Source organism: Mustela nivalis, assembly GCF_964662115.1.
Source record: "Mustela nivalis genome assembly, chromosome: 10".
In the NCBI taxonomy this organism is placed as follows: Eukaryota; Metazoa; Chordata; class Mammalia; order Carnivora; family Mustelidae; genus Mustela; species Mustela nivalis.
Genome location: NC_139029.1, coordinates 60,328,163 through 60,400,251, shown reverse-complemented (window position 1 = coordinate 60,400,251; position 72,089 = coordinate 60,328,163). Strand labels below are relative to the sequence as shown.

The 72,089-nt window shown below is 35.9% G+C and overlaps 1 pseudogene across 1 annotated transcript; it reads right to left on the bottom strand.

The window, feature by feature from the left end:
* Positions 1–14,232: 14,232 nt before the first annotated feature.
* LOC309843223 (14-3-3 protein zeta/delta pseudogene) lies at positions 14,233–40,934 on the bottom strand (annotated as a pseudogene). The gene is made up of 2 exons: positions 40,304–40,934; positions 14,233–14,397 (listed from the first exon to the last, which is right to left on the bottom strand). The product of its transcript is annotated as a 14-3-3 protein zeta/delta pseudogene (transcript).
* Between the last annotated feature and the right edge of the window lie 31,155 nt (positions 40,935–72,089).

Here is a 72,089-nt window from a genome sequence, read left to right as displayed (position 1 = left end):
GGTAAATACCCAATAGTGCAATTGCTGGGTCATAGGGCAGTTCTATTTTCAACATTTTGAGGAACCCCCATGCTGTTTTCCAGAGTGGCTGCACCAGCTTGCATTCCCACCAACAGTGTAGGAGGGTTCCCCTTTCTCCGCATCCTCGCCAGCATCTGTCATTTCCTGACTTGTTGATTTTAGCCATTCTGACCGGTGTGAGGTGATATCTCATTGTGGTTTTGATTTGTATTTCCCTGATGCCGAGTGATATGGAGCACTTTTTCATGTGTCTGTTGGCCATCTGGATGTCTTCTTTGCAGAAATGTCTGTTCATGTCCTCTGCCCATTTCTTGATTGGATTATTTGTTCTTTGGGTGTTGAGTTTGCTAAGTTCTTTATAGAATCTGGACACTAGTCCTTTATCTGATATGTCGTTTGCAAATATCTTCTCCCATTCTGTCAGTTATCTTTTGATTTTGTTAACTGTTTCCTTTGCTGTGCAAAAGCTTTTGATCTTGATGAAATCCCAATAGTTCATTTTTGCCCTTGCTTCCCTTGCCTTTGGCGATATTCCTAGGAAGATGTTGCTGTGGCTGAGGTCGAAGAGGTTGCTGCCTGTGTTCTCCTCAAGGATTTTGATGGATTCCTTTATCACATTGAGGTCCTTCATCCATTTTGAGTCTATTTTTGTGTGTGGTGTAAGGAAATGGTCCAATTTTATTTTTCTGCATGTGGCTGTCCAATTTTCCCAGCACCATTTATTGAAGAGGCTGTCTTTTTTCCATTGGACATTCTTTCCTGCTTTGTCGAAGATTAGTTGAGGGTCTATTTCTGGGCTCTCTATTCTGTTCCACTGATCTATGTGTCTGTTTTTGTGCCAGTACCATGCTGTCTGGATGATGACAGCTTTGTAATAGAACTTGAAGTCCGGAATTGTGATGCCACCAACGTTGGCTTTCTTTTTCAATATCCCTTTGGCTATTCGAGGTCTTTTCTGGCTCCATATAAATTTTAGAATTATTTGTTCCATTTCTTTGAAAAAGTTGGATGATACTTTGATAGGAATTGCATTAAATGTGTAGATTGCTTTAGGTAGCATAGACATTTTCACAATATTTATTCTTCCAATCCAGGAGCATGGAACATTTTTCCATTTCTTTGTGTCTTCCTAAATTTCTTTCATGAGTACTTTATAGTTTTCTGAGTGTAGATTCTGTGCCTCTTTGGTTAGGTTTATTCCTAGGTATCTTATGGTTTTGGGTGAAATTGTAAATGGGATTATCTCCTCAATTTCTCTTTCTTCTGTCTTGTTGTTGGTGTAGAGAAATGCAACTGATTTCTGTGCATTGATTTTATATCCTGACACTTTACTGAATTCCTGTACAAGTTCTAGCAGTTTTGGAGTGGAGTCTTTTGGGTTTTCCACATATAGTATCATATCATCTGTGAAGAGTGATAATTTGACTTCTTCTTTGCCAATTTGAATGCCTTTAATTTCCTTTTGTTTTCAGATTGCTGAGGCTAGGACTTCTAGTACTATGTTGAATAGCAGTGGTGATAATGGACATCCCTGGCGTGTTCCTGACCTTAGTGGAAAAGCTTTCAGTTTTTCTCCATTGAGAATGATATTTGCGGTGGGTTTTTCATAGATGGCTTTGATGATATTGAGGTATGTGCCCTCTATCCCTACACTTTGAAGAGTTTTGATCAGGAAGGGATGCTGTACTTTGTCAAATGCTTTTTCAGCATCTATTGAGAGTATCATATGGTTCTTGTTCTTTCTTTTATTGATGTGTTGTATCACATTGACTGATTTGCGGATGTTGAACCAACCTTGCAGCCCTGGAATAAATCCCACTTGGTCGTGGTGAATAATCCTTTTAATGTACTGTTGAATCCTATTGGATAGTATTTTGGTGAGAATTTTCACATCTGTGTTCATCAAGGATATTGGTCTATAGCTCTCTTTTTTGATGGGATCCTTTTCTGGTTTTGGGATCAAGGTGATGCTGGCCTCATAAAATGAGTTTGGAAGTTTTCCTTCCATTTCTACTTTTTGGAACAGTTTCAGGAGAATAGGAATTAGTTCTTCTTTAAATTTTTGTTAGAATTCCCCCGGGAAGCCGTCTGGCCCTGGGCTTTTGTTTGTTTGGAGATTTTTAATGACTGTTTCAATCTCCTTACTGGTTATGGGTCTGTTCAGGTTTTCTATTTCTTCTTACATGTTTCTAGGAATGCATCAATTTCTTCCAGATTGTCAAATTTGTTGGCATAGAGTTGCTCATAGTATGTTCTTTTAATAGTTTGTATTTCTTTGGTGTTAGTTGTGATCTCTCCTCTTTCATTCATGATTTTATTTATTTGGGTCCTTTCACTTTTCTTTTTGATAAGTCTGCCCAGGGGTTTATCAATTTTATTAATTCTTTCAAAGAACCAGCTCCTAGTTTTGTTGATTTGTTCTGTTGTCTTTTTGGTTTCTATTTCATTGATTTCTGCTCTGATCTTTATGATTTCTCTTCTTCTCCTACTGGGCTTAGGGTTTATTTCTTGTTCTTTCTCCAGCTCCTTTAGGTGTAGGGTTAGGTTGTGTACCTGAGACCTTTCTTGTTTCTTGAGAAAGGCTTGTACCGCTATATATTTTCCTCTCAGAACTGCCTTTGTTGTGTCCCACAGGTTTTGAACCTTTGTATTTTCATTATCATTTGTTTCCATGATTTTTTTCATTCTTCTTTAATTTCTCAGTTGACCCATTCATTCTTTAGAAGGATGCTGTTTAGTCTCCATGTATTTGGGTTCTTTCCAAACTTCCTCTTGTGGTTGAGTTCTAGCTTAAGAGTATTGTGGTCTGAAAATATGCAAGGAATGATCCCAATCTTTTGATACCTGCTGAGTCCTGGTTTAGGACCGAGGATGTGATCTATTCTGGAGAATATTCCATGTGCACTAGAGAAGAATGTGTATTCTGTTGCTTTGGGATGAAATGTTCTGAATATATCTGTGATGTCCATCTGGTCCAGTGTGTCATTTAAGGCCTTTATTTCCTTGTTGATATTTTGCTTGGATGATCTGTCCATTTCAGTGAGGGGAGTGTTAAAATCCCCTACTATTATTGTATTATTGTTGATGTGTTTCTTTGATTTTGTTATTAATTGGTTTAGATAATTGGCTGCTCCCACGTTGGGAGCATAGATATTTAAAATTGTTAGATCTTCTTGTTGGACAGACCCTTTGAATATGATATAGTGTCCTTCCTCATCTCTTATTATAGTCTTTGGCTTAAAATCTAATTGATCTGATACAAGGATTGCCACTCCTGCTTTCTTCTGATGTCCATTAGCATGGTAAATTCTTTTCCACCCCCTCACTTTAAATCTGGAGGTGTCTTCGGGCTTAAAATGAGTTTCTTGGAGGCAACATATAGATGGGTTTTGTTTTTTTATCCATTCTGATACCCTGTGTATTTTGATTGGGGCATTTAGCCCATTAACATCCAGGGTAACTATTGAGAGATATGAATTTAGTGCCATTGTATTGCCTATAAGGTGACTGTTACTGTATATGGTCTCTGTTCCTTTCTGATCTTCCACTTGTAGGCTCTCTCTTTGCTTAGAGGACCCCTTTCAATATTTCCTGTAGAGCTGGTTTGGTGTTTGCAAATTCTTTCAGTTTTTGTTTGTCCTGGAAACTTTTAATCTCTCCTTCTATTTTCAATGATAGCCTAGCTGGATATAGTATTCTTGGCTGCATGTTTTTCTCATTTAGTGCTCTGAAAATATCATGCCAGCTCTTTCTGGCCTGCCAGGTCTCTGTGGATAAGTCAGCTACCAATCTAGTATTTTTACCATTGTATGTTACAGACTTCTTTTCCTGGGCTGCTTTCAGGATTTTCTCTTTGTCACTAAGACTTGTAAATTTTACTATTAGGTGACGGGGTGTGGGCCTATTCTTATTAATTTTGAGGGGTGTTTTCTGAACCTCCTGAATTTTGATGCTCATTCCCTTTGCCATATTGGGGAAATTCTCCCCAATAATTCTCTCCAGTATATCTTCTGCTCCCCTCTCTCTTTCTTCTTCTTCTGGAATCCCAATTATTCTATTGTTGTTTCGTCTTATGGTGTCACTTATCTCTCGAAGTCTCCCCTCGTGGTCCAGTAGCTGTTTGTCCCTCTTTTGCTCAGCTTCTTTATTCTCTGTCATTTGGTCTTCTGTATCGCTAATTCTTCCTTCTGCCTCATTTATCCTAGCAGTGAGAGCCTCCATTTTTTATTGCACCTCATTAATAGCTTTTTTTATTTCAACTTGGTTAGATTTTAGTTCTTTTATTTCTCCAGAAAGGGCTTTTATATCTCCTGAGAGGGTTTCTCTAATATCTTCCATGCCTTTTTCAAGCCTGGCTAGAACCCTGAGAATTGTCATTCTGAACTCTAGATCTGACATATTACCAATGTCTGTATTGATTAGATCCCTAGCCTCTGGTACTGCCTCTTCTTCTTTTTTTTTGTGGTGAATTTTTCCGCCTTACCATTTTGTCCAGCTAAGAGTATATGAAAGAGCAAGTAAAATACTAAAAGGGTGGCAACAACCCCAGGAAAATATGCTTTAACCAAATCAGAAGAGATCCTAAATCGTGAGGGGGGAGAAAAGGGATAAAAAGAGGTTCAAAAAGAAAGAAAGAAAAAAAAGAATTTAAAAAAGAAAATGAATAAAGAAAAGTATAAAAAAGAAAAAATATATATATATTAGATAAACTACTTTAAAAACGTTAAAAAAGAAAAGGGTAAAAGTTAAAAAAAATTTTAGCAGAAGAAGAGAAAAAAAATGAAAAAGAAAAAAATTAAATTAACTGCAAGACTAAAAAATCACAGGGAGAAAGCCATGAGTTCCATGCTTTGCTTTCTCCTCCTCTGGAATTCTGCTGCTCTCCTTGGTATTGAAACTGCACTCCTTGGTAGGTGAACTTGGTCTTGGCTGGATTTCTTGTTGATTATCTGGGGGAGGGGCCTGGTGTAGTGATTCTCAAGAGTCTTTGCCCCAGGCGGAATTGCACCACCCTTACCAGGGGCTGGGCTGAGTAATCCGCTCTGCTTTGCTTTCAGGAGCTTTTGTTCCCTGAGCACTTTCAGTAGAGTTCCCGAGGATGGGAATACAAATGGCGGCCTCCTGGTCTCCGGCCTGGAGGAGCCGAGAGCCCAGGGCCCCACTCCTCAGTGGCCCTCAGAGAACAGCGCCCAGTAACTCCCGTCTGCCTGACCTCCGGCTGTGCTCGGAGCTCACCGAGCCTGCAACCGGTTCAGGGTAACCCCGAGCTGTGAGCTTACTGTCGGCTCTGTCTCTGTAGCTGGATTTCCTGTTCCAATGCCCGCAAGCTCTGTGACACTCAGACACCCCCGATCCTTCTGTGACCCTGCGGGACCTGTGGCCACGCTGACCCCGCGTGGGCTTCACCCCGGTTTAGCCTCTGGAGCGATGTCCCTCAGTGGAACAGACTTTTAAAAGTCCTGATTTTGTGCTCCGTTGCTCTGCCGCTTGCCAGGAGCCGGCCTCTCCCCCCGGGGGTCTATCTTCCCGTTGCTTTGGATTCACTTCTCCGCCAGTACTACCTTTCAGAAGTGGTTGTTTTTCTGTTTCTAGAATTGCTGTTCTTCTTCTCTTCGATTTGCCGATGGATTTGCAGGTGTTTGCAATCTTTAGATAAGCTATCTAGCTAATATCCTGCTAGCTGAAGTAGTCTCAGCCTGCTACTTCTTCGCCATCTTGACTCCTCTCCTAGCAATTGCTTCTAAAGCTCTTTCTAGTCTCCAAGGTTTCTTCTTCAGATTCTTTTACTACTGGAAGAATGAGATTTAGGCAGAAAAAGAATTTCACATCATTGTGCAAATGCCCTCCTGTTCTTCTCTGGGGTACTTTTTTAGTCTGATTACCAAATATTTCCTTTACGACTATAAAGATCAAACAAACCACCTGCCCCTGGGGGTGTAACTCGGGCAGACTTTCATAACACTACATGTGGATTGCATCAACACTTAGGAGACTCAGTTTCACGAGTTAAGATCCGTAATAAAGAAATCCCCATGTATTAGCAAGATGACCACATTTGGGTTGATCCAGGAACAATCTGAAGTCTCTAGTCTATTTCTTTAGTCTGGATCATGTAAAAGAGTTGTAGTTTGCACCCTCGTTATACTCTGATAAAAATTACTGTAATTTTGCCTTAATAATTAGATTATTTAAACAGGTCTGACTAGAAGGTCTTCTTTGCAAAATTAGCAGTGGGGAAAAAAGAGTTGTCTATATCATTAGTTAGTCGGAAAATCTAAGTTAGTCAGAAAACCTAAGTCGGAAAATCCATTCACCCCCCCCCCCCCCAAGGATTATTTTTCTCTCTTCAAGTCATGGATTTGGAGTCTAAAGAGATGGATTTGACACTCAGTTCTACTACTTAGCTCTTGTGTAGCCTTGAGTAAATCACTAATTTCTTTTTTAAACGTTGTTGCTTTATCTGTAAAACTGAGATAAAAATAACTCTCCAGACTATATCTAAGAATCAAAAAAAGATAACATATTTAATATTTCTTTTCAATTTTTAAATCTTAATTAAATATAAGATGTTATTGCTGTTGATTTAGCTACTGTTATAGTGATATCAGGAAAGAATAAACATGGAAAAATTGTTTGACAGCAGCTGAGAAAAGCTACTCATATTCTCACAGCATTAGGGAAAGTGAAAGCTTTATACCGCTTCAGTTTTTTCTTTAATCTCAGACTCTCAAAGCACCTTGCAGAATACTTTTGTTAATTTATAAAACCCCATGAAATACATTTGTTCTCCCTTAAACTTCCTTTTAAACAAGGTACCCTTTCTAGAACATTGAGTAAATTTAAGCCTAACCCAGTAAGGGCCCTCAGATTTCTGATTGAATAAAGAGGGGTTCTGTTTTATTTTTTTATGTTGTAATTTTTGTGTTTTATTTAAAATATGCAAGTCTCTTGATCTTGTCTGCCTTTACTCAAAGCCTGTCCCTTGAAGCTTTGATGTAGTGAACATTCATAAGAAACTCAAATCCTAGACAGGTGGCAGACTTCATTCTTTACATGTTAGGGATAAGGCTTGGGGAGAATTTACTAATTTCTTTCTTCCTTAAGTATCTGAAAGATGCCCATTAAAAATATGTGAACCAGATTCTTATGTTGGAGCCCAGATTGAATTCTAGTTGGAATCAGTGCTATTGAAGGCTGCCTTTTACTCTTCGGCTCCCTGACTAGCATGTAGGAGTTTTTCTTTTGGCTTACTTAATGGTAGTCTTATGATATGCAAGACCTAATGGGGCATTCAGCCAAGACTTGTTTAGGTACTAGAAAATGCAGCTATAATTATTCTCTGTATGTCTGTGCTTCTTTTTCAAGGAGTTCAGAGAGCTCTGCATATATTATTTCATCTTCCTGAGTAAGGTGAGCTAGATGAATTTTGTTATTATATTAGAAAAATTTACCTTCACTCTAACTTTCTATTGTCATATCTTCTGGCATCTTTGCTTTTTGACATTTAGTGGTCTGATTTTTTCCATGGATATCCCAAATTTTTCCCTTTCTTCTATAATATAAACCTAATTTCCATCTATTCTTTCAAACTCTACTCTTAAAGGAAAAGGTATGTATGTGTATGGATAATTAACAGATATTATGTTTTATTCCAAAGAGTGTCATTAATGATTAATTTCTTAGATTGAGGCCAGTAGTGTGTGAGAAAGGATGATACATTCTGGGGGTCATGTGGACCTTTCACTATCCTTCAAGATAAGGATATGCATAATCAGTTCTTATGCATAAAACTGATACTGTTTATATCTTCTTTTATGCAGAATTACCTTTACAAACTCTATTTTAGGATGAGGGGAGACTGAGGTACAGTACAGTACTTGAAAACATAAGCCAATTTTTGGTAGGCTATGATTCTGATAATTAATGTTTATGGCTTAATATCTCCTTTTGATAATCTCACTTATAGGGATTTCCAATACTCAGTGCTGAAACTTTGATCAGATAATCAGAGTACTTTGAATTTGAGGCTGCCAGAAGTTTATGAAACTGATTTTTCTTTATAAATTTTGCTGAATGATTTTCTATTTGACTCAACACATGTTTACTGCAAGGAGTTTTCCATATTGAATCAGCTGAAAAATGGACCATTCCCCCCCCCCCCAAGGATTATTTTTCTCTCTTCAAGAGATACACAGACATACACAGACTAAAGTCCTTAGTTTTGAACTCTGGTAATTATTAATTCAGTTGCATGTGCAACATGCATGTGCAGGTGATATGGTGGTTAAGACACCAGTACTGTCTACTTCACTTACCAGTGTAGGACTCTTTCCCCTAAGACCAAATTCACTATCAATCTAATTGTCACAGGACTGTTCAGCTTTATATAGGATTATACTTCGACGGATGCCTTCCCAAGCTTATTCACAGGACACTTACTCAGAGGTCATGCTGGCTTTTCTAACTAACTTTCTGGAAGAGAAGAATGTAATTGCCCCCTTCCAGGAAACTGGTATTCATCAAGAAAAGTTTGCTTTCCATATCTTTCCTGGTGGACATCAGTGAATTTTTGGGGATGCTCAGGTCTCTCCAATTCTCTTCTGTGTAGTTTGCTTTCCATCTGTGACTTTCTTTGAGTTACATTTTTCCTGATTGATCTGACTAAAGGTAAATCAAACTAAAACACATGAGGCAGATAAATATTTTTTAATGCAATAACTCCTTAGAAAGAAGAGTAACTTCTTAGCCTATTAATATACCATAAAATCTCTAAATAAAAGATATTTTGGTGGTTGGACTCAACACTTTTCTCCTTTATTTAAATTGTTCATAGGGGCGCCTGGGTGTCTCGGTTGGTTAAGCAACTGCCTTTGGCTTGGGTCATGATCCCAGAGTCCTGGGATTGAGCTCTGCAATGGGCTCCCTGCTCAGTGGAGAGCCTGTTTCTCCCTCTGCCTGCTGCTCCCCTGCTTGTGTGCTCTCTGTCTCCCTCTGACAAATAAATAAGTAAGATCTTTTAAAAAAAAAAAAAAACAGTCTATTATAATAACAGGCACAGCCCAAGCTTGAAGAGAAGGTTCTTTATCTTTTGACAGATAGATGCTTGCTTTTGCAGTTTCAATATGTTTTCCCTTAGCAGTTTGATATACTAGAAAGGAGCATGGACTTCCAAGTCAAAAGGGCCAAGGTTTGAATCTGCATTCTGCTGCTTACTGGTTGTATGACTTTAGGCAAATTAATTGACCTTTCTAAGCCTATACTTCTTTCCCTGTTAAAGCAGAATAATAATGTCTAAATCAGAGTGCCTTAAGAAATACATGAGACCATGCAAATAAAGAGATATTGCACATGCCAATCTTAATGAATCCTTAATAAATATTAGTTACTTTTCCTTCCTGCCATATGTTTTCCAGAGAGTAATTTACTATCATTTGGTTTAATAATATAAAATAAAATAATATATAAAATATATAAATACATATATAGTATATATAAAAGTAAGTAATGAGGCATACAAGTATAATAAATTTTAAGAGTCATTAAGGTACCTAATCAATTCAGGGAACCCAATAATTTTATATAAATTGCTATCATGTTCTTGTAAGATAGAAAAATAGGAACAAAAACAAAATCAAACTATTGGGACTATGTCAAACAAATAGTTTCTGCACAGCAAAGAAAACAATCAACAAAATGACAAGGCAACCTACTGAATGGGAGAAGATATTTGCAAGTGATTTGTCTCATTAGGGGTTAATATCCAAAATATATCAAGAACTTATATAACTCAAAACTGAAAAACAAATAGAAATTTTTCCAAAGAAGACATACAGATGGCCAGCAGACACAGGAAAAGTTGCTCAACATCACTAATCATTAGGGAAATGCAAATCAAAACCACAGTGCGATATCACCTCACACCAGTCAGAATGTCTAGTATCAAAAAGACAGAAATAACAAGTGTTGGCAAGGATGTGCAAAAAAAGGAACCTTGTGCATTCTTGGTGGGGATGTAACTTGGTACAGCCACTGTGGAAAACAGTTTGAGGGTTTCTAGAAAGAAAAAAAAAGAAAGAAAGAAAAGAAAAGTAATTGCACTACTGGATACTTAGCCAGAGAAATTAAAAAAAAAACAACAACAACTGTAATTAGAAAAGGTATAGGCACTCCTGTGTTTAAAGAAACATTATTTACAATAGCTAAGCTATAGAAGCAACCCAAGTGTCCATTGATGGATGAATGGATAAAGAAGTGGTATGTAAATATGCAATGAAATACTACTCAGCCATAAAAAAGAATGAGATCTTGCCATTTACAACAGTATGGACGAAACTAGAGTATTATACTAAGAGAGATAAATCAGACAGAGAAAGACAAATACTGTATAACATCATTTTTATGTGGAAACTAAAAAACAAAACAAATGAACAATCCAAAAAAAGCAGAAGCAGATCCATAAATACAGAGAACAAACTGATGATTGCCAGAGGGGAGTGGGGTAGAGGATGGGCAAAGGGTCAAGGGGAGTGGAAGGTACAGGTTTCTAGTCATGGAATAAATAATTCACAGGGATTGAAAGCATAGGAAGAGAGTCAGTCAGTGGTATTGTAACAACGTTGTATGGTGACAGATGGTAGCTATACTCATGAGCAGAACATAATGTATAGAGTTGTCAAATCACTGTTGTACCCCTGAAACTAATGTAACATTGTGTGGCAACTATACTTCAATTAAAAAATAATATTAATACATTCATTTATCTACATTTTTTTGGTCAAAATGTTTATTGAGTGCTAATATTTGCTAAATACTGTACAGGTACTAGAGATACAATGGTGGGAATATAGACATGATTTCTGGAGTGGGTCTGCTAGAATATTTTCAGTTTATAAATAGGAAAAACTAAGAAGGAAACTACTTAAGGAGTATTGACTTTGATCTCAGTTAACATGTAATCCCTGGTATTATATCACAAATGGGGTTTATCATCATCCTGTAGCCAATTTACTTCCCTTAGTTCCAGTCAATAATTGGGAATTTTTTCCTTAGCATGTGTGTGGAAACTCCATGCATAGGAAGGTAATGCTGGTTTTTCAACCATTACAAGAAACTCTGACTGAGTTGTATTCAGGTCAGTTATAACTCAGGGACCACTTCATATGCTATTAAAAGAAAGATTCCATTTTTCCGTCTTAAGAAAGTGATATTGACCAAAGCCAATTAATACTCCCAGAAGAGAGAAGATTCACCATTTTTATATTGGAGGGATCCAGCTCAGCCATCCCTCTAGGAGAGGAAAGCATGGCCTTGGGTAGGATTATGTTTCTTGTGTTACTGTATTTTCTGCTCCCATTGGAGCAACTTGCCCCATCCTCTGGAATTATGAGAATGAGGTACACACCCAGATTGCAGCTTAATCACTTGTTTAGTGCCTGTGGGTAGTTGTCTTGAGCCTAAGGATAGTTGAGAGTAACCACCAAAGAGATTTTTCCTCTCTGTGCTCTCCCCGTCTCTTCTCTCATTTCCCTTGTTGCTCTCACTCTCTCTTTTTTTCTCATTTACTTTCTCTTCACCTCTGATGTCCAGCAACTTAGTTTCTCGTGGTTTTTTTTTTTTTTTTTTTTTTTTTTTTTTTTTTTCTGTGTGAGGTTTAATCATGTCCCCAGGAGGAAGAGGGGTAATTATTAAACCACTGGAGATTTAATGATGGGTGTTTATTCCCCAACCTTAGTGATTTTGGTGTCTGGGGTTTGGCATACCAGTCAGTGGAAACCAAAGTAGAGAAATGTCATCAAACCACACGTGATTTTCCAGTGATTTACGTGTGTTTGTTGTATTCCAGATGCCCTGCTCTGCCCTTTATTTCCAAGCATCTCATGATCAAACTAACAAAGATTTATAACAAATTCAGTTCTCTGCAGTGGTGGCAAACAGGTGTCATTTCCCCCAGTATTAAGTCATTTCTTCAACACTGGAAATGCTGTAGCATTTCCTTTTTGGGGTGCTTATCATTGGTCTCCTGAGCTCCTTTTTTTTTTTTTTTTAAATTTTGTAAGTTGTCTTTACCACTAACTTAAGAGTTCAGGTTATTAGGGAAAATGCTACACTTTACATTTTTTTTTCCAATGAATTGATGTTAACCTAATATATTATGTACTTGCTTATTTATTGTGCTTATTTTTGTTGTCTGTCTCCACTCACTAAGATTTAAGCTTCCCCAAAGCAGGGATCTTTGCCTCATTGGTCTGCCACATGTGAGATAATCTTAATATTGGTTGAATGAATGAATGAATGCTACTAAGTCCTTGGTAGAAGACTTGCCTGAAATTACTATTTTTATAGTTGGAAGAGACCTGTGTTTGATTTGCCACTTTTTATCTATGTAAACTTAATAATTTACTTCACCTTTCTAACTATTCATTTATTACCTGTATAATGGGTTTTTTTTTTGAAGATTAAGATTGATGGGTACTAATTAAATGGGATAATGCATGAAAAACTATTCAAGACAGTATCTGGCATATAAGGTCAGTGCTCAAACATTGAAGGTGTAACTTGTGAATTTGTTGCCCTTCAATTTAATGTTGTGCAATTTTGAGAAATATAGGATTGTGTTCATGAAGGAAAGATATTTTTTGATGTTGATCTTTGTTTTGTTTTAGCTGAAGCTCCATTGGAATACAAATTAAATAAAGATAGGAACTTTGCATGTTTTTCATTCTTCAGGGTATCTTGACAACTGGAATGGTGCCAGGATATAGTAGGTACTCAATAAATATTTGTTGAGTGAACTATTGGATGTTTAAGATGGGAATTAGCTCCACAAACCTAACCTGAGCCCAGTGGTGATCTGTTGAATTAATAGCAGAGAGTTCAAAATACTGTTCTACAAATGCCCCAATTTTTTCATTGTTGAGTGAAAAACCGTAAGAAGAAAGTTGTGAGAACTAAAAGTGACAGGCAGGAAAAGCTGTAAATTATCTAGAAGTTCAGGCTATGCATAGTTATTCTGGGAGATTCAGAATCAAATGGACTTTTAATTTTCTTATTCCACTTGATTTTCTAAAATACCTGAATCCATGATACTTAATTTCACTTCATGGTCTATAGGTTTTGTCTGAAACAGAGCATTTCATTTAATCTTAGCTTCTAGATAAATGTCTTGGCGGTAAGGCATGTTGCTTTCAGGAGAAAAGATACTATAGACTCCCTGGTAAGTATACCTTTCTGGTTCCTGCTGCAAGCCAGGACTCTGAAAATACCACAAACCAAAAGGGGTGCTGAAATGTAGGTCTTCTATAAAGTTAAAACAAAACAAACAAGTCCATGGTCTATTTTCTACTTTAGCTGACCTTTATAAAGCTGACCTTTATTTTCAAATGATTACAATTATATTTTGATGTTCTATTTATAACCAAACATTTATGGGCAATGCTCTAGCTCTATGACTATTTTTTTAAAATTGTGCTTTATTAAAACAACATTTGATTGAATTGTGAACAAATTTGTCAAGGAAATTGTATCAGGCAATTCAGAGCCATATGATTTTATTTCCATATATATCTTATTTAAGGCTCAGGTTTTGGTTTTGTTGTTTTGCATTCCAACAAATACAATTCCTTTCCATTATATTAAATTTTAGCAACCAGAAGTATTGCTATTGCTATTTCTATCCTTAAGATTTTAAAATTACATTATTATCTTATTTTTATTTTCTTTATTATTTTAGAAGATAAAACATTTTAAGTAGATTTGGAAAGTGCTGATATAAGGCCTGAAGCTTCTCCAAAAATAAAGATTCTGAATAGCTAAGGTTTTAAAATATATTCGCAATTGCAACTCAAGACAATAAGAGTTGAGATAAATTTGAGAATGCCATGTTCATATCATGGGATAATTTTTAACATAAAGATTTATGTTGTCTTATGATGACTAATCCTTTAAGTAAAATTTTAAAAATCCAACTTCTTTGCAATTGTAAGAAAAACAATTTCACAAACACTTAACTGTTGAACCAACTCCTAAATAATTGAGCCCCCAAATATCTTCCTATACTTATAGTTTGAAATTTTTCTTTGTAGTGCTTTTCTCCTTTTTCTTTGCAAGGTGTATTTGCTTTTAATAAGTATAAGAAAGCAGGGAGTAGCTCTTAGTAATTTTTAAGATATAGAACTGGAATGGATTTAGAAGTCTAGAAATTAGAGAATTATACTATAGACATATGACCGTGTGAGTAGTTTTGAGGACTATTAATCCAGGGGTATCAGATACAGTGTGACTATAGCCTGTGACTCCACCAAATTCAGAGTCATTATTAGGAAGGGCAGTTGTCTTGAAGTCAGCTTCCTTATCTTCTGCATTGACAGAAAAAGCAGTCTGATGACAAGAAAAACAGATTTGTACTTACAAAGTTTGAAAGTTGTTTTTCAAGACAGAGAACATATCAGCTTTTCTCCCCCCACCCCCACCACCCCTTTGCTCTATAAATAGCTCCTGGCAGGCAGAAACAACTCTGATTGCACGAGATGAAGGAGAACAAGCAGCAGGCTGTAGTGCAGAATCAATGGCACGGTGCCAAGAGCTTCATCAAATGAATAATAGCTTCCACTTGACAATCAGTAAAGTGCCTCTTCTCCTATGGATTTAGTTTTTAATGATGATTAGAGAGGATGGGCTCCTAAAATTTCTCTGGTAGAAATGACCTCCTATTAATTTCTATTCCTTGAAATGCTGAATTTCAAAGCTATTTTACAGCTGCAAAACCAAAGGCACTGACATAAAGGAACTATTATCTTTGTAATTGTAGCAACAAGTACTAAATTTGTCATTGATTAACAGAGACTTTTTAACTTTATGATCCTTTGTTGGTTGAGTCCCCCTATTTGGAGCTCTGCTGATTTACTTGCTTTGAAAGTCAAATGTTAAATTTTAGACTCAACAGCTATCAGAATAATGTCCTTTGTTTTAATATAATAAATATTTCCTTATAACATCCTTACATTGATTATTATGCAACAAAGGGTGAGGGTCAAGTTCAAGTTTATTAATTCTATATAGTGTTCAGCTTCCTTTGCAAGTAATGAAAAAATTCTAAACAGCCATGCTTAAACTACATGTAGGAATGCAACATTTATTAAGCAAAGATTTTCTTCAGAATTTTTAAAAATTCCTAACACATTTTTATCTATGTGACTGTATCTAAAGCATACATAATTCCAAGAGGAATTAAGTATAGAAGAGAGCCTTGTAAGAGAAAAGATGTTTATATTGACAAAACTACAGGCCTACTTTATCAAATCAGGCTATTGGTTATAAAGTAACATCCTGGGTGTTACAAATAACCCATGGTATATCTCAATCGTCTACTATGCAGCATTCTATTGTTTTAGAAATGAAAGTTCGGTAGTAAAGAGCAATTCGAGAGAAGACAATGGTCCTTTACAATGGTTTCTGTTTAGTTTTCTTAGTAATAAAAAGAAAAGCATAGGGGCACCTGAGCCTTTGGCTCAGGTCATGATCTTGGGGTCCTGGGATCGAGCCCCACATCGGTTTCTCTGCTCAGCAGGGATCCTGCCTCCCTCCCCCCTCTCTGCCTGTCTCTCTGCCTACTTGTGATTTCTCTCTCTCTCTCTCTAAAAAAAAGAAAGAAAGAAAGAAAGAAAGAAAGAAAGAAAGAAAGAAAGGCATAATGAAATTCTTGCTCCAAAGGTTTTTAAATTTAGAATGACTTTGAACCTCAATATATTGTTGAACCTCAATATATTGTCATATATAAAAGTTCAAAAAACCTGTAGAAATACTCCAAATAGTTGAAAACTTTGCAGGGAAATATTTATTGTGAATTTTAAAATTTTGCCAACTTCTTATTCAGGGAGTTTACCTGGTAATGATTTTCATGTTCTGAAGTGTTCCACGGAGAAATGAGGAGAGTCCATTGCTCAGTTTGTTCAGGTAAAAGACTTTCTTTAGAATTAAAATATCCTTTCTTTTATGAACTAATACGATTAGTATGTTTTACTTTTAAAGACCTTTACTTGATGAAATAAAAAAATTGGCAATCATTTATGGGTTTTGCTTTCACTTTAAAAATATCCTGAGAAATCCAAAAGTTAAACATCTGCTAGCTTAAGAGAATTTTTTAAATTAGCAGAGCTTTTCTTTTATTCTCTACAAAAAGTCTATTTTAGCTGCAGTTCAACCTATTACATGAGGAAGAAAGATGGGGGTGGAAATTAGCAAGCTGTGACACCCAAAAGAAAACAAGTCATCAAATAGTCTTACCATTACGTCATACATTTTAGAAAAAAATAAACAGGAATTAAAACAATAGAATGAAACTTTAGAAATATGAATGTCAGAGCTCTAGAGAGAAGCTTAAGCATGCTACTTTCTTTCCATCACCATTAATAACCATGTTACTTTTTTAGTAGACTTATAGAACACATCATTGTTTGAATAGAAAGGATTGAAAATGAAACAAAAAATATTGTAACTTTACCAACATTAGAGAAGTCTGTTCCTGCTACTATGTCAGTTATTTCCCGGTATAAGAATGAAATAATTTTATATACTTTATTAAGGTTTGGCTATTCTGGTAGGCCTACAGAGCTAAAATTACTTTTTTTTTTTCTTTTTTGAGGAGAAGTTAATATTTCCTTTCAAGTATGACTTAATTCTTCTTATTAGTCATCCATTGAAGAGGTAGGTCTCCCTAAAAGGAAACTAAGACTGTCTGAAAGAAGTGAAAACTAAAGGGAAAGTTTGGGAGGTAAAGGGAGTAGAAAGGACTGGAATGGTCCTTCGGAATGGCTTCCTAAGAATAAGGCTGCTATCCTACCACCAGAGTCTTCATTCTGTCAGATGAGTTATTTCTATTCCTTGTAAGCCATGTGTTTCTTTTCCTTCTTGTTTTCTTTACTATTTAATAAATCTTATCTGAAATTTCTGGCTTGATTCAATTGCATAAAGTGACATATAGAGGATTACTTAACTCTGCAGAGTAGTTAAGGGAGAAGTGCAACCCAGAGGCCAGTGTAATGCTGGCACTAGGATCCCAAGTCAGGGACCCTCACCAACGAACAGGGTCATAGGACTGGGTAAGTTGCTTTTTCCCACCAGGAAAGTTTCTTTTCAGTACTGATTCTGGAAAGATTTAGGCAGAGCTGGGTCCAGGGAAAGTGGCAAAATGAAAATGTGGGGCCCCAGCCAGGGGCAGGAAAGTCAATGTCCCCTTACACAGACCTGCTGCTTCCCAGTTTATTGCAGTTGGGGTCCAGCACCACGCCTCCTTGATACTTCTGAGGGATTAGGAAAGAGACCCTATGGAATCACCCACTAAAGGAACTGCCTCTCTGCCAGCCCAAGATTCAGCAAGTGCACACCTGGCCCAGACCCTCCCTGACCCTAACTCCATGCAAGGGAGGAAGGAGGATTGCTGGTCGAAGGTGTTGTGATCTCCTTCAGTGAACTTAAACTGTACCCCAGGCAGAGGGTGGCAGTGGTGGAGGGCCAGAGCTGGGAGATTTCAAGATAGCCACCCCAGAGCATTAAACCCAAGCACAGAACATGAAACCCAAGCAGGGCCCTTCTGAACACGAGACCCTGTGAGACAGTAGCGGTTGCAGATACATGAAGCTGGTTGTGGATGTAGGATATATTTTATTAAAGAAGACGTACCAGACCTTTATATCCACACTGTGGTCTAGACACTCTTTTCCTAAACATTTTTTGTTGCTATAGTTGTTTAATTTTTACATTCTCTCTGGTAGAGTGAAATGTTACTGCTTGCTCACCTAAAGCAAGGATTAGTTAGTTTCTTTTTACAAGATGGCTGACAGAACCCGTTTCACTGTAGGAGAACTGCTTTTCAATGTAGGAGAACACAGATCCCCAGTGGGTGTCGTATTAACAGGCCAAAGCTCAGTTTTTAAGAGCAAGGAATTGCCAAAGTGAGATGCAAATAGGCCAAATCTATTTTTTAAAATACAAGTGTGGACTCATTTCTGACAGGCATCGAAAGTATGATTGAACATGAAGGGTTCAACATTTTGGCTTGCAGCCACTGAGAACTTACAGAGCAGAAGAGTTAGCTGAGTAAGATAACCAAACTTAAAGGGTTTCTGATAAATGACTGGGTGTCTCCTTGATGGAAAGACCAAGTTCTGCACTCTGTTCTTTCCTTTTATTCTCCTAACCCTAAACACATAGAATCTACATTGAATGGAAGAACCAGATACTTAGTTCACTAGTCATATATATATATATATTACCTCTTCTGGTTCTCTTTTGATTCTCTTCACAACCTCCTTTCCATTTCTTTTTGGGAACGTTTGATAATTATGAATAGGGAGAGGTTCACTAGGAACATAGATTTGTACTATTGAGCCTAAGGTGATGAAAGAATATAATACCAGGACTTGGTATTAGAATAATTCAAACTTTCAGAAGTAATGTGGATAACATTTAGAGTTCCTTCCTCTATATATCCCACATATTCCTACTACCCCTTACCCTCTGGTCAATGTCCTAGATTATAAACCTGTGAAAATTATCACAAGATTCACAGGACTTCTTATTATATTAGGAAAATACTTCAAAGAGTATACAAAGATAGCCATAATAGTAATAAAGATAGACAGACTTAGTTTTGTGGTAAATATTTGTATACATTTTATATTGTTTTATTATTGGGTTTTGTTTTGTTTTTTGTTTTTTTTGGTACTTAGAGTACAGAAGGCTGAGTTGGTGCATGGTACATTGTCATCATCAGTTTATGCAATGACTCATATTATTTATTTATTTTTCCCTTCATCCTTATTCCTTAACCATTCTAACGTGGTTTGGTGTGTGTGTGTGTGTGTGTGTGTGTGTGTGTGTGTGTGTGTGTAAAATATATATTTATTTAATTATGTCTTTATTATAAGTGTATATTATTTATATTTGTTTTTATGTGCATACATTTTCATTTATATAATGATCTACTGTTATAAATCTCATTTTGTTTCTTACTTGTTTTACTCAGCATTCTTGTTTTTAGTATCTGTGTGCTGTATGTATGTATCCCTTGTTTCTGTTGGCTTTAGGAGAGCTACAACGTCTCCATTTCCCTACTACTAGAAATGGCCCTGTAACGAACTGGTCCTTCATGTATCTTCTGGATCTGCATAAGGATTTCTTGGGATAGCTACCTAGTAGCAAGGTTCTGAGCCAAAGGACATGTGTGTTTATCTAATTTAACTAACCTCTATCAAACTGATTTTCAGAAAGTGTATATTAACATTCCTATCAAGAATGCAAGAATTATCCCTATATCATTACATTACATACCTATATCCTTAATCCTTGGCATTGCTTAATATTGGCCAATTTGATGAGTTTAAGTGATATATCATAGTTTAAATTTTAATTTATCTAATTACTGATAAAATTTATCATCTCCTAATATGCTTTTCAGTGTTTTGGGTTTCCCATTATTGCATGTTAATAGCTTTGAACATTTCTGATTTTCATTTTTTGCTTTCTTGGTTGAATGAGGGTTTTTTAAATATCTTAGTTATTATACTTTTTTGATTGCCAATATATTTTTTCAATTTGTCCTCTATCCACTAACTTTGTTCATGGTGTTTATATTAAGTAGGAGGTAACTTTGGCATTTGTATTCGAGCCCCATATTAACAATGGCTCAAACAAGAAAGGTTTGTTTCTCTCTCAAGTAACAGTTTGGAGGAAATGATCTTTTTGTCTTACTATTCCACCATTTCTAGGGTATTGCCTTTCTTCACATGGTGCAAGGTGGTTCTTCAACAATTGTGAAGGAGACAAGAAGGATAAGAGTGTAGTAAGTCCCTTTGTTTTAAGGGCATGACATAGATACCACACACAGTTGCTGGAAGTCTGATCACATTTCATTGGCTAGAAAGTAGTCACAGGGCCATATCTAGTGAAAAAGAAGTCTAAGCAACATAATCTTTTACCTAGGTAACCATGCTCCCACCAAAAATTAAGGAATTCTGTTATGTGTAGAGATGGGAGAGTGAATTTGGGAGACAGCAGTCCATCATACCACATTGACCTTCACTGAACATAAATCCTCAAATTTTAATATTCTCAAATTATTACTTTTGCCTTATTTGTTTTTTTGGGGTTTTAAGTTATCTTTCACTACCACTGGATGACTATCTTCTTTAACTTTTAGTTATATGTTTCTTATATAATTTTAGATCTATCTGGAATTCACCTGCAGTTATGGTATGAGAGAGGGATGCAAGTCTATTTTTCTTTATATGGGAGACAATTTTCCTAATAACATCTACACAACAGTCGATCTGTTCTTTTTTTTTTTTTTTTTTTTTTTTTTTTTGTATGTTACTCGGGTTCTCCTAGCAGCAGATGTCAAAATGGATTTAGACATGCAAGAGATTAATGAGGGGAAACACCTGTGAAGGATAAAGGGTGGTGCCTAGAAGACCACTCCTATATGTCTGACACCTGTGAAGGAGAGACAGCTAGAAGGTAGGTTGGGTAGGAAGGGTCTTAAACTACAGTACAGTTCTAAGAAAGCTTTGACCAGGCCAATGGGATGCCTCAAAGCAAAATTGCCTCTCCTGGGAGTATCACATCTTGTGAGAATTAGTACCCCCATGTGCTCAGTCATTGGCTGGAAACAGCCTGCAGGAAGTGGCCGTGGCATGACTGTGGTTGTGGATGCAGAGGGAGAGCATCTGGGATCATTAATCAACTATGTTTCTGCAACAGGAATTCTGATCTATGCATTTTTATAACCACAATTTGTAGGGTCAACTTTGTTATATATAATGTACTCATATTTCCATGTATCTATCTTGAGTTTTCTATTATATTCCATTGATCTATTTGTCCCATACTGTACCATACTGTCTTTTTTATTTACTCTAGTTTTTCAGAGTTGTCTTAAACAAATCAAAGATTTTTATTCCTTGAAACCAATTTTAAAATGTTACTTTAAAAAATCTACTTAGAATTTTGACTGAAGTTGTATTGAATTTATGAATTACTATGAAAGGAAACTGGATTCTTATTAACTCTTCCAAGTGTATAGAATATGTTTTTCAAAAGAGTCTAAATTTATCTCTACAAAACCTTAGGTACTTTTTAATGCATTGAAATTTTATAGTTTTTATTAGTTTTATGATGTCTTCATTTTATTGTATTTTCTAGATACTTACTGCTGTTACACAGAAATGCTATTGATTTTGTGTAGATCAAATTTAAATCTGACCAACTTGCTGAAATCTCTCAATAGTATCATTCATATGTTTATTTTCTTGTTATCACTATATAGAAAATCTTCAAATAATGAGACTTTTATCTCTTCCCTTGGAATACTTTACTGTACTATGTTAAACAATAACAGAGACAACAAGTATTTTAGTTTTTTTCTGAACTTCAAGGGAATATGTTGAAAGTTGAAGGGTTTGTGTACATAGCCTTTACCTAGTAAAGAAAGTTTCTGCTAATTACTTTTCAACAACTTTATTTTTCTTTATTTAAAGATTGATGATTGTATTTTTTTAGTCTATTAATGTGTTTTATGTATATCATTGATAGATTTTTTTTTTCTGTAAGCATCACTGCATTCTTGGAATAAATTTTACCTGATAATGCTGCACTTAAATAATACAATGTTGGATTCATGAATTATTGTATTAAGCTCATAAAATGAACTGATCAGTCTTCTTTCCCTTTCTATTACAGAAGAAACTTTAATCTTTGAAAGTTTGGTAGAACTCAACTATAAATGTGGGCCTTAGACTTTTTTGGAGTCTTGGCTCACCACTTACATTTCTTTAATGCCAATTTTTCTATTCTCATTTTCTATTTCTTCTTGTATATACTTTTGCATTCTATATTCTTTAGAAACCCATTTCACTGATGTTTTCACATTTTCATAATGTTATTTCATTATTATTATTATTATAATTAAAATTTGTGTTGATTTTATAGTTATTTCTCTTTGTCATGTTGTATATTATTTATTTGTAGCTCTTTTTTTTCTTCTCTATTAGTCCTGTCTGAAGATTACTATTGGCCTTTTAAGATAATGAGTTTTGGTGTTATAATTCACTCCATTTTCTTTTAAATAGTTTTTTTTTTTTTAAGATTTTATTTATTTATTTGAGAGAGAGAGAGCGCACGTGCACAAGCAGAGGGCAGGGGTAGAGGGAGAGGGAAAAGCACACTCCTCACTGAGCAGTCCCAATGTGGGACTCAATCCCAGGACCCTGGAATCATGACCTGAGCCAAAGGCAGATGCTCAACCCACTGAGCCACCCAGGTGCCAATCCACTCTATTTTCTTTTAAATTTTCTCTTTAGTAAAATTCTGTTCTTACTTTCTAAAAAAATTATTTCTTTTGGAGGATATTGTCTATCTGTCTGCCTTCCTTCCTTCCTTTCTTCTTGCTTAGCAATATTTTTCTTTAATCTTCCTTGTGCCCTAATAAATGTATTCAGAATTAGAGATTTCTCCATAAATACTGCTTTAGATGTGCCCCACAAAATTTGACATATAGTATGAATTTCATTGCTCAATTCTCAGTACTTTGTCATTTCTCTTATGATTTCCATAGTCTATTTAGTATATATTTTGTAAATTTGAGACATACAAGATTAAAAATTTTATTAACTTCTAGTTTTATTGCAATCTGAATAAGAATCTAGAAGTTAATCTTATTTTTTTGATCTATCAATTCCAGGAGGTGTGTTTTAAAGTCTTCAGCTACAATTTTTGACTTATGTATTCTCCCCCTCCAACCCCTTCCAGTGCTGTCTACCCATACAGTTAGATACATTTATGTAAATCTTCTTGCTCTGTTATTCCCTATATCAGGGTATAATTCTCTTTTTTATGATTTTTTTTCCCCATGAACTTTTATCTTGTTGGATGTTGAGACTGCAATTCCAGTCTTCTTTGGAATTTTGAAAATTTCCAGATTACTTTTTGCTATCCTTTTTGTATCATTTGTTTAAATGGTACTTTTTGTAAATAGCATATCATGTTAATAAATTTTTTTTAATTTAAAAACTAGTATGAGAATCTCTTGTGTTTTAAGTAGTATCAAACCCACTTAAATTTATTGTAATCACTATTACATGAGGTCTTATTTTTACAGAACCTTTTGGTTAACTGGTACTCCACTATGCATCTGCTTTATATTCCTGGGTAGGGGCAATCCCCTTGGGGAGTTTAGACAGGGCATGTGACTGGTTGGTGGGAATATCGTTTCACTCCAGCAGGACTTTTATCGTGCCCTGATACTACCCGTGGCAGTGACCTAAACTATTGTTGTGGATTCTTTGGTGATAGGATAGATGATGATGATCCAAAGATAAGAACAGTTTGAAAACCCTCCCTAAACAAGCCCTTAATGCTATGACACAGTAGCCTTTGCCCCAGGCCACTGCAACCTTATACACTAGTTTCTACGGCTTTCTCCCTAGGAGTTTCCTCATTGTTTTTATAATACTTCCTCTGATCCACGTTTGGCTCTGCAGTTTCTCCAGGGTAGATTTTGGGGAAAGGATTTTTCACTCTGCTGGTATACTATCTTGTTGGGAAGCCACAGATATATTTTATGAGTATATTCATGAGAGTGGTAGTACAAAGGTATTTGGGAATAAATTACTAATTAAAAGCTACCTGAAGCCCCTAAACAAGTTGATCTTGGCAAATCATATAGTAGAGATATTATTAAAAGCCAAAATACTTCACATATGTACCTAGTACTTTCCTTAGGACCAAATCGATTACACTACAGTGCTCCTAAATCTCATAAAATAGCTTAACACGTTAATTCAGTTGGTTCTCTCATCCTTTTCTTTCTTCTTTTAAAAATCTCTCTGCATCCTTTTATTCCTGTGGCTCAGAATTTTTTTTGAAACTCATTCTTGATACCACGCCAGTCTCCGCTGACTAAAGGGCAGTTCAACTTCCCAGGTGGTAGGCTGTTTAACAGGTTGAGATTGCCTTCTCTTACTATCAGCAGGCAGCAGTGTTAACAGCATTAATCCCCAAAACCCGTTCATTTACCCTAATGACACCCTCCTGCACTCGTGCACGTTCTTGTGTGTTAATGGGATATCTAGGCAGTCCCTACCTCCTCCATTAAGGGACCCACTTAACCAGAGACCAGAGTCAGTGTTTCTTCCCTGCTTTTCAAAGGAGTGACTTTTGCCAGTGTTTCTAGAAGAAACTCCTGCAGTCACTCCTCTCCTGTGATTAAGGGATGGCATTGCCAGCCACAAATGAGCAGGACAGCAACCTAATTCATTTAAGTAAGCTGTGGGGTGTGAAGATTTGTTTAAGAAAGACAATTTTCAGAGGACTGGTTATATTACCTCTTGAGCGTGTGTCAGAACCTAAGTTTCCCCTCTCACTTACTAATTGGGTCAAGGGATTAGAAAAACTGTCTAGATGATAAGATATCCTTCGAAGGCTGAAACATTAAGCAGCTTGGTGCCATGGATTAAAAACAATGGATCAGGAATTGAGAAAGAGATGTTAGTCCCAGCTAAATTATTAAGTATCTGTGTGATCTTGGAGAGATTATACAACTTCTTGGGGAATTTGGCTTCCTCGTCTATAAAATAACCTTGGAGGTTCCATTCCTCAAAAATCCAAGATCCTAAAGCATTTTTAGCCAAGAGCCATTTTTTACTTCTAATCCGAAATGTTAAAAATGGGGGCGCCTGGGTAGCTCAGTGGTTTAAGCCTCTGCCTTCAGCTCAGGTCATGATCTCGGGGTCCTGGGATCGAGCCCCACATCGGGCTCTCTGCTTGGCAGGGAGCCTGCTTCCCCCTCTCTCTCTGTCTGCCTCTCTGCCTACTTGTGATCTCTCTCTGTCTATCAAATAAATAAATAAAAATCTTAAAAAAAAAAAAAGAAATGTTAAAAATGTATCTAAATAGGAACACAAGTGAATGTGTTAAGTTTTCGTAAGAGAGCATAGAGTGGGTATATCCTAAATGGGGGTTGGTTTTGCTGTAGAGCCCAGACCCAGGCAAACTGCTGCGCACTAGAATCTGAAGATCTGGGGATTGTGGGAGCACAGGAACTGAAAAGGAGGAGCTTGCCTGTCCGGAAGTGAGGCCATTGTAAAGACATTCTGCCCCTCACATGCCTGGAGCCATGCCTGAGTCTATGAGATACAGGAGGACATTTGGCATTCTTTTTATTTAAAGGCAATGCCTGAAACTCCCTACCACAGACTGATGAAGGGCTTACACACAGGATCTGTAATGTCAGTTTTTTGACTGTAAATCAGCTTCCTGATGGGTTCTTTTGAGAAAAGACTTTTCATGTAGAATGCTCATTTGCCACCCTCCTCTTACCCATCAATCCTCCCCCCCACCCCACCCCCCCACTTCACCTAAGAGTCACATAGGAGTGAAGTAAAGTGGTCTAGACATATTTTTAAGATTGGAACATTTTTTCCAGACTATGATAGGACAGCTTCAAATGCGATGCAGCTGGATTTTCCTTGGGTGGCCTGTGGTGCCTCAAAACCCGACCCTGACTCTCTAAGTAACCTAAAATTCATGTTTCTCAGGTCTTTAATTAGGAAGGATAGAGACAATTTTATAACCTTGCTTACATGAAGGAGAAGTAGTCTGACTCTAAATAGGAATGCTAAGGAAACATGCATTTGACTTTTCAGAACCAAAAATCAGATTCCTAAGTTCTCCTATCTTTTCACCTTTCTCATAGCTTAGCTAGGAGTAACTCAGAGCAAAGAAGTTAACTCTCTGTGCCTCAGATTGCAATGGTTGGCTGGATGGAGCTATAAATGGCACCATGAAATAAATGTATAAAAATGTAAAAAATATAAACCTATTCCTCATACAGTAATGACTTGCATTAAATAATAATTTGGGAGGTATAGAATAGTTATTAGGGAAATATATTAGAGGTGCCAAAGAAAAAAAAGGAAGCAACTTTAAAAAATAAATGTATTCTGGTACAACAGAAGAAGTCTTGTCAGTTATATTGTAAATGGTATAATTAGGAGTTTGCAAGAAGATGACTGTATACCCCTTTGGGTACCTCAGCCTCTAGCACAATTGTAAACGGACAAAAATCAACAGCAAATGTACCACCATTCTTTTAAAATGGAACTTATTTATTTAATTTAGATTCCACTAAGTGAAAATAATATTTTAAAATTCCAATCAGTCCCTTAAGGCAGCAGGAGATCTGCGGCCTCTTGCCTAATGATGTAATTAAGCTTAGCTCATCATTATCCAGCCAGACACCACACACACACACACACACACACACACACACACATTCGGAACTGCAACTGCATTAAGGGGTCAGTAAATGATTGGGGACATGTGGGAGTTGAAGAACAAAAGGCCTTAGGGGATTTTTAGTTTTTAGACTAGGTATATGTTAAGTTTTCACAGAAGTTAGACCAAGGACAGGGACGTTTTGTTGTGACAGCACTAGAAATCATTTTTCTATATTTTAACAATAAAATATATAACACTTGTTATCCACTACAAACATACTTAAATAAAAATGAGGATTGTATATACTTGAAGAACATGTAACTCCTCATCAACTTTTAGTTTATCTTACAGATTAATGCAGAAAACACTGAGTTTCTTTGGAAAGGAGAGAGTTTGATTGCCTGATAGTCATTTTAAAATCACTCTCAGCCATGATGAGGAAGTGTTTCTTTCAAATACTGTTTTGGTCTATTTCGTAAAGAGTGCATACTATGAGAGTGAGTGTTATATGATATTGATTACCTATCTTGGGATTTTTGCACAAGAAGATCATTTATCAAATATAACTTATTCCTTCAAGTAGAAGTACAGTTAAAGAAATTATTTTGAAAATAAAGTTTATACTTCATGAAAAGCAAGGTCCCTAAGTACCTTTAAGCACATGCACAAGAATGCTCAATTCCTCGCCAGTCTCTGCTCTGCAGTTTTAGCCACTCTCTCATCACATTTGAGGGTTTTTTGTTTGTTTGTTTTTGTTTTTTGCTATAATTACCTGATGGGAACTTTCACAGTTTGTATTGTGGGCACAGTGGTTAATTTTTAAGGGAGTAGGACTTATGAAATGGAATTTCTTGCCCAGTATTGAAAAAAAAATCCTCACCTGTATGAGTAAATCTGAATTTTTCATTGTTAGATTATTTCACATCCTATGGAACTAATTTGTTCAGAATAAGTAGACAAGGTACTCCCAAATCTATGGCTTTTAGGAGCCTCTAAAATCATTCCTCAGCGCTCCTGAGACCTATTTCTGGCACTAAGGCTATATGTGAAATGACTTTGGTTAAGTTTTACTGCTTTGCTAATGACTAACAACAGCCACCTTGAAGTAACAGATCACTTAACAAAGTGCATTAAATTCTATCTGGCATAAAGTGTAGGCCATCGAATAAACTTCGGATTCTCTGAACAGCTGAGGATGGTATAGGGACTCAGTAGCTTTTGAGGTAAAAGCCTCCAAGAAAAGGGAATCAAACCAGGTACAGATATTCTTTTTGATTAGAGAAGCGGGGCTTAAAAACCAACCAAGAACTACAAGATAATTTGTTCTATGTGACTAGGACAAAAAGCTGTGACAAGGAATAAAAAGCAGTAAGACTATAAGGAAGGGTGGATGGCACAGGCCATGCTGATTCTATTCGACCACTGCTGCATTTGTTCCATGAGTAGAAATTGACTGAGTAACAGCTACCTGCCAGGTGCCCTGAGGATACAGTAGTACAAACACATGATATCCCTGTTCTCGTGGATCCAAATTCGACCGAGTGAGACAGATGATAAATGGATAAACACACAAATAAATCAGTTGAGATATGTACTGCAAGAGAAACGTCCAGGTATTGTTGAAAAGTCCAAGTGATGGAGGGTGTGAGAGATGTCTGAGAAACAGGGAGTAGATCATTAGGGATAGGGTGATAAGGGAAGGTAACGGCTTTTTGAGCAGGCAGCCTCTGAGACAGGTCCCAAAGGCAAAAAAAAAAAAAAAAAAAAAAAAAAGGCAGCCATACAGAAAAGGGGATAAGAGCTCTCAGTGGAGATACAATAAGTATAAAAGCCTAGAGTGGGGACGGGCTTGGTGCATTTGAGAAATCAGGAGACCTACATGGCTAAAGCATGGTGTGATACCTGGAGAGGTTAGGGAGGTCAGGAAGAGCTAGATCCTGTAGGGCCTTTCTCATTGTGGCAAGGAGTTTGGAGTCTCTTAAAAAAAAAGCAATGGAAGGGATTTAGCAGGGAGTCACATGATCCCATTTACTTTTTAAATATATTACTCTGGTATGCTTTTTAACTTTTTAAAAATTTTTAATTCCAGTATAGTTAACATATATAATATAGTTATCTTATTTTCTGGTGTACAATATAGTCATTCAACACTCCCTGATATTACTCAGTGCTCATGAAAATAAGTGGACTCTTAATCCCCTTCATTTATTTTGCCCATCCCCCCCCCATCATCCTCCCCTCTGGTAACCATCTGCTTCTTCTCTGCAGTTAGGAATCTACTTTTGGGGGGCACCTGGGTGGCTTGGTTGGTTGAGCATCTGACTCTTGGTTTCAACTCAGGTCATGATCTTGCACTTGGTATTGAGCCCTTCATCAGGCTCCCTGCTCAGTGGGGAGTCTGCTTGTCTCCCTCTCCCTTCATCCCTCCCCTTGTTCACACTCTCTCTGTCTCTCAAAATGATGAATATTTCTTTTTTTAAAAAAAAAGAATGTATTTTTTATTTGTCTATTTTCCCCTTTATTCATTTGTTTCATTTAATAAATGCCACATATGAATCATATCATATGGTATTTGTCTTTCTCTGATTGGCTTATTTTGCTTAGCATTATACTCTCTAGATCCATCCATGTTTTTGCAAATGTCAAGATTTCATTCTTTTTTATGGCTAACTAATATTCCACTATATATATATATATATAAAACAATCACATCTTCCTTAACAATCTTTAGTTGCTGGACACTCGGGCTGCTTCCATAATTTGGCTCTTGTAAATAATGCTGCAATAAATATAGAAGTACCTCCAGTATGCTTTTATTTTGATAATAAAGAAAGGATTGTTCATGGGAACTAAACAATTTATACCACACACACGTCATACCACACACATGAAATTTTCAAGGATGATTAGAAAAATTTAAAAATGGCAGAATCAGACAAAGAAATTATCTTGCTGCCTTTATATTCTCCCACATGTGGATTTACTCTCATACCTCTCATCAACCTTTCTGAAACCATATTTCATCCAAACACAGAAGTATATCTTCTAACTCTTTGGCAGAAAAACTAATTCAGGTTCACAAGTAAAAATATATCCTGATGATAAATTTGTTGGAATATTTAAAAAAATGGCAGGACCATTTTATTGTGTATTATCAGCAGGGTTTTCCCTGGTCAGAGAAAAACTTTTTTGTTGTAGGATACTAAAAGGGTAGGATGATGGCCTGAATTGGTGTTCCCATTCATTGCAGGATATACATCCATAGCCTTCCTTGGCCAAATCTCCATGTTCCTTCATGTCTGGAGTCTCCTGTGTAACATTCTGTACCCTGTGCCCAGGGTAATGGTTCTTGACTTCTTCGTTAGCATTCACTTGGGCTTAGTTTTATAGCAGCACCTGAGAGAGATGTCATTGACTGTCATTTTTAGAATCAAAGCAATTTTTCAGAAAAAAAAAACCACAAAATTTACAGTTAAAGTATAAATAAATTTATTGCACTACTCATATAGAAATGCTTACCTAACTACAGGTATTCTCTGTTGATAGCATTCTGAAAGAAGAACATGGAGAGGGTAAGGAATTAGGCTGACTTGCACTCAAACCTTGGCTGAACCATATACTAGCTCTGTGATATTGATTATTTCACTTCTGGGATTCTTTTCTGCTATTTGTAACATGGAGATAGTAAAACCTGCCATAGAGGGTTATTATGAAGTTTTGAGTAGTGTATATACAGTGTGTGGCATATAATATCTATTATGCTAAACAAATAATAGATTTGATTAGATTGAATCAAATTGAATAGATTGAATACATTGTTTTTATTGTTACATTCAGTAATTCTCCATAGAGTTAAAAATCTCTTTCTAGTCTCAGAGTTACGACCCCCCCTTTTCCCTCTCTGATCCACTTGTTCTATTCACCTTGGACCAGTGGGGGCCCCCTTTTTCCCTCTTCCCCAAGGGATATATCAGAACTCAAATTCCAAGTCTCCCTTGAACTTAATTTACCTTTGAATTAGGCACTTGAGTGAGATGCTGTAAAAGAAGTTTCCAGTTTTGCTGGTGAAGGTAGTAGGGACAGGAGTGGTGATGATTTTGCAGTGCTTGTAGGGTTGTGTTTCAGAGACCTGAGTAGGACTGGCAGTGGTGGTACCAGTGATTGCAGTAAAGTCAAGCTCCTGGTGTTTGTGGAGTTTGATGGAGAAACTGGAAGGCTTTGTTCTTTAGCCTTGAGAATCCTTCACCTAATATCCTATTAATTCCCCCATCTGTGTTATCTATTCAGAGTGCATTTAGTGAATTTTATTTTTGTTTGTTCATTTTGTTTCATTTTTAATAAGAACTCTGACTTTAGTTCAGATAAGTCCATTTCTATCCTCTTCAATCTTTAGCATCTTCATTATCAGTTTCCTTTCCATTCTCAGTCCTCTGTATCATACAGGGGGCTTACAGATTTCTTTTTGCATAGACCTAATTATATGCTGTTTTTACTTAGTTGTCACAAAAGCATGTAAATACAGTGTATTAAAAATTAAGCTTTTACACTGTCTTTCTCAAAGCCTGCTTTTTCCAGTCTTTCCTACTTTGGTGAAAAGCCCCAGGTGTCACCATTTGCTCATGCCTAATATGTAGACTTTTTTGCAGGTCTTTCACTCTCCTTTACACATACGCACTATCAATTCTGTTGCCTCAAATCTGTCCTTTTCATTCTCATCCCTCTACTTTTTTTTGGGTTCAACTCTTATCATCCCTATACCTACCCTCTACTATTATTATAACTTCCCTACTGGCCTCCTTGTCCTTCTTTAGGTCCACTTCAACCAGAAGGACATTTCTACCCTAAAAACTGATCATGTTGCTCCTCATCTTGCAAATTTTAATTGTTCTTCAATATCTGCAGGATAAACCCCAACATATTGGTCCTTCTTGCTAGAGCCCACCTCTCTTTTGTCTGCTAAGAAAAGCCCTGAGACACCTAGTTTCTGTAAACATACCTTAACCTAGGCAGACTAGGATCCCTTCCTCCTAATCTGTACTAGATGTGTTTTTCACCTCACTATAGGCAAGGATTTTTTTTTTTTTCATCTTTGTAGCCTTATTTACCTAACAGATATTTGGTTCTCATACATATTTGTTGAGTGAAAGAATGAATTAATTAATAGTAAGTGAAAGTTTTCTTCTTATAGGGCCAACACTTCTCTGACTCTTTTTCTGTTCCTGCAGCTTATATGGTGGCTGTTCTTGTTTCTGGCCTACCTTTACTTTCAATTTTTCTCTGTAGCTACACATTGATGCATTATGTTTACAGGGCCCATTTTATTCTCTTCCACTGTCAAGTTTGTATGTTTTTTAGGTACCTGCCACATAAGCATAGATCATAGGTCCCTTCTAAGGTCCCTTCTAAGGGACCAGTGCCTGGTCACAGCCTCAACCATTTAACTCTGTGTTTTATTCTGCTCACATTGACGGCTCTGGCTATAGGGGTTGTACTGGTCAGTCTGATTCCAGAGCTATGCTGGCCATGCACTGACTTTGACATAGCTTGAATCTTACTAGTTTTATTAATCACAGTTTTCTCTGAGTTTGACCACAAGTATTAGCTTTGCCCATCTACAGATGGGAAAGACCACATATATACCACCCTCATTTTGGACGATAAAGTTTTAGCTTTCTGACAGAAAGTTATAACAAATAGTATTTCCACAGTAAATGTTAACACTATTTAGAGTTTCTTCTCTTCCTCTAGCTCACAAGTCTCCTGCAGTAAATGATATGAGAAATAAATCCCAGCTAAGAAAGAACTTTCCATTAAAAAATATGTTTTAGAACTTTAAAATCTTTATTTCCCTTCCATTATACTTACAGTGAATTTACAGCAAAAAGGAACAGGTGAAAATTGACCGAACTCATAGAAGACCTGGCAAACAATTAAAAAGCAAGTAGTTTGCCTATTTGTAAACGATGTAAACAGGTTAAACAGTAAACGATGACAACAGGTTAAAAAGAGAAAATAAAGCTCTTTGTGACCTATTCCTTTTATTTCTCCAACCTGTTGTGGGTTTGATTTTTAAATTTTTAATTCAGCCTGCTGAGGTGATAGGCTCCTAGGACTATAATCCTTCAGAATAGTATCTAATTTAGTCACAGCCAAGACTAATGTGACTTTTGTGGCTCTTAAAATTTACAAAGACCCACTGTGAAAAACTAACTATAGAGTAGTTGAAATGACTTAGTTCAAGAACGGTTTGGTGTTTTCTGCCTTGATTCATTCTTAGAAAGAGGAAAGGAAATGGCATTTGTCGAATGCATATGGCAGGCACCATAATAAATTCTTTAAATGTCTCAGGTACCTTATGAAGAAGACATTGTTATCCTAACTTTATAGATGAGGAAAGTCAATTTCATATAGCTTCATAAATTTTCCAGAATTGCACAGCTAGTAAATGGAAGACCAAGGAAGAATCCCTGTTCTGTCTGACTTCAGAGCCCATTTGGTGATATCTTTTAACAGTTATAATTATGGACTGAGGATACAGTTGAGTTATTCTGGATATTTCTGACTCTCTCAGCAACTTGTGTCAGATAACTTATTCCTTTTCTCACCACCATGCAGAGATTCATCCTTCAAAAGATTCTCAAAAAAAAGAGAGGGTCTTTCAGTGCTGGAGACCCGCATAATTTACATTGGACAAAGACATAAATATTTTGGCATGGAGTCGCTACATATATTCTTCGACCATTCTCCTTTTCCCTTTCTAATACAAGGCAGGCTATGAGAAACTAATCAGTAACTGTTACTGGCCAGTTACTGTCTCTGCTTTGCATAAGATACTGTGTAGCCTATGCTGGTATGTGAACCACTAAGTGTCAAACGTACAGATGTTAAATGATGTAAGAGTTCATAGGGGAGATCAGGAATGGTTCCGTGGAGGAGGTTGGAATAAGTATTTGTGAAACAGGTACTTAAAGAATGGTAGGTTTTGATAGGTTGAGATAAAGAAGTAAACCTAGATATTTCAAGATAGAAAAAGTGTGAGCAATACTTATAAATGAATACTTATAAGTAAATGAATATGCCTGGTGAGTCGGGTCCACTCCATCAAGTGACTTAACGGTCAGAAGCTGTTCATTGGTACCGTCAAAATATAACATGGAAAATTGAGCATGCACTATATGTCATATACTATGGAAATATTACATGCCTCAACCGATTTAATTTTCATAATAATCCTATATGGTGGACACTGAAATTGTCTCCATTTTATCAAGGAGGAAACTTATAAACAGAGATATTAAATAATTGTCAAATGTCTAGGAAGTAGTAAATCTGGCTCCAAAGTCTGCTTTTAAGCCCTAACCTAGGCACAGGCATGGACATATCACCTTGAGAGTAAATGAGGATAAAAGATGGTTGGGAAAATCCTCCTGTGACTGGCAGAATTCACCTGAGTTTTCAGACATTTTCTCAATTAAAGAAAAAACAAAACCCTAATTTCTAGTTACCCGATCTTCTCATATCTGTCTTTATAGCTTCCTTTATCTGATTCCTTTTCGTTTCATTTTTCTTGACCTCTTTTTCTTCTCTTTTCCTTCTCTTGCTTCCCCCCATCTCTGAATTATTTGAGCCTATATCATCTCTTCCCATCTGTAGGACTATGGCTCAGGAACTCTACTATTCCCACAGAAATCACCGGGGCAGGAGTGGAAAAGGTTAGCATCTTACAGAAGTTGGGGACAGCAGGAAGCCGAGCTCAATCAAGGGTCAGTGAGCTTGACTCCCCTCTCCTTCCACCCACTGCTGCCTTGCTTTGTCCTGTCAGCCGAGAAGGGCCCACATGCTAGAAAGATGAGAGTCCTTAATGAAGGAAATCGGCACAGAGCCTGTGCCAGGAAAGGTTTTGCCTCCCCTGCAGCTGTTTTTGTCACCTCGCCAAGCACAGCAGTGGATGGATTTATTTGTACAGGAGGTAAAGCCAAGAGAATCTGGGCATAATATTCCAGGAGCTCTATCTTGGTTTTCTGGAACTGGAAACCCAGACCTGTCTAGAGTTTTTTTCTTTACCGGGTATTTGAATGGGTGTCTTTGCTTCTAAAAATGGAAGAAAAGAAACAAACAAAAAAGAATTTTTTTTTTCATGGAAATGGAACCACTAATTTCAATCTGGGGGCTCTGAGTTGGTTGGAGTTGTCCAGGTGGTTTTTATTATGTCTCTTTCTGATTGCTAGCTGCCTCCTACAGAAAGAAGGGCAGAGAAGTTTCAATATTAAAGACATTGGTTGAGTGCCCATCATGTGTCTTCATTTTACATAATACTGAGAAGTGTAGGGGGAGATATGAGACTGAAACCAAACAAACAATGCTAAAATGATATATAAAAATAAGTAAAGACTACAACAATGTCAAAAACAATGATAGACAAGCTTACTACATTAAAAAAATCTGAGGAGCTCCTTTTTCAGGAATTATATTCAAAACTATTTATGCTACAAAACAGCCTCAATACTACTCTACTTATTTGTTTTGGTGTTAAATTTGGTGACAAGTAACTACTGACTTGCAAAATAAATTTCATCTTCATAGAAAGAAAATTCATTATTACTGTCATTCTACAAGAGAATATATTATAGGTTGTATATACTAAAAATGGCAGCAGTGTTGAACAGGGATTGAATCCCAACATGACTAAAGAAAATAAATTTCATCTGTGAGATTAAGTTTTTGAATGCTTGTTCAAAAATACAGTTGCATTATTTTATGGTTATGCTATGAACACAATGCCACTGACATTAAATAGATTAAAATTTTGTGAGACCCATCACACATATGAGACTTTTAAAGAAAGATTGAAGTCAGAATAAAAAACAATTGTCAGCGTGCTGTGTATACATCACAGTGGGTTATTATCCAGCCTTTAAAAAGAACTGCCATTTGTGATATGGTTGAATCTGAAGGGCATTATATGCTAAATGAAATAAACCCAACAAAGACAAATATTGCATGGTGTTACTTACATGCAGAATCTCAAAAAAAAAAAAAAAAAGTTAAACTCTGAGAAATGGGATAAAATGGGGTTTCCAGTGCCTGAAGGGTGGGGAAAACAGGGAGAGGTTGGTAAAAGGGCACAAACTTGCAGTCGTAAGATGAATAAGTCCTGAGGAGCTGATGATGGTTACTATAGATAGTGACTGTATTTAATAATACTGTTTTGTATAATCAAAATCTGCTAAGAGAGAGTACATCTAGAAAGTCTGTACCAAGGGCACCAGGGTGGTGCATTTAGTTAAATGTCCCACTCTTGGTTTCTGCTCAGGTTGTGATCTCAGCGTCATGAGATCAAGCCCTGTGTCAGCTGGCATTGAGTACAGAGTCTGCTGAAGTTTCTCTCTCCCTCTTCCTCTGCACCTACCCACCCTGTGCTCTCACTCTCTCTCTCAAATAAATAAATCAATCTTAAAAAAAAAACTGTACCAAGAAAAAAAGGTAACTATGTGAAGTGGTGTATGTGTTAATTAACTTGATTATGAAAATTGTTTCCTAATGTATACATATATCAAATTATCATGTTGTACACTTCAGTTGTATTACAACTTTATTTGTAAATTAAGCTTCCATAAAACTGGAAAAAGTTTGTGAAAGAATCTATTATACAGCCAAAAACAATCCCCAACTGTTAAAATGGCCGTTGAGTTCAAGGAAGGAAGATTCATATAAACTAGAATTCCTGCAAAAGACTATGGTGAGGTAAGACTTCAAATGAATAAAATTTCAGAAACTGGAACATAAAAAATTAGAATGTAGGGTTTAAAAGCACAGGAGCAGCTTAATTAAACATTATCTTTAAATTAAGCAATTTATTGAAATAACCATTAGGATACCGGGGGATATTATAGAAGTCCTCTAACCAACATTACAAAAATGACCTATTTAATCTGCATTTGACCTATAAAAAAATGCTAGCTCTTCATAGGAGTCTTATGAAATAATGTTGGAAACTTTGCCTAAGACATTTAGATGCATTTTCTTGAGACTGTTCACATGTCTGATAAACCCATAGACTGTAGATCCTTTATACTGCTATATTCCCAGGATCCCATAGAATGTGGAAAGTCAGCCAGACTTCCAAAATAGCTTGCAGTCTGTGATTACACACAGTTATTTGTGCAAAAAGTACTCCCAAGTACTAAATGAAGATTAACAAATATATAGGGAAAATTATGATCTGAAAACAAGCAGTGTATTTATTTTTCTAATTATGATCTGAAGATTTAAAAGAACATCTGAATGAACTAAATGGTTGTAGTTTTATTGGCTCTTTACCTTGTAATTAAATGTTCCAAATTTGGCCTTTTCTTCAAACAATCATGCAGAGAGCCTATTCAATATGTTTCATTGATTTAAGAAAAAGGGATGTAACTTTAAACTTTTCACTAATTTTCAATTATAACATTAAAGGCATAGATGAAAATCCACTATGAGGAAAAAGATTCATTCTGAATCAACTCAAATTTCATAGACATTTAATACAATAATAGGTTATGTTTATTGAGCATTAGTTAAGTGCAAAACACTGTGCAAAGTGGCCAATTCAATCTTTATAACAAATCTATGCAGTGGGAACTTTTATAATCCTCATTTTGTAGATGTGATAAAAAAGAAGGCACAGAGAGGTTAGGAAACTAGCCCTTTATCACCAAGTATTAAGAGGCATAAATAGGACATAAACCTCCTTATTTCAACTTCAACTCAAAGACCCACTTAAAATTTTTTTATTTATGATAGTAATAAATGTGGATAATTTAGAAGTAAAGTAATTATATAAATTTTGTAATTAGATTGAACATTTAATTTGTAATGTACTTTACAAAATGAAAGAGGTTTGCTAACTGGATACAACACTGGGAAAAAGGAATAAAACAGGACATTTCTGAGAAAAATGGTTATCTGATTTATGATGAAAAAGAACATTCTTTTTTTTTTTTTTTAAGATTTTATTTATTTATTTGACAGAGAGAGAGATCACGAGTAGGCAGAGAGGCAGGCAGAGAGATGCAGAGAGCCTGATGCAGTGTTCTATCCCAGAACCCTGAGATCATGACCTGAGCCAAACGCAGAGGCTTAACCCACTGAGCCACCCAGGCACCTCTGAAAAAGAGCATTCCTTGTTTTTAATATCTCTTGCTCCCCAGTTCCTGCCCCTTAGAACCAATTTTACTTTTTTGCTACTTTTTTGGTTTTCATTTTGTATTTTATATTTATGAGTTCCTTCTTCAGGAATTGTTTTGAAAACTATTTATCCAAATAGCTTGCTATCCTGTATATTTTTGATTTTTCAATTTTAGATATCATATTGATTTTGTTATTTATTATATTGATTCATTTTTTAAAAGATTTTATGTATTTGAGAGAGAGAGAGAGAGAGAGAGCACGAACAGGGGGAGGGGAAAAGGGAAAGGGAGAAGCAGGCTCCCTGCTCAGCCCCAGATGTGGGGCTAGATTCCAGGACCCTGGGATCATGACCTTAGCCAAAGGTAGATACTTCACTGATGGAACCACCGAGGCACCCCTATCGATTTAGGCATTTATACTGATTTAATTTATTAATATATTGATTTTACATATTAGCTATTGATTTTTACTCTGGAATATAAGGCTTTGGCTTTCTTATACTTTGTGATTAAAATTTTTCTTATTTTCATTCTCCTAATTTTTTTGGTTAAATAATTTTATATTTAATTGTTGGGACTATATAGATCTGATCACAGCTCATCCACATGTAATAATTTGTTGCATTTAATGAAGCAACTCACTGTTTTTCCTGGAGTCAGCTGTCATGCTTTGTTTATTTTTGCCTAGTTTTCTTTGTATGTGTTGCTCATTCAGCCCAAGCTTTCTTTCTAAGCACTGAAGTTTCTCTTGTTACTGTTAAACCTCATAGGTAATAGATAAGTTCCACTTTTTCCTTTTTCCTGAATTCTCCATCTTCCTGATCCAATACAGCTGACCGCTTTCTAAATCAACTATATCGCAGTTTTCTTGAGAGCTGTCTTCATCTTTATCTTGGGGATACCATCTTTTGTTTTAGTCTTCCTTTATCTTGGATTGCATGTTTCTCACCGTGTCCCCCAAACCAGAGCTTTTCTGAGTCAATCTCCACCTACAGTAATGTCTTACTTTGTTTTGGTGGGAGGGGGTGTATTCTGGGACAGGACATCTAAACTTTCAATGCTCCCATTACAGACTCAAAAATCAGTCCTTGTGCTCACCCTATCTTGTCCTTTAGTCTTCCAAGTCACCTGATACCTCTAATTCCTGAATCTTTCCAGAGTTTAATAGAACAAATGTGCTTGTTTTTCATAGGCATCTCACTTTCCAGGTAGTTGGGCTTTAACTTTCTCTGACTTACTGGATCAGTTGCTATTTGTTTCATCTTTTTTTCCGTCTTTCAAAACTTTGTTTCCTTCCCTGTCCTTTTTGTCTTGAGCAGTTTATACTTTGTTGTTTTTATTATTTTAATAAATTTTGTATTTAAACTTGTTAATGAAATGGGTTAAAAGTCCATTAGCTGCCAAGAGAGAATAAGGAATAAATTTCTAAAAATATACAATTTCCCTTAGAGAAGTTTCAGAATCAAAAGACTAATTTATTTGAAAAATTATAAAGTAGTTGAAAAGTCCAATCATAAACTATTATTCTACTTACATGAATTTAATACATGCTCTCCACAATTATGCTTGGTTTTTTCATCAAAGTTTCATAAGACATTAAACAAAGCTAGTTATCATCTCATGTTACTTCCCTGTTAACTATTTTTATACCATATGCATGTTAGGCAAGTATCAAAAAAAAAATCACAAAAGAAAAAAAAAACAACCCAAAAGAAGTTAAATCCATGGGTTTTTTATTTTGCCGTTGTGCTAATATACATAAAGTAATGGATATCAAGCGATCCATTTTTACTGCATTTTTACTTGTACATTTGTTCTTAGGTTGTGTAAAACATTTAAATACAAATAAAATGAGTGTTGCAAAAGTAATGAAAGCAAACAGCAGGGAACTTTACAAATAATGGAATATGAACCGTTTCTGCCCTTATTCAGAGTAAATTGGGTCACAGTGAAAGGAACACTTCTGCAGTTGTAGTTAAAGGTGTGCACATTGAGAATGCGTATTCCACAGATACATGAGGTTTAACCTGTAATATCCACGGGGCACCTATTTCTCCTGCAGCCTTGTAAGTGCCTCAGACTTAAAGTATCCACAATAACTATACCTGTGTCTGGAACCAGTTATTCCTTTTATTCCCCACCAGGACAAACCAGTATGTAGGCAGTTTTCTCTGCTTAGACATGAAAGCAGTTTTAACACAAAACGTACTTTGTCAAGTCACAATGTACCAAAAGTACTACGCCAAACATTTATAACTAGTGTAAAAGTACCACATCCCCATACTGGCCACCCCAAGATGAAAACAGGTAACTCCCTAAATCTTAACTGGCTCTACTCCCCTAACATTAAACATGAAAACCACATGGGAAGAATAGGAATTCAAATAGAAGTAAAATAAACCTGTCATAAATCGTAAACAAAAAACTATTTGTGGGACAGCATAAATGACAAATGGTCTGTGTAAATTTGGGGATGAGGAAGACAAAAGTTGGAAGGCTAGCTAATTTTCCCCTCTTTCTTCCGCATTAATTCAACTTTGTCTCCTTGGGTATCCAATGTCCACAATGTCAACTTGTCTCTGAGTAATTGCATGATTAGTGTGCTGTATTTTTTTTTTTTTTTAAGATTTTATCTCTTTGAGCAGGAGAGAGAGACAGAGGGAGCTCACAAGTGGGGGCAGGGTCAGAAGGAGAGGGACAAGCAGATTCACTGCTGAGCAGGAAGCCTGATACAGGGCTGGGAGCCCAGGACCCCAAGATCATGACCTGAGCCAAACTTAGATGCCTAACTGACTGAGACACGCAGGCACCACAAAAGAACTGTCTTGGTATGACTTTACACTTACTGTATCAAGTTCAACAATGGCTTTATCAAAAGCCATTTTTTGCAAGCCACCTGTCTTTGCAAGAGAGCAGGCTTTCTATAGGGAGCGCAGAATCTTATAATAACAACACAGATAGGTTAAGGGCCAGACCCAACCTGATAGGATGTGTTGGTTGCATTTCCTTTTTGCTGATTTCAAAAGCTTCTTGGTATGTCTGTTATGACTGATTCATAATCTCCTTCTAATTATCATCCACAGAAACCCCGGCTAGTAAAAGTAGTCATCTCCCTTCATTTTCAAATAGAAGACTTTTCTCACCTGTGAACCATTGGGAATCAAAAACTTTCCCAAAACAGAATGTACATCATTACAGACATCTTTTAGCTCAGCCTCAGTTTTCTCTCTGTATTCTCAGATCATCTGCTGTTTTCCTTAGCATCTTCCATCTTTTGCTCAATACTTGAGATGACCCTCCAATATGACCTTTGGGCTCCCACAACACTTTCATAAACAATTGAGAGAAGATTCCTCTCCTCATTGAATAATTCAGCTTTTCGTTCAGTTACAGGCTTCATGCCGGCTGCCATGTAATCATATCACTTGGTCTGTTCAGCTAGTTTGGCCCTCTGTGCAGCTCATTTCTATCCGTGACTGGATGTGTGGTTCTGTAGTGGGTGGGTGGTGGTGGACGGATGGGGCTTCAGCATTCTCTGAGCAACGGCAATGAGACTGAGACTCTCAGGAATTTATACCTTTGGGGAAAAAAGGACTTTTTTTAGAGCAGTTTTAGGTTCACCACAAAATTAAGCAGAGGGGCGCCTGGGTGGCTCAGTGGGTTAAGCCTCTGCCTTCGGCTCAGGTCATGATCTCAGGGTCCTGGGATCGAGCCCCGCATCGGGCTCTCTGCTCAGCGGGGAGCCTGCTTCTCTCTCTCTCTCTCTCTGCCTGCCTCTCTGCCTACTTGTGATCTCTCTCTCTGTGTCAAATAAATAAATAAAATCTTTTAAAAAAATAAACAGGAAGTATAGAGTTTCCATGTGCTCTCTTCACCCACATATTCACAGCTTCCCCAATTGGTAAATCTACATTGAACATCATTATCACCCAGAGTCCATAGTTTACCCTAGAGTTCACTCTTGAGTTGTCATTTTCAGGTCTTAACAAATGTACAGTGACATATATCTACCACTGTAGTATCATACAAAATAGTTTCACTGTCCTAAATCCCCAGTACTCTGCCTATTCTACCCTCTACCCCACAACCTCTGGCAAACGCTGATCTTGTAATCTCCATATTTTTGCCTTTTCCAGAATGTCATATAATTTGAATCATACAGTACGTATCAGGGTTGGCTCTTCCACTTAGAATATACATTTAGGATTCTTCCATGTTTTTTCATGGCTTAGCTCATTTCTTTTCAGTGTTGAATAATATTCCATTATATGGATGGATATACCAGTTCATTTATCCATTCACCTACTAAAGGACATTTTGGTTCTTTTCTAACTGTGGGAATTTTGAATAAAAAAATCTATAAATAGCTATGGGCAGGCTTTTGTGGGTACAAAGTTTTTAGCTCATTTGGGTAAATAACAAAGAGCATATTGCTGTAATATATGGTAAGAAAGTATGTTTAATTTTATAAGAAACTACCAAATTGTTTTCCAAAGTGGCCGTTCCATTTTGCATTTCCACCAGCAATTAATGACAATTCCTGTTGCTCCACATCCTCACCAGCATTTGATTTTTTTTAAAGATTTTATCTCTTTGAGCAGGAGAGAGAGAGAGAGGGAGCTCACAAGGTGGGGCAGGGTTGGAAGGAGAGGAACAAGCAGATTCACTGCTGTTTTGGGTTTTGGCCATTCTAATAGGTTTGTAGTGATATCTCATTGTTGATTTAATTTGCATTTCCCTGATGACATATGATGTAAAGTATCTTTTCATATGCTTATTTGGCATCTAATTTTGTTCTTTGGTATGGTCTCTATTAAGATCCCCCCCTTTTTTTAAAGATTTTATTTATTTATTTGACACAGAGAGAGAGATCACAAGTAGGCAGAGTTGGGGGAGGAAGCAGGCTCCCTGCTGAGCAGAGATGCTAATGCGGGGCTTTATCCCAGGACCCTGAGATCATGACCTGAGCCGAAGGCAGAGGCTTAACCTACTGAGCCACCCAGGTGCCCCAAGATCCCATTTTTAAATGGGTCTTTTTTTTTTCCTTCTTGTTGAGTTTTAAGAATTTTTTTGTATTTGCATATCAGTTTATTATCAGACATATTGTTTACAAATATTTTCTACCATTCTGTGCCTTGTCTTTTCATTTTCCTAAAAGTGTCTCTCACAAAGCAGAAGTTTTTAATTTTAATGAATTCTAGTTCATCAATTCATTCTTTCATGGATTTGGCCTTTGAGGTTGTATCTAAAAAGTCATCAGCAAACCCAAAGTCATCTAGATTTTCTCCTAGGTTTTTAGAGAAAGTCATCTAGATTTTCTCCTAGGTTTCTAGGTTTCTCCTAGGTCTTCTAGGAGTTTTATACTTTTGCATTTTGCATGTAAACCTATTATTCATTTTGAGTTAATTTTTTGAAGACTGCAGGGTCTGTGCGTAGATTCATTTTTTTGTATGTGGTTGTCCAGTTGTTCCAGCACCATGTATTAAAAAGGGAATTTTTGCTGCATTTTGTTTTGTGCGTTTGCTCCTTTGTCAAAGATCAGTTGACTATATTTGTGAGGGTCTATTTATGGGTTCTCTGTTGTTTTCTACTAGTTTGTTTGCCTCTTTTTTACCAATCATATTGTACAGGTTACTATAACTTTATAGTGTGTCTTGAACTTGGACAGTGTAAGTCCTCTGAATTTGTTCTCCTTCAATATTGTGTTGGCTCTTTGGTATCATAAATCAGATATTCACAAAATAATTTGATGGTACTTTTATTGTAATTGCATTTAATCTGTTTACAAGTTTAGGAAGAATTGACATTGTGACAATATTGTCTTCCTATCCGTGAATATGGAACAGCTATCCAATTTTTAATTCTTTGATTTATTTCATCACAGCTTTGTAGTCTTCCTTATATATATTTTATATATATTTTGTTAGATTTATACCTGAGTATTTCATATTGGGGGCTGATAATGATACTGTGTTTTTAAATTTTAAATACCAATTGCTCATGGCAAGTATATAGGAGAGTGAATGACTTTTATATGTTAACTTTGTATCTTGCCACCTTGCTGTAATCACTTAAAAGTTCCAGGAGTTTTTTGTTGATTCTGTGGGATTTTCCACACTAACAATCATGTCATCTGTGAAAAAAGACAGTTTTATTTCTTTCTTCTTAATCTGTATGCCTTTTCCTTTCTTTTCTTCTCTAATCACATTAGCTAGGACTTTCCTTACTTCCAGTACTGTTGAAAAGCAGTGGTGAGAAGGACATCTTTACCTTTTTCTTACTCTCATGGGAAAGCTTCTAATTTTTCACCATCAGGCATGATGTTAACAGCAGGGTTTTTTTGTAGATGTTCTTTATCAAGTTGAAGAAGTTCCTCTCTATTCCGAGTTTGCTGAGAGGTTTTGTTTTGTTTTGATTTGCATCTACGAGCATGTGAGATATGAGCATGTGATTTTTTCCTCTTTAACCTATTAAGGTAATGTATTACATGAATTTCTGAATGTTGAACCAACCTTACATGCCTAGAATATATCCCACTTAGTTATGCTATATAGTGCTTTTTATACATTATTGGAGGATTTTTGCATCTATCTGCATGGGAGATATTGGTCTGTACTTTTTTCTATTATTTTTCATTTAAGTTCAGTTAATTAACATATAGTGTATTATTAGTTTCAGAGGCAGGGTTCAGTGATTCATCAGTCTCATATAATACCCAGTGCTTATTACATCACGTGCCCTCCTTACTGCCCATCACTCAGTTACCCCATCACCCAACCCTCTCCTCTCCTCAGCCTTGTTTGTTTCCTATGATTAAGAGTCTCTTATGGTTTGTCTCCCTCTCTAATTTCATCTTGTTTTATTTTTCCCTCCTTTCCCCTATGATCCTCTGTTTTGTTTCTTAAATTTCACATATGAGTGAGAGCATATGATAATTGTCTTTCTCTGATTGACTTATATCACTTAGCATAATACCCTCTAGTTCCATCCATGTCATCGCAAATGGCAAGATTTCATTTTTTTGATGGCTGAGTAGTATTCATCATATATATATACATATATATCCCCTCCACATCTCCACATCTTCTTTATCCATTCATCTGTCATTGGACATCTGGGCTCTTTCCATAGACTATTGTAGACATTGCTCCTATAAACATTGGGGTGCAGGTGCCCCATCGGATCACTACATTTGTATCTTTGGGGTAAATACCTAGTAGTGCAATTTCTGGGTCATAGGTAGCTCTATTTTCAACCTTTTGAGGAACCTCCATACTATTTTCCAGAGTGACTGCACAAGTCTACATTCCCACCAATAGCCTAAGAGGGTTCTCCTTCTCCACATCCTTGCCAACATCTGTCATTTCCTAAGTTGTTCATTTTAGCCATTCTGACCAGTGTGAGGTGGTATATCATTGTGGTTTTGATTTGTATTTCCCTAGTGCCAAGTGACATAGAGCATTTTTTTCACATCTGTTGGCTATCTGCATGTCTTCTTTGGAGAAATGTCTGTTTATGTCTTCTGCCCATTTCTTGATTAGATTATTTGTTCTTTGTTAGGGTGATAGTTCTTTGTAGATTTTGGATACAAGCCCTTTATCTGATAAGACATTTGCAAGTATCTTCTCCCATTCTGTAGATTGGTTTTTTTGTTTTTGTTTTTGGCTTTGTTGGTTGACTGTTTCCTTTGCTGTGCAAAAGCTTTTTATCTTGAGGAAGTCCCAGTAGTTAATTTATGCCTTTGTTTTCCTTGCTTTTGGAGATGTGTCTAGCAAGAAGTTCCTACCACTGAGGTCTTAGAGGCTGCGGCCTGTGTTTTCCTCTAGGGCTTTTTTTTTCCCCCCCTTTAAAAGATTTTATTTATTTATTTGACAGAGAGAGAGACAGTGAGAGAGGAAACACAAGCAGGGGGCGCAGCAGGCAGAGGGAGAAGCAGGCTCCCCACTCAGTGGGGAGCCTGAGGCAGGGCCTGATCCCAAGACCTTGGGATTATGACCTGAGTGGAAGGCAGACACTTAATAACTGAGCCACCCAGGTGCCCTCCTCTAGGATTCTGATGGATTCCTGTCTCACATTTAGGTCTTTCATCCATTTTGAGTTTATCTTTGTGTATAGTGTAAGGAAGTGTTCTAGTTTCATTCTTCCGCATGTGGCTATCCAATTTTCCCAACACCATTTGTTGAAGAGACTATCTTTTTTCCATTAGATACTCTTTCCTGCTTTGTCGAAGATTAGTTGATCATAGCATTGAGGGTCCATTTCTGAGCTCTCTATTCTTTTCCATTGATCTGTGTGTCTGTTTTTGTGCCAGTACCATGCTGTTTTGATGATCACAGCTTTGTAGTAGAGCTTGAAGTTCGGGATTGTGATGCCACCAGCTTTGGTTTTCTTTTTCAACATTCTTTTGGCTGTTAAGGGTCTTTTCTGATTCCATACAAATTTTAGGTTTATTTGTTTCAGCTCTGTGAAAAAAGTTGATAGTATTTTGATAGGGATTGTATTGAATGAATAGATTGCTCTAGGTAGCATAGACACTTGAATAATATTTGTTCTTCAATCCATGAGCATGGAACATTTTTCCATTTCTTCTTCAATTTCTTCCATGAGTATTCTATAGTTTTCTGAAACAGATCCTTTGCCTTTTTGGTTAGGTTTACTCCTAGGTACCTTATAGGTTTTGGTGCAATTGTAAATGGAGTCAACTCCTTAATTTCTCTTACTTCTGTTTCATTTTTAGTGTAAAGAAATGCAACTGATTTCTGTGCATTGATTTTATATCCTGTCACTTTATTGAATTCCTATATGAGTTCTATTCTCTCTATCCCTATGCTGTGAAGAGTTTTAATCTAGAAAGAATGTTGTACTTTGTCAAATGCTTTTTCTGCATCTATTGAGAGGATCATATGGTTCTTGTCTTTCTTTTATTAATGTAGTATATCACATTGATTGATTTGTGGATATTGAACCACCTTTGCAACCCAGGAAAAAATCCCACTTGGTTATGGTGAATAATCCTTTTAATGTACAGTTAGATCCTATCAGCAGTGTCTTGGTGAGAATTTTGGCATCCATGTTCATCAGGGATATTAGTATGTAATTCTCCTTTCTGTTGGGGTCTTTGTCTGGTTTTGGGATCAGGGTAATGCTGGCCTCACAGAAAGAGTTTGGAAGTTGTCCTTCCACTTCTGTTTTTCTGTTTGTTTGTTTATTTGGTTTTTGTTTTTTGTTTTTGATCAGAATAATAGGTATTCTTTAGTGTTTCAATGTTTGGTAGAATCCCCTGGAAATCCATCTGGCCCTGGACTCTAGTTTTTGGCAGATTTTTGATTATTGCTTCAATCTCCTTACTGGTTATGGGTTTGTTCAGGTCTTTTGCTTCTTCCTGTTTCAGTTTTGGTAGCTTATATTTCTCTAGGAATTCTTCCATTTCTTCCAGATTGCTTGGTTCGATGGTATATAGTTGCTCATAAAATGTTCTTAATATTGTTTGTATTTCTTCAGTGTTGGTTGTGACCTCTCCTCTTTCATTCATGATTTTATTTATTTGGGTTCTTTCTCTTTTCCTTTTGGTAAACCTGTCCAGGGGTTTATCAATATTATTAATTCTGGGTGTCTGGGTGGCTCAGTGGGTTAAAGCCTCTGCCTTCGGCTCAGGTCATGATTTCAGGTCCTGGGATCCAGCCCTGCATCAGGCTCTCTGCTCAGCAGGGAGCCTGCTTTCCCCTCTCTCTTTGCCTGCCTCTGCATTACTTGTGATCTCTGTCTGTCAAATAAATAAAAAAATAAAAATCTTTAAAAAATATTAATAATTCTATTGGTCTGTATTATTAGTTTTCTTATAATATTTGTGTCTGGTTTTGGTATGAGGGTAATGCTAGTCTAGGGCTCTTTGAGTTTTAGTTGAAAAGTTTTATTTTCTTCCTATGCCTTGCAGTATTCCACTTCAACTTCTCTAGAAAGGAGATGCATAATGGCATTAACCTGGGCTTTGAAGTAGGAAAAAAGAAGGCAGTGGTTGGTAGTAGCCAAGAACACAGGCTGAGCATTCAAATGAGACACAGATACTAGTCGTGACCAGCTAGCTGACCATGAGTAAATTACTAAAATGCTCAAAGCCTCAGTCTTCTCATCTGTGAAATGAAGATAGTAATATTACCTGTCTCATAAAGTTGTCAAGAGGATTATTGAGATAGAAAGGGTAAAATACATAGAATGGGTGCCCAGCCCTCAGTAAGCATTTGATAAACTTTAGATATTACTTTTTTTAAACATCTTAATTTAATTTTATTTTTTTCAGTGTTCTAAGATTCACTGTTTATGTACCACATAGTAGATACTACTTTTTAAAAATAACAAATGGGGGGTGCCTGGCTGACTCAGTCAATTGAGCAACCACCTCTTGATTTTGGCTCAGGTCATGATCTCAGGATGGTGAGATCAGCTCCTGTGTCAGGCTCAATGCCAGAGCCTACTTAAGAGTCTCTCTTTTTCTCGGCTCCTCTTCCCAGCTCACTTGCTCACTATCTCTGTATCTCTCATATAAACAAAAAATCTTCCTTAAAAACAAATTGAGTAGAAGAGAAGTGAGTTGGGGGAATTTGGAGGGGGAGAACAAACCATGAGAGACTGTGGACTCTGAGAAATTAACTGAGGGTTTTGGAGGGGAGTGAGGTGGGGAGTTGGGTGAGCCTGTTGATGGGTATTAAGGAGGGCATATATTGCATGGAGCACTGGGTGTAGTGCATAAACAATGAATTTTGGAACACTGAAAAAATAAAATTAAGAGTAAAAAAAATAATTAAAAAAATAAAAATAAAAAAGGCAAAGGACAATGGTAAATTTTTTAGATGGATAAAGAACATAGAGATAATGACCAGAATATCAAGGGTTTTTATAAGGCAAATGTGCCATGAAAGATTTAATTAAGCAAAAGGAATATGTGACTTAATTAAGCAAAAGGAATTAGTAACTGATAGGATTTTACAAGGCTATAGAAGATAAGTTAGAAATTAATTTTCACTTGTTTTCTGAGTAGATGGACTGAGCCTTTAGATTTCAGCCTTCAGGAAGCCTACCTTGATTTTCTGTCTTACACCACAACAATTAGATATTTCTCTTATGTCCTCCTGTAATAATCTATACTTCTCATATTATATTGAAACTTGTCAAAAATACCCTGTTAGGCTCTTGAAGCTCAAGATTGGAATTCATGAATGTCTTATTTACAGTGCCAGTGTCTAGAACAAAATATATAATACAGTGCCAGTGTCTCGAACTCTGTAAATCCTGATGAACTAATGAGTGAGTACATGAGAATATAGTGTAGAAGTAGAAGGCAGAAGGCTTTGAGCAGATAGTACATATACGATACATAGACGGTATGGTACATATATGGTATAAGGTATACCACGTTTGGACAATATAGATAGCCCTGGAGCTTACTCTGCAAATAGTCTCAAAGTTCATAGTGTTTGGGGTTGGGGCTAGCATGGTGGGGGATGGCGGCAGAAGTGGATATTTTGTTTACACACCAGTAAAATTTTGAAAATAACCTCTAAATTTGGGGAGATAGGACGATGGTCTTCTCTTTGGCAAACCTATTTATAATTAAATGGAATTTTCTTTGTCATGGCTTTACTTTGTTATAGTAGTTCAACTTCTAAAACAAGGAGTGAATATCTGGGACAATTTTTCAAAAAATATATGATGGCTAGTTCCATATGAATTGGTGATTTCTAACCTTGCTATTACAAAGGCAAATGTATAGCTAGTGTGGGAGAGTTATAGTTTGGAAAAATTTCTTAGAACCACCACATTCCATTATTCTCTTGCCTATTCATAGTCTTATTTTATATTTGAGTGGGTTAAACTACCTGATTGTTTTAGACAGTCCTGAGTGAAATATGTGCTAAGCTCTAGACTGTTCTGACATGTGTACATAATTTTTTCCATCCTGCACCTCTCTGCCTTCTAGGTCTTTTTTCCCCCTCTCTATTTATTCCTATAATGTTTCCATCTCTTTTTAATGTGCTGCATCCTGTTTTCTCTTCCACCTAAATTTAACTCACATTAGTTCTTACAAAGAAAAAAATCTTATTACCCATTTAAAATATCCATTTTTTCTTTTTTCTCTGTGTTGATGCCTAATCCAATTTCATTACATTTAGCTAAGGTGCTAGGATGTTGCTTACTTAGCCTATGTCATTCTTTTTTGACTATAAATTCCAAGTGGGTAGTTTTTTTTTTGGTTTATTTTTAAATGGCCCAATTATTTTTTCTTTTTTAAATTTATCATTGATCAACTTTTCTAATGTGGTGTATGATTATGACCACTCCAGATCCATTCTGCATTTTTTTCTCTAAATAGATTTTGAAGTTATAACCACAGCTTATAATTCAGTATTGAGAAAATTAGGAAGTTTTGCATGTGTGTGTGTGAAGGGCCAATGTCCATACATAAGGCAAGGATACGTAATATATCAGTTTCTCATTTAAAACTTTGGCATTGCCTACGTTACCTACATGTTCTGTATCTCTGTATAAGATCACATTGAGCCTATGTGTAATATTTACCATTGATACTGCCAAAGTCCTGAATTGAATCCTTTCCAGAAATGTTAAGGTTTGAGTTTATTGTTTCAAGTTAATGAGTATGCCTTTAACTCAAGGCTAAGACAAGGGTTGAAACCAGATTATGTGGCCTTAAACCACACAACAATTTCCCTTGTGAAATTTTTTGCTGTTTGAGTTTAGTTTGTATAAAATAATCAAAACACCCTGTAGGAATTATGAGCTTCTAAAGTGTTTTATCCCCACAGAGCAGTTTAGATCATGTGTGGCAGTCCGGAACTTAGAAAGTGGTTGACTTAACTTATTGTAAGCATTAGAAATCAGAATTAACATTAAAAATCAACTCCTTGTGACTTTTTCTCCCTGAGTGAAGCTTACATAAAACAACCGAGTATACATATACTATACAGCTTTCGGTGAACTTTCAATTCGGTTGTATAATGGTGTAAAATGGTTATAGAAGATTTGGAATCTTTCTTGAATCACTTCTGCTTAGCTCCAAAAGTCATTAAAATGTCGAGACCTCTAGACTTTTATTGATAAACATTCAGATTATAATTTTATTTTAGAGGACAATTGTTAATTTCCATGTTTGTGTACTTGTTGGTTTCCAAGATCTCCTTAGTCTTCCTTTTTTCAGAGTTGGTCAGGACTAAACATAGATTTTTAAAGTTTTTTTCTTGAGTTTTATGTTGAGAAATGGTTGTGCTTTTATTTCAATATAAACTTAATATATAAGAAACTTTTGTATTATGTGAGCATTTACATATGCTTTGTATATACATAGAGTAATTTCTTTAAAACTTAAGTTTGCATAGGACAGTGGAAGCTGCAAAGGCCTGTTTCCTAATAACTTCAGTTTGCTCTAAAAAGCATTACTTCAAAAGCAAAACAAAACAAATAAAAAACTGACGTTGCTTCCTAGGCTTTTAAAATACAGCAAATCGTCTATAGTTAAAGAATGATATTGTTAGATAATAAGTCATATAACATCAGTGGCATGCAATTTTCTGTAAATGAAGTTTGTGTATCCATATAAATGTTTTAATATTATTTTTTATACATTACCTTTTTCTCCTCAGAAAAGTAAAGAAAAAGGACCAACTTTTCTAAAATAAATATCAAAAAATAGGTGTGGGGGGGAAGGATTGGTAACTGTAAAGTCAATGAAATCTAACATGGATGAACATGCCTTTACTTAATACTGATCACTTTGGAGAAACAACTGGATATTTTAAGGTGACAACTCTGTAATTATTTTTGGAATGCTATGTTTGCTTTATGAAATCCACAACCACTTCTGTTTTCCTCTTAGCACAGCAATTTGGTGAACTGTAATTTACTGCAATTTGTGTGGACAAGGACTGTAGATTATATTTTGCTATTAATATTCCCAAATACAAATTTGTATCAACAAATCCAGAGGTGGCATATGACCAAATTAAATGACTTATGCTTAAGAAAACAATAGTTAATTACAGTTTTAAAAGGTAGTATATTTTCCAGCCATTCAAAAACACAAAACAGCCTTCCAGCAGTAATCTGGAGTTTGTACCAAATGAAGGCCTCTTGCTGAAATGTCTGTGGGACCTCTTGGAAGCTTGGTGCTTGTTAGGATGTGCAAGCAGAACAATTTACTATTCAGGGGTCTGGTTAGGATAATAAAAAACCAAACTAGTCATGAATAGCCTAGTCCTTTGCATGTCCCAATAATTCACTCTGCTAATAGATTGTTAATAGATTGGAGGTAGATGTTTATTATGGGAGATACATAACACTTTAAATTGTGCACCTGCGTACTATATGGAGTTATGTGGGAAGACAAGACACCTGCTTTTGAGGTTTTTTCAAAAGACACACAAATATCCTCTCAGTTCTCAAATTAACTCCTATATAGTTACCTGCATCACCTGACATTATCATAAAAATTCACCCTGTGAGTTAAGACATTATATCCAGAAATAAAACTCCCTTAAAGAGTTTTTGATTCACATATTAATAATTTAATATTTCCCCTAGTACTTTATAATTTACAAAGTTCTTTGGTTCATTGTCATTTATCTATTAGCAATGAGGGACTGAGGCTCAGAGAAATTATACAACTTGCTCAGGGTCATATGGCTAATGGCAGATGGAAGCCTCTGACTCCAAATCTAATGCTTTTATTTTATTATTACACTATATCAAGGATAGAACAGACTATTGACTCACTAGTTAATACACAGGACAGTTTGGCAGGTTAGTGGGTCAGCATTGGGAGAGGGCTGGAAAGGTGTTTTAGGTCAAAGTGAAGAGAGATGCAGTCAAGCACACTGGGCACCCAGGATTGGGTAAGGGAGGGATTGAGGAGAGAGATGGAGCTAATCAAAAGGAAACAAGGTAGCAAAGACAGAGGGAGAAATCCTATGACCAACTTTACTCTTTCAGATTGCTCACAGCTAGGAAAACAGTAACTCTCCCCTTGCTACAGATCCTAAGGGGCTTCGTGGTATTTTCTAAATCCCCTTCTTCTATGTTGAGAAATACAGGTTTGTTGAGAAAGAGAATTTAGACTTCTACTATTTCTAGAAATTCTTTATGGGGCTTATTTAGGCAAGAAAAGATAATATGGTACTCTACCAGTATTCTGTGAGTGGCCTCAGTGATGTATAGGGGAATCTCTGCCAACCAGGTATTTCTTACAGTTACAATTTTTTCATCATCATCATTAATAAGCACTCCTTTAGGGCTGGAGGATCTGAAGTGAGATTGCCAGGGTTAGACTATGTTTTACCAGCTATGTGACTCTGGGCAATTTCCTCATCTGTTAAATGGTCATAATAATAACAGCTACCTCATATGTTGTAAGAATTACATAAATACATGTAAAGATTTTAGAACAGAGTAAGCTTTCAATAAATTTGGCTATTACTACAATTCAGAGAAAGTTATAATCAGGGCATGCCACAAAAAAAAAAAAAAACATGGATATAATTGAAAAGACTACCCCCAAATTTTGAAGTTTTAATTTATAGCAATTATTAATATTTTTCTTAATAGCTTCATTTGTTTTATAGTTAATACCACTTTGATGAGACCTTTTTCCTAGATTGGGACACGTGATATAATTTAGTAATTTTTATTCCAAAAAGATGTTTCCTAATAAAGTATTAGTTGCTTCTTTCATCTTCTTTCTCCTCCTCCTTTCTTGAGGAAGTAAGAGTCAAGTCTTTTACCTTAAAATATACTGAATCCCAAGAGGAATATTTATGTAATAAGCAACTGGAAAGATCAGGAGATATAAGAAGACCACAAGATATAAAAAATGAAACACGGGAAGCCTGGGCTGAAATGAAGAGGACAGAGTTGGGAAAGGGCCTTTGGCTTAAACAGAAGGTTCTGGGAAACTCAGACGGGGCAGAAAAATTTCCATATTCTTTTGTTTATTTGTTCAAGTAGTTGGTTTATTTCTCATCAATATTATAGGAAGATGATAGAAGCTACTTTGGATCAGCTAAAGGAAAATAATGCAGTTGCTTTGGTGCTTGCTTATCTTAATTTTTATTCTGTTTCCCTTCTTAGTTGTCTCTGTTTCTTGAACACTCCATGCTCTCTTACTTTCTGAAAGGTGGAACTTTGCACACACTGTACCCCTTATAGAAAATTCCCCAGCAAACTCATCCTTTGTCAGGTTCACTCCTCTTCATCTCCAATCTATTTAATGTCACATCCTTGAGATATTTCCCTTATCCCTTGATCAGGTTCCATTCTCCATTAGATGCTCAGAAGTGCTCAGAGCCCCTTCAGAACTTGCTCTCTGTCACACTCCATTGTTCTTCTCTAATGTTCGTCTTCTCTAGTCGTAAAGCCCGTGACCACATAGCCTTTATCTCTGGGATTCTGGAAAATGTATTCTGTCTTGATCTGGAGGGTGGTTTGCCTACGTAAAAATTTTAAAAAGGAGAACCTGGATAGCACAGTAGGTTAAGCATCCTACTCTTGGTTTTGGCTTAGGTCGTGATCTCAGGGTTGTGGGATTGAACCCTGCGTGGTGGGGTCTGCACTGTGCACAGAGTTTGTATAAGACTTTCTCTCCCTCTTCCTCTGCCCCTCCCCCCAATATAAATAAATAAATCTTTTAAAAATATTTTAAAAATCTCACTAAAATCAGTGCAGATTCTATGCAGATTATGTATGCTCAATGGATAAGAAAAAAAAAATCAGGCACTTAGCTGGAATATAATCTGCACAACACCAAACCTTGAGGTTAAATGGAACATTTTGAATGATTAGAAAAGTTCTTCCTATATTTAGTTGAAACATGTACTCTTATAGTCTTCATCTGTTGGCCATATATCTATTCTCTGAGCCAACTTTAAATAATTCTTTTTTTTTTTTTTAAACAGGATGCTTTTAAAAATATTTGATGAGAGCTTTCATGTTCCAGGCAAATCTCAACCATTCCTCTCATGACAGTTTTAATTTTTTAATCATCTTTGCTTTTCCTGAGCAGATGTTCTCTAGTTTATTAATGCCTTCCAAAATAGGTACCTAGAACTGAACACAGATTCCTAGTATTATCTGACTAATGCAGGGTACAACTTGCCATCACTTCCCTTGAAATTATATTTTGCTACTACAAAAGAGACTAAAAATTTTCATTTTTGTTTTCTTTTTTCTTTCCATTTTCTTTTTTCATATTAAGGTTCCTTTTCAACTCTATTTAAAATTGCCATTAAACTAAATCCCCTCCATCCATATTTGCATGAGTTATTTTTTATTTTACCTTATTAAAAATTTTTTTTCAGTGTTCCAAGACTCATTGTTTATGCACCACACCCAGTGCTCCATGCAATATGTATCCTCCTTAATACCCACCACCAGGCTCACTTAACCCCCACCCTTCCGCCCTCCAAGTCCACAGTCTTTCATGGTTCGTCTCTCCCTCTGATTTCCCCCAATTCACTTTTCCTTTCCTTCTCCTAATGTCCTCCATGTTATTCCTTATGCTCCACAAGTAAGTGAAACTTTATGATAATTGACTCTCTCTGTTTGACTTATTTCATTCAGCATAATCTCCTCCAGTCCTGTCCATGTTGATACAAAAGTTGGGTATTCAGCCTTTCTGATGGCTGCGTAATATTCCATTGTATATTTGGACCATATCCTCTTTATCCATTAGTCTGTTGAAGGGCATTTTGGCTCTTTCCATAGTTTGGTGATTGTGGTCATTGCTGCTGTGAACATTGGGGTACAGAGGTACAGATGGCTCTTCTTTTCACTACATCAGTATCTTTGGGGTAAATACCTAGTAGTGCAATTGCAGGGTCATAGGGTAACTCTATTTTGTATAAGTCATTTTTTAAATAAATTCAGGCTTGGGTGCCTGGGTGTCTCAGTTGGTTAAGCTTCTGCCTTGGGGTGTGGTCATGATCTCAGGGTCTTGGGATTGAGCCCCACATCGGGCTCCCATGTCAGCAGGGAGCCTGCTTCTCCCTCTGCCTGCCACTCCCCTGCTTGTGTTCTCTCCCTCTCCCTATCAAATAGATTAATAAAGTGTTTAAAAATAAATAAATTAAATTAATTCTGATGTTTAAATCCTGTTGGCTTTAGGCAATAATGGGTTCCAACTTATTCCACCCAAAATTACATTCTCTATTTCATAGGTTTACTATGAAGATTAAATATAATAATGTCTGTAAAATGTGTTTTATAAAATCCATAAGATATATAAATTTAGAGAAAATAATTATTGAGGTAATTTTGAAACCCAAGACTTTCATCATTTCATGTTACTTATCAAGAATGTTAAATGTAGAAAGCACAGGGACAGAGTCCTATAGCATAACTTCCTTTTAAGTTGATATCCATCAACACTTATTTTCTTACTTGTTTAATCATTATTAAGTAGGAAAATAGCTGAATGCCATATGAAATTCAAGATACATTAAAGAGCGTATGGAAATAAGACACAAGTTGAATAGCTTATATTTTTTTGCATCATCTCTTAACATATAATGAACTCCTTAAGCAATAATCCTATACAGTCTTACTTACAGCTTTATAATACATTTTCATTTTTGGTAGATCTTGGCTATTGCTGGCCCTATGAATTTCCATAAACTATTGACTATGTTATTCTAGTCCTGCATTTGTGCATTCATGCATGTGTGTGTGCACACACACCCGTGCACACACACACACACACACAGTCTGTTTAAGATTTTGACTAGGATTGCTTTGAGTCTATAGGTCAATTGAAAGAGAACTGACATCTTTATTTATTTATTTTTTTAAAGATTTTATTTATTTGACAGAGAGAAATCACAAGTAGACGGAGAGGCAGGCAGAGAGAGAGAGAGGGAAGCGGGCTCCCCGCGGAGCAGAGAGCCGATGCGGGACTCGATCCCAGGACCCTGAGATCATGACCTGAGCTGGAGGCAGCGGCTTAACCCACTGAGCCACCCAGGCGCCCCGAGAACTGACATCTTTAAAATAATGATTTTTCCAATCCATGACCACAGCATGTCTTTCCATTTATTTAGAGTGGTTTTTTACTGTTTTTCAGTGAAGTTGTACTGTGCTAAGTGGTATTTTTAAAAAATACAATTTTCTAACTGTTGTTGGTATAAAACCTAATTGACTTTTGTTTATAGGTTTTTAATCTAAACCATGTAAATGCTAATGAATTCCAACAATTAAAAAATTTTTTTTCATTTATCTTATAAGGTCATGCCAATCCCTTTAACATATAAATTTCTGTGTCCTTCTAATCTAATCTCATCTAATCTATTCTAATCTAATTTATTCTAATCTCTGTGTCCCTCCCCCTCAAGCTACTCTCCTGCCTCTTGTTTTTGATAATTTATTTAATGTTTTAAAATATTGTTTTAACACAGATATATTCCTTTAAAATAATATTTTCATTTAAATGTCTTTTAATTGTATAAGATATATTATAACTAATATTCTGGGATTTATAACCAATATTGTGTTACTTCACTCTTATTGGTGCAGAAAGAAAACATGGGAGAATACCTTCTTGATCTTGGTGTATGAAATGCTTTTTAGCAAGACTATATAAAATTAGTATCTCTTTTTCATCAAAGAAACTTTTAATATAGTAAAAAATAACATAGTACAGAAAGTAGAGACGAACAGATATTTGTATGCCAGTATTTATAGCAGCAGTATTTACAATAGCTAAAAAATGGAAAACAACCCAAATGCCATCAACAGATGAATGGATAAACAAAATGTGGTCTATACATACAACAACATACTACTGTGCACTGTAGATATATGTATATATATGTAAATGCATATAGTACATAAAATGAAATAATGATACTTAGCAAAGTATGTGTTATAAGAAGTTTGAAAGGTGGGGTGCCTGGGTGACTCAGTGGGTTAAAGCCTCTGCCTTCATCTCAGGTCATGATCCCAGGATCCTGGGATTGACCCCCACATCTGGCTCTCTGCTCAGCAGGGAGACTGCTTCCTCCTCTCTCTCTCTGCCTGCTTCTCTGCTTACTTGTGATCTCTTGTCTGCCAAATAAATAAATAAGTAATCTTTAAAAAAAAAAAAGTTTGAAAGGTTCATCAGTATTTTAAGACCACTATAATTCATTTACTCTGATTACCACAGCATAATACACTGCTTGAAAATACCAAAAATATAGTTACCTATTCTCTTTAAGGGAACATTTGAAATTTTCTAAGCTTTTTCTGTTTTAATGTAGCTATAGACTTTACTATAAATATTTCTGCAGTGAAAGCCTGAGATTCTCTTGGGTAAATATTTAAGAATAGAACTGTTGAAATGTTGAGTTTGTGAACCACTAAAGTTGTTACATTCCAACAATGGGTAAGAGATACTCCACATCCTCTCCAACACCTAGGTTATTGGACTTCTTAGCATTTGTTGAACAACAAATTTACAAATTATTGTGGTCCTAAAATACTGATGAACCTTTCAAACTTCTTATAACACATACTTTGCTCATTCAGTATCACTACTTCATCTTATGTAATATATGTATTTAATTAGCTGGCATCTCACACATCTTGGCATCAATACTTTTGTTACTGTTCAAGTCAAATATTTTCTTATACTTCTAATTCTTTCTTCTAATAATGCATTATTTAGAAGTATGTATCTTCATTTCCAAACAGTTTGTTCTACCTCTTAAAAATTTTATATTTAGTTACAAAGAATACAACCTATATAATTTCATTCTTTTGAAATAACTTGAAATGTGTCTTTTATCCCCTTAAATGGTTAATTTTTGTAAATGTTTGAGAACAATGTCTATTTTATACTTCTTTTGTACAGTATCCAATATTTGCTTTTTAGGTCACTTTTACTAATTATTTTGTTGAAATCTCTATCTTTACTAATTTCTTATCTGCTTATTCTTTCAGTAATTGAAAATATTGTTTTACAGTCTCTCACTATGATTAGGAAGTTGTTTCTTTTGTTTTGTCATGTTTTCCTCCTTATTTATTTTGAGGCTATGTTCAGTATATAAAAATTGAGAATTGTAACATAGCTTTCTTTATACTCTGGGAAGTCTTTTAACTTAAAGCCCACTTAACTGATAGTAATATAGCAGTGCCATCTTTCCATTCATGAATGTTGCCATGGCAAACTTTGAGCCACACTTTTACTTCCAATTTTTCTGTGCCTCCATATTTTAGAGAGATCTTTTATAAACAGCATGTGCTTCTCTTGTTTCTTTTATTCTCTTTTTTTGCTGTCTTTTGAATTAAATTTTTAAAAAATTCAGTTTGTATTTCCTCTGGCTAGCTTAGAAGCTATACACAATGTGTCTAGTCTTTTAGTGGTTACCATGGAAGTTATTACATGAATCCTTCCTTATCAGTGTTTAAAGTTAATACGTTTGTTATTCTCCTAGAGAGCTGAAGGACCTCAGGACACTTTAACTTCAATATCTCAATCTCAACTTATTTATTGCTGTTGTAATTTATTAGTGCTGTGAATTTTCAATTTTTAAAATGTCCACATGCTATTATAATTATTGTTTTATGTAGCCAAAGTTACTTAATACTTACTACTTTATTTACTTATTTATTTTTACTTTATAATGCATTACTTTTGGAGAGTGCATTTTTTTTTAATGTTTACTTTTCCTTCATTGGCAACTTTGGATGCATTTTTAGATTTTGGTCCCCAAAGGGCATTTTTCACAAATCTTGAAGCTGCATCTCTATCCAGCTTGCCAGTCTTTGTCTTGTCTATTATTTCTTTGACTCTGTTCATGTATATTCTGATTATTTCCAATTCCTGCTTTATTGTTATCAACTCCCTGAATTGCCAGATAAACCCAAAACATTGAACTTAAGGTGTAAGCAGAAACTAAACCCACTTTTGCCTGTTTAAGGAGATCCAACTTCTGCAACAACTCATTACTAGAAACAGACAATTGTCTTCAGCATCTCACCCACAGCACCAGTAGAATTCTCAAATGTTGATAAATACTCATGAATTTTTTAAATGATTTATTTATTTGAGAGAGAGCTTGAGCAGAAGAGGGGCAGAGGGAGAGGGAGAGAGAATCTTTGAGCAAACTCCCTGCTGAGTGTAGAGCCTGACATGGGGCTTGATTCCAGGACCCTGAGACAATGACCTGAGTTGAAACCAAGAGTCAGCCACTTAACCAACTGAGCCCTAGGCACCCCAATACTCAAGAATGTCTACTGGATAGACTTCATTAATTTCTTTACCTGCCATTATGACCAACTTACTGGTCTTCTACTCCTGTCTCATGGAGAGTACATTTTTTTAATCTTAGGATTTTATGTTATGGAAAATTCTGTTATTGCTTTTTAAAAATATTTTCTGCTATCAAATATTTGTATTTTATTCATACTAAAATGCTAAAAATTAGGGTCCATAAATACACTACCTTGCTTAAGAACTAGGTACATACTCATGGACTAGACTTTGCTTTTCCCTTCTCTTGTACCTCTCTCACTCCCTGAGCTAACAGCATCCTGGACTATCTACTCCTTGTTTTTTTTTTTTTAAATTGCTTTATTACATTTTTATTTTGGTTTTATATAACTTTTCAACTTTGTAAGTAACATCATGCTAAGTCTTTTTGACTTGGAGTCCTAAAATCCAAAATTTGGTTTCTAAAATGAATTTATGTTGTTGAGGATATAGTTCATTTATTTTCACTGTTATATACTATTTCATTATAGGAATATGTATCATTCCATTCTGCTGAGGGATTATTCTGTGTGTGGGGGTTTCTGTTGCAATCAATGCTGCTATGAATATTTTTATGCACATTTTCTAGTACATAGATGCCAGGGGTTCTCTAGAGAATTCACTTAAAAGTAAAATTACCCATGTTGAACTTGAGAAAATTCCAAGTTGTTTTCCAAAATGATTAAACCAATACACTCTAGCTAGTAATATGGAAAAGTTCCTGTGTTTCCTATCTTCATCTACATGATATTCTCAGACATTTTTTTGGTTTGTTTTTCGCTTTTGTTTTGTTTTGCCAATCTAGTAGGTATAAAATGACATCGTATTGTTGTCTTAATTTAGTTTCCAAGATTACTAATGAGACTATGCTTTTTACCACATACTTATTTGCCAGTTATAGTTCCTCTGTATGAGATGCATGTTTATGTATCCTGCCCACTTATCTATTAGGTTTTGTCTTTTTATTGTTAAAAGATTCTATTTAAAATATATTATAATTCTTTTTTTTTTTTACAGTATAAAATTTTGTAAGACTTTATTTATTTTTTTTTAATTTTAGGATTTTATTTTATTTATTTTTTTATATAATTTTTTATTTTTTATAAACATATATTTTTATCCCCAGCAATTGCACTACTGGGTATTTACCCTAAAGATACAAACGTAGTGATCCAAAGGGGCACATGCACCCGAATGTTTATAGCAGCAATGTCCACAATAGCCAAACTATGGAAAGAACCTAGATGTCCATCAACAGATGATGGATCAAGAAGATGTGGTATATTATAATTCTTAATCCTTTGTTGATCATAACTGTTAAAGATATCTTCTTCCTTGTATTGCTGCTGGTATTTTTTTATTTTGGGTGGGGGGAGAAGTGGAACTGGATAATTTATTTTCCTCACCAGTTATAGCATGAAGGAAACTTCCTAATATGTCTTATAGTTAATTCTCAACTTTTCATTAGAGAAGAGCTGCTTTACCCTCTCACCCACCATCATTTTGAAGGTCAGTTTTGTTTCCTTTCTTCTCCAAATGAAATTTTCTATAGAGCTCTTTCTTCTGATATCCCTTCCTCAAGTCTGTGAATAACATAAATTGGAGTCAGGGACAGGAAACAGTGTAGATGGAGCCACTACCCCTGAGCAGAACCAAAGGGTTGCCCACTGTTTTCAAGATTGCCCTGAACTTCTTTATCTTGGCTTTAACAACAACATTGGCTTTAATATTTGAAACTAATATTTTACAACTTTTTGAGATTTATGATCAGTTTCACTTCATCCATAGTTTTACATCATCATATGGATACTAAAGTATATAAATTCTTTTGGTTTACAGGTGTTTCTCTTCTGCTGGATCAGGAATGTCTTGGCAGAGGGACATCTCCTACCATACCACCAATGGCATTTTATCTTGGATCTTTAGCTCTTTCTGATTTCAGTTATTCATTGAAGCCTCATCCCTGGGAGGGTCAAGTCAGACATATCCGGGGTTACCTATTGCATAGTGTGTGTTTGGCATGAGAAGGTTTACCTCTTGGGGGTATTATCTAGGAGAGCACTGATAAGACATCTGGCTTCACTCTTTACTCCTTCAAGGACTGAGGCTCCCTATCAGTATATACCTTGTAGCAGGTAAGCAATCAGGAGTAGCATGGGTCAGGGAGCAGGAAGGTCACATGTGGCTCTCCAGACAGAGGAAGAACTAGATCTCACTACTAAGGAACATGCAAGCAAAGAGAGACTCTGGCTTTCTTTGAAATTCAACTTTTTTTTTTTTTTTAGCCTGGATGGATATATAATTACATAAAGAAAACAATCCATACGTAAAGTACCCAGTTTGATTCATTTTGACTTGTGTATTCCTCTGAAACATTACCACAACAGAGACAATTAATTATGCCAAAACATTACCACAACTGAGACAATTAATTACCCCCAAATGTTTCCTCCTGTAACTTTGTAATTCCCCTTCCTATCCCTTCACTCACCTCTACTTCCAGGCAACCACTTCTATTTTCTGCCATTATAGATTAGTTTATATTTTCTAGAGTTTTATATAAATGAAACAAAAAGTACATACTCTGTTTTATTAGAATTCTAGGTTTCTTTCACTCAACGTAATTATTTTGAGATTAAACCATATTATATGGATTAATAATTTTTTTATTACTGAGTAGTATTCTACAGCAATATACCAATTTATTTATTTATTTGCATAGTGATGTATTTGTACTATTTCCATATTTTACACTTACAAATAAAGCTGCTATTAAAATTCATGTACAGGTCTTTGTGTGAACATATGCCTCGTTTTTCTTGGGCAGATACCAATAATGGAATGACTGAATCACGTGGTAGATATGTTTAACTTCATAAGACTGACAAACTGCCAAAATGATTCTACCATTTTACATTCCCACTGGTAGTGTATGAGAGTTCTAGTTGTCCCATATTCTTGCCAACACTTAGTATGATCGGAGTTTCCATTCTATTTTATCTGTTGTAACAATCTGTGATAGAATCTGGTTTTAATTTGTAATAACAAAGAATAACTGCTACTAATAATAATTAATGCTGAGCATTTTTTCATACCTTTTTTGCAATCCATATATCTTCTTTGGTGAAGTGTCTATCCAAATCTTTGCCCACTGAGGAGTGCCTAGGTCGCTCACTCGCTTAAGTGTCTGCCTTCAGCTCAGGTCATGATCTCAGGGTCCTGGAATTGAGCCCCGCATCAGGCTCTCTGCTCAGCGGGGAGCCTGCTTCTCCTTCTTCTCCTCTCTCCACCCCCCACTTATGCTCTCTTATTTGCTCAATCTCTCTCAAATAATTAAATAAAATCTTTTTAAAAATCTTTACCGATTTAAAAAATTGAGGTGTTGTTTCCTTATTTTATTGTATTTATTTATTGATTGATTAATGTATGGTTGACACACAATGTTACATTCATTTCAGGTGTACAATACAGTGATTCAACAACTCTATACATGATGCTCACCACAATTGTAGCTACCCTCTGTCGCCATATAATTCTGTTACAATACCATTGATTATATTCCCTACGCTATATCTTTCATCCCTGTGACTTATTCATTCACTCCATACCTGGAAGCCTGTACCTCCCATTCCCCTTCACCCATTTTTCCTGTCCCTTACCCCCTTCCACTCAGGAAACAGCCAGCGTGTTTTTTGTATTTATGAGCCTGCTTCTGCTTTTTTTGTCCTTTTTTTTTTTTTTCATATTCCACATATAAGTGAAATCATATAGAATTTGGCTTTCTCTGTTTAACTTACTTCATTTAACACAATACACTCTTGGTCCATTCAGGATGTCACAAATGGCAAGATCTCATTCTTTTTCACAACTGATAATGTTCCATTATAAACACACACACACACACACACACACACACACACACACATTATCCATTCATCTATTGATGAACACTTAGGTTGCTTCCATATCTTGGCTATTGTAAATATGCACAACACTATGTGTTGTTTTTTTATATTGAATTTTGAGAGTTATTTGTATGTTGTGGATACAAATCTTTTATCAGATGGATGATTTGAAAACATTTTCTCCCAGTCTATGGCTTGTCTTTATTCTCTTCCATAAAGTAGAAGTTTTTAACTTCAATGAAGTCCAATTTATTATTTCTTCTTTTGTGCCTCAGGATTTTGGTGTTGTATCTTTAACATGAATTTTAATGTCAAATTTACCAATATTTCTTTTATGGATAAGACTTTTTGTGTCTGGTTTAAGATATAATTCCAAGTCTGATGTCATAAATATGTCATCTTGTGTTTTTGTTGTAAGTTTTAAAGCTTTTAACTTAATTTTTTTTATTTGCATGGAATTGATTTTTGTGTATGCTATGGGGTAAGGAACCCACTTCAATTTTTCCTGTATGAATACTCATTTGACCAAGAATAATTTATTAAACAACTCATCCTGTCCCCCCTGTATCAGTCAGGTAAACTCAGTTATGCTATTATAACAATTCAAAAATTCCTGTGACATAATGTAGTTATAGTCTATTTCTCAGTTTATGGTATATGTGTGAGACAAATCAACATGGACTCTGCTCTTCATAGCCACTCAGGTGCCCATGCTCATGGAGGCTCCATTTTGACATAAGTGCTAGAATTAATTTGAAAGTGGAAGAGAAAGACAAATTAGTGACTGGTTTTTGAAGCTTTTTCAAGGAAATGACATACTTATACTCACATTTTTTTGGACATTATAAGTCACAAGTTCACATCTACAATCAAAGAGGGGGGAAACTGCAGTTCTTTCATGTACCTAGAAGGAAAATAAAGGGACATATTTAGTGAATGATATTAATAATTACATTAATGATGTATTTACAAGAAGATCTATGTAATATATCTATTTTCTTGTGTGTGTGGATTTGCTTCTGTGTTTCTTATTGATCAATTTTTCTAATGTTTTTCTAACTTGAATTATACTACAATTCTTTTTAAAAAAATACTGCAATTCTTAATTATTGTCACATTGCATATGTTTTGACATCTAATAAGACAAATCTCTCCAGATCTGGATAAAAGTATGAAATAGAGCCAGATATAAAAATTAACAGTCAAAAGGATTAAAAATCTGTGGGATACAGGACGAATTAGGAGTCTTGAGTTTCTCATAGTGAGGTAGCTAAACAGGGATCAAGGGCATAATGAGACATAATTTGATGGCCTCAAGGCACATAGAGTAGGAAATGCTCTTAAGTGATTTTTATTCATGAGTTTAATTTCCTTAAGAATAGAATCTGTGCCTGATTTAGCATTTTACCACTGATTGATTACCCTCTCCCAATCAACAAAGGACCTGGCACTTTGTAGATGCTCAATAAATAAATATTTATTGAGTAAATATTTGAATGAATATTTCATATTATATGAACCCATAGTAACAAATAGCACCTTGTTTATGGCCGCTATCTCAGAGAAAATGGGAATGTAAATTGGTGCAACCATTATGAAATTATGAAATTTTTTTCCTCAAAAAATTAAAAATAGGACTACTATATGACCTAATAATTCCACTACTGGCTATTTACCCAAGGAAAATGAAAATACTAATTTGAAAAGATATGTACATCCCTATGTTTAGTGCAGCACTATTTACAAAAGCGAAGATACAAAAGAAAATTAAGTATCCATTATAGATAAATGGGTGAGGAAGATGTGGGGCCGGGGGTTTGTGTGTGTATAATGGAATATTACTCAGCTATAAAAAAAGAATGAAATCTTGTCATTTGTGACAACATGGGTGAACCTAGAGGGTATTACACTAAGTGAAATAAGTCAAAAAGAGAAAGACAAATACCATAATATTTCACTTATATGTGGAATATGAAAAACAAAACAAAACAAATGAACAGAAACAGAATCATAAATAAAAAGAATAAACTCTTAGTTGCCAGAGGGGAGGAGGTTGGGGAGATGAGTGAAGTGGGTGATAGAGATTAAGAGGTACAAACTTCCAGTTATAGAATGGAAAAAAAAATCTGCAAAGTAACATGAAACTTAGCACTTGTCCTTTGACCCACACTCAAACAGTGCTGTACCCATTTAGATAGCCAAATATCATTGGGGAACCTGCTAGACAATGCTGCAACATGATGTTGGAAGAATATGTGGTCTCCTTTCTCTTTATTTTAAGCTATGGAAAAATTCCTTAATAATAAATAAATACTGGTATATAATGGAAAACATGTTAGACGATGTAATAAGAAAAGAATATTTTCTCTTGTGCAACAGTGTTATGCTCAACTGATATGAAGGTTTTACATTTTTTAGGCAGAGATGGGTTTTTATTTTCTCCTTAATTTCTGGAAGATTGGAGTTCTGGGAAAGGTTGTGTGACAGATCTGAGACTTCACCTGACTCTTAAAGGACAGAATGAATTAAAGACTGTGACATTAGAATAAAATAAAATAATGTTGGTCACTGTCAGCTAAAATGTGGGTTTTAGTTTTATCTTCTCTTAATTGAGTTGTCTCTTAAGACAGCAGGTCAGATTTTAATAAATAAAAGAGTAAAAGGAGAACAGGACTATGAGAATCAAAGAAAAAAAGAGAATTCAACAAAATGAAATCAAGATCACATCTGCCCAAAGAGGTTCAGGAGATAACATTCATTCTTTCAAGGCCATATTCTCATTCTGGCAGAGTGTCTCAGGATTGGAGCTGCTACAAGGAACAGTTCGATCAGTTACTGGGCACCATGTACTCCATCACTCTCCATCAATTACACTGATGTATAGTTTTAACAGAGATGCTTGGACTTGATCTGAATTAAGAAATGCAATCTGTGTGAACAAAGGCAAGATTCAGACATCCCTTAGGAGTTTAAGCTTAGTGGAGAGAACTTGCTGGTGATATTGTGGGAAAAGCACTAAATTGGGTGTGTGAAGAACTGTATGCAAAAGCAGACTCTGTCAGTTAGCAGCAGTGGTGATACGGGGCAAATCATTTAAGTTTTCAAGGTCAAATATTTCTTATGTGCAAAATGGAGAAGTAATACCTTTATCATAGAGTTGCAATACAAAATGCCACAGACTAGGTGGCTTATAAACAGCGAAAATTTACTTCTCATAGTTCTGAAGGCTGGAAATCCCAGACCAGAGTGTGAGCATGATCAAGTGAGACCCCTCTTCCGGGCACAGACTTCTCATGGTATTCTGAGTTGATAGAAGGGGCTAGGGAACTCTTTGGTACTCTTTTATTATGAAAGCTGTAATTCCCACTAGTAAAGGTCAAACCTCCCAAAGGACCCACCTCCTAATACCATCACTTTGAGGATTAGGTTTCCAACTATGAATGTGGGGGGGAAAAACATTCAAACCATAATAAAAAGTATATGAAAGTACTTTGTAGATGATTAATGTAAAGGGAAATCTGTCTGATTTTCTGGATCTTGCCCTCTGCTGGCCGGGAGGTTTCCTGTAACCTAATGAATGTGCTTTTTCTTTAACCCAGCTTTCAGAGTACAGTGATTGAAGCTTAGACTGACCTGTCATTTGCAAGCATAGGGCAGGTCCTGTTGTTCTCTAGCTGTACTCTGTACCCCCTTTTATTTTAACTATTACTAAGAAGTTCTAAGCATTCTTCTTGAAGAAGCTGGAACAGAGTCCTGCCTGTACCTGTGGCTGTTTCATTTTATTTTATTTTACTTTTTTAAGATCAGGCCCAACACATCTGGACTATGGTGGGATGTTTAGAGACATATCATTTTTTGAAAGTCTTGACAGCAGGATTTGGAGCACATGTTGCATATACTGTCACTTTTTACTTCCATCTGGTAAACAGAAGCTTGGTTGAGAATCACAAGGGAGAATGATTTATGCACTTTAGTGGAGACCCCATTTATAACATTCATAAAGCAAGATAGAGTTAGCAAGTTTTTTTATTTAAATACTTCTACTCTACTTTGTTCCAGAAAAGAATTGGGAAAGTTAGGTAGGAGACTTGATTGAGAGCTAGTCTTTTACTTAGAAAGCTGTCAAAATTATCGTGAAATTAGCTCCAATTGTTGATTTAATTGTAGTCTTTGAGTCAAATTTCTATAAGACAATATACCTTATAGTGGCTATGTCTATACAGGGAAAAGTACATGAAGAATATGTGCACAATTTAAGATGCTAAGGAGTATTCTTTGTGTTTCAGTAGCATTGATACGTAATACACACACACATATGTATACACATTACACATTTATATATATATGCACATACATTATATATATGTGTGTGTGTGTGTGTATGACTTTTCTTTAATTACATGAATTTCATAGTTTCCTGTTTACTGTGCTCAGTATTAGTGGCTCATTCGCAGAAGAGTAGCAGAAAAAAAATTGTCAGGGATATTCCATCAGCACACAACCAAATTATGAGGTCTGCCAGTCAGTAAATGCTTGACCAGAACTTCTAATTTCTTTGCTGTCATGTATTTCTTTGTCAGATACCTTTGATGAATCAGTACATTCTGTTTTATGTATATAAAACCAGTCTGATGTCACATCTTGTTGTGTATATACATATATCCTTTGTTCTGACTAGGTTACTACATCTGCCCTTATTCATGTAAACCAGGAATCCTTTTTCACTGTGTGGATATTTTATCATCTCCAGGACCAAGTCTAATCAGAGAATAGTAAGATTGGGGGGAAAATTGATTAAGGCCAGATTTTTCTGACTTTTCATTATTTTAAAAGAAACTGACTTGGACCATGCACACAAAGTGGTCATTCATTAAGTACCTTTCAGGAAGCAAAACATATTTAATTTTAATTCTCTAACATTTGAGGTATATGTAACAAGTTAATTTCTGCTTGTATGTTTTTAATACTTCTTTCATTCTCTCTCAGCCCCTGTCAAGTACAGTATAAAAACTTTGATTTTTTTAATTAAAGTAAATCCATTTAAATAAATTTATTTTGAGAGAATTCCATTACAAACTTACAGTGATTGGGTCATTCTTGAGTGTTTAGGCATTCATCTTTTACCAAATTTTCTGGAGCTTCTACTGTACATAAGTCATTTTGATAAGGCAGAAGAGGATTTAGCAGAAAACAAAATAGACCTAGCCCCTGCCTTTACTGTCTTTACAGTTTAGACAGCGAGAAAACCAGTAAACAACTAACCACAAAAATAAGCAGGTGTTTAGAGACTGAGATAAGTGCAATGAAGGAAAAATAGATTTCCAGGATTGAAAATTCAAGGGATTCCAGGAAAATCTTCCCTGGAAATTACAGTTGAACTAGTAAAATACTGGAAGGATGAGCTGAAGGTGTCTGAGAAATGAGAGATCGCCAGTGTGTCTGAAGAATTAGTGATGGAAGGAGTGAGTGGGACAAGACAAAACCAAGAGGTTTTGATGATACAAGCACCTGGGGGCCATGTTAACAGTTTTAAAATTTGATCTCAACTGCACTGGAAGTCATTGAAGGGCTTTAAGAAAATATGATTCATATTTTTAAAAGATTCTCTGACTTCTGGTTGTGTGGAGAATAGATTACAGAAGAACAAAAGTAAAGAGAGATGGGGTTTTTCAGTGGGAGATATCCATTAGAAGATTACTACATAGGGCTAGGTGAGAGACGATGATGATTTGGACCAGATGAATGGCAGTCAGTGGAGACAAAATGAAGGGACCATATATCATGAAAGCAATATAAATTGACCATGGGGTGGATTGAATGAGTTATTAAGATAGCTTCCATTTTGTTGTTGCTCATGGGGTGAGATAGAATGAGTTATTAAGAATAGCTTCCATTTTGTTGTTGCTCATGATAGAGCAACCAGGTGGATGGAGGCACGTGGGTGCACAGAAATGGAGAAAATGGAACAAGAGCAGTTTTAACAAAACAGTATTAAAAACCTGAAGTTAGGGACCATTGTATTAGAGAGGTTGAGATGAAAGATGTAGTGAAAGATAGGCATTCGGAGTAGCAATGGAGGAATCTTGAAGACGACAGAACCTTCCGTGAAAGTTCAGTAAAGATAGAACTTGAGTGACAGTCCTCATAATTTAGGAGAACAAAGGGCCTTGGTGCTTTGGTAAGAACCTCAGAAGCAGACATGACTCTTGATTACTGACAACTTATTTGTCTTTGGACAAATCACAATAGGTTACATGGGCCTCTACTCAGTCATCTGGTCAATGAAGTTGTCCTATGAGATAAGATACAAGTTCATTCCAACATTCCATGATTCTACTCAGGGTGGGAAGGCAGGGGTTCAATGGTTACAGATGGTCAAAGAGTTCCAGCTCTTTAATCTCTACATCTGTAACAGGGGACTAATATTAATGACATAGTAAATATAACCTACCTTGTATGTTGAAGTGCCTTTCTTCCTTTCTTTCCTTTTAATGCTAATCAGTAGTTCTTGTATATTTCATTTGGAAATTAGTCATATAGTTTCTTTTCTAAAATTAGAGAGACAAATGTGGAGTAGAATCCCAGCCTTTGTACATTTTTATGTGTTTTATTTTTGTCATGTGATCTTACTTCTCTGAGGCTCTATTTTTCTCACTTGTACAATGAATTGGCAATATTTAGCTAATCAAGTTGTTATGAAATTTGAATGAAATAATGTATGCTGAAGGCTTAGCAAAGTATCTGGGACATAATAGTCTCTCAAAAGATTTTATTCTCTTTTCCTTTATTCCTTAAGTAAAAATTAGTTGAACTATAATCCTCTCTACAGATTTTATCCCAAGGCAAAATAGAGATTAGGTAAGTAATACATAGGTCAGTACTACTTTCTATAGTTCCTGGATAACAGATCAGGTGATATTTATTTCTGCATTCAGCCGTTACTAAATTTTAGGCAGAGTCAGTAACTGTATTACTGTTAATGCTTTACTATAACCAGGGGAATTCTGACTTTGTCATTGGTAAGGAACAATAGCTCCAAGAACAGTGAAAAGCTTCTCTAAGCCAAATTGGCATCTGTTAGAGCTTAGTGATATATGCTGTTTAATGCCAATGCAAGTCCAATTTGTATTTTAAATGGCAATAATAATCCTTAAAATAGGTAAGAAGACTCCGGAGTGCTGTGTCAAAGAAAACACCATACACAAACCCCCTTTGACTTTAAGAGTGCAGCAAGCCTGATTTTGGAGCCATTACAATCAGTGAGCTACTCAATCTTCTCTCAGTAGCCCTTTTCAGTAGCATCCAATTTTCTACCTCTCAGACCCGAGGTTATCTTAAGTGAATTGCTGAAGAGAAGACAAAAGGTCCATCCCATAATATTCCTAGCATAGAGAGGCCAGGTTAAATGGGATTCTGAGCACTTTTGTGTTTCAAGCTCCCGCTTAGCTCACAGGTGGCTGTAATTGTGTCTGGCAAGGCCAAGAGCATCTTGAAATCTTGGCCAATGTGCTTTCTTCACCCAGCCTTTAAAGTCCAGGAATTAGAAGGTTCAAACAATACAAGTTTAAGATCTTATCACCTCAGGCTCTGGCTATTACAATAAATCCTTATTCCTATCTCTCCCTCTAATCTCTCTGCCACCAATTTCTCTCTCCTTCAGTTTTCTCTCTCCTTCAATTCTGACTTCCCTCAGATTAATTTTCCTAAAATAATTCCTGAACGAAATCTCATCTTATCTTAAAATGTGGCACTCTGTTAAAGTGTAAACTCTATAAGGTGGCGAAATCTGACCCCAAGCTACTTGCCTAGATTTTTTTTTTCTCATTATAATCTTTCATGAACCTGACACATGAGGCATATGTAATATCTTGCGATCCTGCCAAATCTCAATGGTACTGCCAGAAGCAAGATATACATCCTGTTTAGCTTTGTGATTCAGAAACTTGTTCCTTATTTCTCCTTCCCTGGCACATGAGAATCTTTATATTTTATGCTGAAAACCATTTTGCTTTCATGTACCATCAAGATATTCTAACTATGCTAATGAATCCCTTTCTCTAGAAGTTTTGTTTTTTGTTTGTTTGTTTGTTTGTTTGTTTTAAAGCAGAAGCCTGTTATCCTTATAAGATCTTTCTGTTTTCACCCTCACCACAAGTCCCACCCTGCAATAATGGGCATAGAGATGTCATCAAATTTCCTGAAAGTAAATTAAAGTAGAAAGAGAGAGAGAGAAAAAAAAAAAAAAACCCTATGTAGAGATTTTTTTTTAATTTTATTTATTCATTTGACAGACAGAGATCACAAGTAGGCAGAGGCAGGCAGAAAGAGAGGAGGAAGCAGGCTCCCTGCTGAGCAGAGAGCCAGCCCAATGCAGGGCTCAATCCCAGGACTGTGGGATCATGATCTGAGCTGCAGGCAGAGGCTTTAACCCACTGAGCCACC